The 60,134-nt window shown below is 33.7% G+C and overlaps 2 protein-coding genes and 1 long non-coding RNA gene across 3 annotated transcripts; all 3 read left to right on the top strand.

Annotated features, from left to right (window-relative positions):
- Positions 1-8,833: 8,833 nt before the first annotated feature.
- LOC134268137 (rap1 GTPase-activating protein 1-like) lies at positions 8,834-48,545 on the top strand. The gene is made up of 23 exons (XM_062750336.1): positions 8,834-10,068; positions 21,718-21,750; positions 38,890-39,004; positions 39,641-39,727; positions 40,092-40,184; positions 41,260-41,316; positions 41,730-41,790; positions 41,873-41,925; positions 42,178-42,284; positions 42,464-42,542; positions 42,651-42,788; positions 43,062-43,162; positions 43,883-44,012; positions 44,348-44,500; positions 44,604-44,675; positions 44,795-44,881; positions 45,016-45,246; positions 45,539-45,612; positions 45,806-45,907; positions 46,460-46,577; positions 46,773-46,884; positions 46,990-47,060; positions 47,142-48,545. The coding sequence occupies exons 1-23, from the start codon at positions 9,983-9,985 to the stop codon at positions 47,277-47,279; spliced, it is 2,298 nt and encodes a 765-aa protein (XP_062606320.1). The 5' UTR covers positions 8,834-9,982; the 3' UTR covers positions 47,280-48,545.
- On the top strand, positions 35,942-37,150 carry LOC134268139 (uncharacterized). Its single transcript, XR_009992302.1, has 2 exons — positions 35,942-36,854; positions 37,019-37,150. It is a non-coding gene; the product is annotated as an uncharacterized LOC134268139 (long non-coding RNA).
- Positions 48,546-52,856: 4,311 nt separating the features above from the next.
- Positions 52,857-55,202, top strand: LOC134268134 (uncharacterized). The gene is made up of 3 exons (XM_062750332.1): positions 52,857-52,882; positions 53,171-53,428; positions 53,579-55,202. The coding sequence occupies exons 1-3, from the start codon at positions 52,857-52,859 to the stop codon at positions 55,200-55,202; spliced, it is 1,908 nt and encodes a 635-aa protein (XP_062606316.1).
- Positions 55,203-60,134: the final 4,932 nt, after the last annotated feature.

The raw sequence follows: 60,134 nt of genomic DNA, 5'->3' as shown, positions 1-60,134 counted from the left end.
TCTGAGGCTCAGTTTGTAAGTAAACAAGAACTCAGAGGTGAAGATTGATGGAGTGATTAATTGTATGTTGTTTTACATCCAGTTTGAGAATTTTTATCTCATATGGAGACATCACATGATAATGGTGAAGGGCCTCAAATATAGACTTGGCATTCAAGGCCATTAAATAGTGACCCATTCAAAGGAAAGGTACTTTCACTTCAAATAAGTACTGTGACACAGCATTTGATGGCTACCAGAAATTGTCGTTTTGTATGGACAAAAGTGCCGCTTTGAAATAAAATTTGAACACACAATTTTGTTCACAACCTTCAGCCCCCTACCTGTTGCAAATGAGCTATCACTTTGAAATGGCACTGGTAACAAGTCAGTGGTGAAAATGTTAAACTTGTAGATAGTTGGTCATTTCTATAAAGAATGGTCAGTTTTTAAAGAATAGACTTATCACTAAACAGTGAGGTCAAGGTAACCCAACATGACCTCATTGGGAGGTCAGTAAAGGTCATCAATAGGCTTTATTGGTTAACACCAGACCATCACATTTATGCTTCATTGTCATCAGTTTTTTTTAAGGTTCTCTGGTAAATGTGATAGCACCTTGGAAATCTACATGTCTCTAAATAGAAAGGGATACCAAGATCAAATAACTCAAACAATGCATACTTTGAGGATGGAAACAAAGGGGCATTCTCTGAAGTCAATATAAGTCATACTGTTTCATTATTCATTAATTTTCTTTGATGGCAGAAAGATGACTTTATGCATATTAACTTAAAGGTTAATGAATGCAAAAGGCATTGGTTTATGTTGAATACATATTAAATATCTATGAAAGAGGCAGTTTTAACTTTAAAAAAGGGTTACTGTCTGACTTGTAATGGGGGTTCTAACAGAATTCAAATAGACTCTTTGAATGCAATATTGAGAGGTAACATAAATACCTACAGATTCTGTTTGTTTAATGTGAATTGGGGATGCAAGAATTAATGATTTTGGATACACTAAATGTATAATCTCTAGGAGAAAGGCAAAAAATGTCATTGTATTACAAAACTCAATAATCTTTCTTCTGAGACCTCAATAAGACTGGCTCGCTGACTCACAGAGATGATGAGTAAGCTCGAGCCCAGGTGGTGAGATGGATCTGTCGTCTTCAAGGTCACAGAGGATATCGCTTCCTCAGAAAATCAGAGAGAAAACCCAGTCCCTGATAGAAACCTATCATTGATAACTCGAGCAGTTATCACATTGATATTGCATCGCATACTCAACAACATGATACCTGAAAACTATAATATCTCTACTATCACATATCACCGATTTATTTATCTAAAAATATCATTTTGATTGTGACATTTTTTTGTTGCCGCTGAGTCTAGGTTATTTCCTGTGTATTGTGAGAGTTACACTGGTCTCTTCTTTTATTTCTCTTTACATATAAAGGGACACAAAAAATAATTTAATTCCAAATAGGTGTCAGCAAAGAAATAAACAGTTCAATAAGCAGGATAAGCTGTGTCTGTATGTTTTGTTTGGGAACTCCTTTATTCAAATAACTTCTATAATCAGCACATCATGAAGAGGTCTACTTCCTGTCTAGGGTCGTGCTTCTACAATTTTTACGATTGTTTGATCGTGAAATGCTTCATTAATCCCTTCCCAATATTGTTTGATCACCTGAAGAAAGTTAGGGTCAAAAGTTTTATTGTCAAAATCTGCTTGATAACTGTTTTTCTTGGGAATTTTATTTGATTCTGTAGAGAAAGAAAAAATGACATCCTGTTCTTTCTTTATGTATAATATTTAAGCTAAGGATTTTAAAAAAGCATGCATGCATATGCATACTGGGAAGGCCAGGGTAGGAGGAAATTAAATGTTTAATTTACATTCTTTTTTCAAGTTTACAGTTATATGTATAGGTGTTCTATAGAAGCATATCTTTTCCGAAGATAAATTATTTTCAATTTTGGTGCTGAAATGGTAAGTTTACTGTTATAGTGCTGATATGCAGAATCAAGTTTACAGTTATAGGTGTCTTTTATATCTTTTATCCCAGACAAATCTAGCTGGTCCAGCAGCATTATGATAAGTCTCTTTTGCTTTTCAGTAATGTGTAGTGTTATAGGTGCTGAACTGTTGGCTCTTGGCTGATGCAAGCACCTCATGAAACTTCATCATTGTTCATTTGAAATTTTATGTTAAGATCAAGGGTTTTTGAACTTTATAATCATTTATTACACACTTAGTAATAAATACAGGTTTTTTGCATATGCGATATGGCTGGTCGTCACAGTTATTGCAGGGCTTATATACAGCATTATCTTTAGGATTTATATTATCACACCCTTAGTAAATTAAACCACAAAACAGTACTTGTATATATTTTTGGTGCGTTCATCTCTTAATTTTAACTTTTTGAAAATAAGGTATAATGTACAAATACATGTAATACTATAGTATTTTCAAGCAAGCATTGAAATAGGGTTTTTTAAAATTTGATTATTTACTTACTTTCTTCTCAACTGTATTTTATTACTAAGTATGTAATAAATATAATAAAACAGATAAAGTCATATTGGTGTCTCGGGCTGATACAGAATGTGATATGGAAAAGGGTATGTATTATTCTCTATTTATACTTTTTCTCATGTATCAGATAAGCCATAAGATCATAGACAATTAAGTTATATGAAATCAAAATTGGTTACCAAGAATCAATAAAGGTCACTGACTGATTCTGTCTGTATATATTAAGTAACAGCTTATGTGCACTTTTGATGTGTAATCTTTAAATAGCGCGACAGTAATGGGAAACGATAGCCCTTTGCTGCAGTGTATCCCTTTGAACTGATCATTTATTGAATATAATGGTTTATGATCCTGATAATCTGAGAATGTTACATCCACTTTGGTCTTGTTAATTTTTGGAGTGGGAGGGTTATATAATTAGGATGGAAAGTGAAACTGGATTTCCATCTGGTCATCTAAATCATGGATGACAGAGTGCTGGTCTTCCTATGCCAATGATGTGAAAGGACAGCGAGTCCCACTTAATCTGATATTGGTTATATAGATAATCTTGCTATTTCAGAATAATAATATTAGTGCACAAACCCATTTCTTCATTTCACCTTGTATTCTCATGAGAAAATATCAGAATTCCATTTTTTATCCAATTCAGGTACACACATTTTGGCTTTGATGTTTTGGGATAATCATTGTGTTCAGGGAGCTATGAGATATGAGTATGCAGTACATCTATAATCCACTAATTTCTGATAATTTTTTTTCTGACAACTTGACTATCAAATTAAGCATTTAATCTGGTTTGTGATAGATTTAGATCAGAGTGAGGAAAACCCTGACATTATACCATGACCCACCGACTTAGACTCATGTATTAAGGAGAGGAGAGATAATTACAAATAAGTACCATCCTTTTTTTCTTTTTTTAAGTCAAATTTTTAAAATACATTGTTTAACACATGAAGGTATTTATACAGTACACTTTTATACTTTTATATTTTGGGGCAGTTAATCTTGTGCTCTTTCAAGCAATTATGTCTTTTTTTTTTTTTTTTTTTTTTTTTTTTTTTTATTTATTTACAGATTCTAATACATACTTATACAATACAAATATACATTTTCTGTAAATTTTTTATAAGAGAGAAGAGAGAGAGAGAGAGTAGAGCAAGAGAGAGAGGAGGGCGAGAAGGGATAGTATTACAAAAACAGATTCTTCCAGGGTTTCCAGGCTTCGTCAAAAGTCAACTGATTATTGTTTTTATATGCAATATACTTGTTTATTTCATACATATATTTGATGGAGGATATCAGTCCATTCAAGGAGAGGTATTTACCACTACATCTCATTCTGTAGATAAAATATTTAATCTGAAGAGCAATGAGATATTTTATTTTGTCTAATTTTGCAAAAGATCCCAATATGAATTCTTTTTTCAAATATACAACATTAATATGAATCTTTCTAAAACAATAACTATCAAAACTATTCAATAAGTCTTGTACTACTTCACATTCCCAGAAGATGTGTTCAATAGTTTCTGTCTCAGTTTCACAAAAAGAACACTTGTATGAATCTATTTTCTTAATTTTATGTAAAAAGGAATTTGTTGCTAATATTTTATGATTAATGCGGAACTGAAACCACTGAAGTTTTGTATCTTTTGTGAGCTTAAAAGGAAATGAAAAAACTTTTTCCCATTCACTATCATTCAAGTTAAAAATTCTATTCCAGCTAGTCTGACCTAAAGGCTTGATATCATTGCTTTTCAAAATTTCATATAAATTTCTTGATTTCTTCGCATTTAATAAACGGAATGTTTTTTGTGTAATATATGGCATATACACAGTTGGCATAGAAATTATATTTTTGGTTTTCATCCATTCTCTGATAGCAGCTATAAGTCCATTGTACTCAAGAAAGTTTTATGGATTCCATATTTCAATTTAAACATATTAATGTCCATAAAGGAACCGTCCTCTCTTAAGAGATCATTTACGAAAAATACATTATTTTCAAACCATTTCTATAAAAAATTGTTTTCTTGCCAATCAGTATATTTTTATTAAAAAATAGTGGTTCCATAGAGGCACTTGCTTCTGGTTCTGGTAATTTTTTAGAAAAAAATAGCCAGGCTTCTAAAACATTTTTCCAAAACATATTTTTTACATCTTTAATTTTCTTGAGAATGTATTCTTCTCCACAAAAAACTGTTTTTTTTAAATCTAAAGTTAGATATGAATATTTACCTTGCAGTATGACATTTTTCATCCATACAAGTTTCAGAGACATAATAAACTCTTTAATACTAATCATCTTGAAACCGCCATCTTTAAGATCTTTAATACAAACTCCTTTTTTTAGTCTAAAAGCATTACTCCCCATTACAAAAGAATAAAAGGTGTTTTCTAAATCTTTTATATATAAATCAGTGGGATTTGGGGAGGCAAAAATATGATTCAATGTTGGCAATAAAAGTGTTTTCAAAACTGTTAATCGTCCTAGTGGTGTGAGATTCCTATGTTTCCAATGTCTTATCATTTTCTTTATGTTTTCTAACTTTGAACTGAGATTCCTCGAAAGTATCTTCTGCAAATCTATATCAAATTCAATACCAAGTAACCTAAAGTTTTTCTTTCCCCACTCAAGAGATTGATTTTTACATAAAACCTCATCACTACCTTTTTTGCTACCTATCCATATTACTTGTGTTTTATCGTAATTTATATGTAAGCCGGACATTTTTGCAAAATCTCTAAGGGTACCTAAACTTGATTGTAAAGATTTCTCACTGCCATCTAATATAAGAGAAAAGTCATCAGCGAGCATCGAGATTTTCTTTTCCCCATCAATAAAATATATACCTTTGATGTCTTTGTTATTTCTTATCTTAATAGCAAGGATTTCAGCACATATCAAGAATAAGTATGGGGATAGTGGGTCTCCCTGTATGACACCCTCGATGCAAAGAGAATGTTTCAGATAAATTTCCTCCCTGATTTACTGCTGATGTAATGTTTGAATAAAATAAACTGACCCATTTCCTCATAGACTTTCCAAAATTAAAGAATTTAAGTGATTTTTGAATAAAAGCCCAAGAGACAGAATCAAATGCTTTTTCAAAGTCAACAAAAAGAAGAAGACCTGGTATTTTTTCTTCTTCTGTATATTGCATAGTGTCATAGATTAGTCTAATGTTTTCAGCTATATGCCTGCCCTGTATAAAGCCTGTTTGATCAGGATGTATAATTTTATCTAGAAACCTTCTAATTCTATTTGCTATTGAACCAGATGCAATTTTATAAACTGTGTTTAAAAGAGAGATAGGTCTCCAATTTTTTAACAAGTGTTTAGGTTTGTCACCCTTCGGTAAGCAGGTAATGATTCCATGTCTCTGAGTTACACTTAAGATATCATGATCATATGCATAATTAATTGATCGGACAACAAAAACGCCTATAAATTTCCAAAAGACCTTAAAAAATTCTGAGGTAAAGCCATCTGAGCCAGGTGATTTATTTGATTTCATCCTAAAAAGTGTTTCCCCTGCCTCCTTCATTGTAATTTGACCTTCTAATGACCTTGACTCTTCATTGGAAAGCTTTTCAATATCTGAAAAATTCATTTCCTCCTGAAGGTTAACATTTTCAATGACATCATCTACATTTCTATATAAATTTTCATAATATTGTTTGGTTGTTTTTAAGATATCTGACTGATTATAAACTGTCTCTCCATTTTCTAATTTAATTTTTGGAATAATTTTACTTATGAAATTTCTTGACTCGAGATTACAGAAATATTTTGTCGGTTTCTCCCCTTCTTCTATCCATCTTGCCCTTGACCTTATATATACACCAGCCATTTTTTCTTTTCTAATATCTTCCAACTCTTTCTTTTTTTCTTCAAGAGTTTCATTATTGCTTGTAGACCCCTGTGCCAATTCCTCCAGGGAACTTATTTCTTTTATAAGTTTTTCTTCTTTAAAAATTCTGGATTTTTTTTTAAAAGACGAATATGAAATACATTTCCCTCTAATTTCCATAAGAAGTGTTTCTAAAAATAACTGGTCATTGACTAAAAATGCAATATTTTCATCTTCAATAGATTGCAAGTTATCTATATTGTATACTGGAACTGCATACTGCTCTTTAACCCTTTGTATCACCCCCTTAATTGAGTTTAAAAATTCTTCATCATATAAAAGAGAATTATTAAATTTCCATAATCCTTTGCCTTTCTTAAAATCATTGAACTTTAAACATAAAGTAATAATCGAGTGGTCGGACCTATAGCTAGGTTCTATAGAACTTGTTGTAACACTTGACAGTAAGTTCTCCGATACAAGAAAAAAATCTAATCTACTTTGCTTAATGGGACTTTTTTTTCTCCAAGTATATCTCAAAGCATCTGGATTATTTTGTCTATAAATATCAACTAAGTTGTTATCTTCCATAAGCTCTATAACCCTCTGTCTTGCATTAGGGTTATTTATATGTTTATAATTATAGTAGTCTAATTCAGGATTTAAAACAAGGTTAAAGTCACCACATAATATAACATTTTCACAATTAAAATCATTAATGTACTCATGTAATCTTTCATAAAAATCAGGGTTATCATTGTTTGGTCCATATATACAACATAAGAGAAACCTTTTTTCATCAGCAGTAAAATCTAAAAGAAGAAAATTACCATCCACGTCTCCTTTTTCCTTAGACATTTTAACCTCAAAATTATTACTGAATAGAATTGCTATACCTCTTGCATTTGATGAAAAAGAACTAAAGTAACAGTCAAAACCCCACATGCTTCTGATTTCATTTTCTATTTCAGTTAATTATGTCTTAATAGAAGCTTCAGGGGCACTGAAGGGGAGGTAATCTAAATCAATAGCACAATTAATGCTTGTAGTTCTCACAAATATCGATAAAAAGATACTCATTCCACATCTTGAAATAGAAGGGGAATTTTAATTTAACTCCATTAGCCAAAGAACATTGAAGTGAGAGGAGTTTTTAGCACTTTGTTATCAGACTTGGCAATTATTTGCCTAGAAAGTTTTCAATATTTATTGAATCACAGCTATTAATCTTTATCAAATTTTTACGATGTAGGTCAAACGTGCAGCTTTAAATTTTCATGATATCTTTTTAATAAGATTAGTATGATGTACATGTCATGAAACCCCTCCAGAAAAATTTCTATAAGTGTTTTATCTGAGAGTTTCAGGCAGTGGTCTGTTGATCAGAATCGTGGTGGCTCGATTATCTGCGAGTTTTAGCAGCTCTCTCGGGAGATGTTGATGATGTAGATGTAGATTCTGTTTATCAATTACTTTCCTGTAATACAAGTCAGCTTATATTTCCCGCTAATTGTTAAAAAATTAAGATTTCCTCTGGATGACATACAATTTCTATGGTCCGTATGACTGTTGCCGGTCGATAGGCTTGTAAATCTACTGTGAGAAATGAGAATTTGTCTGGACTATACCAAGTCCTGCTAAAATTAATTACATGACAGTCAATGTCCTATAGATTCCAAGTACTAATCTACAATAGAATCGCTTGTGTCTTTGTTCTTTTTTTTAATTATAAATATTTTTGATTTGAGTCAAACTGATTTCATGTTGAGAGAATTAATGAAGTCCTTTATTTTTTCTCTCTTTATCAATATCTACCAAGCCTAACAAAACTTTTTAATTAAGTATTGTAAGCTTTATTTTGAATTGGATTAAAAAAAAACCTTTTATCATAAAATTATCTTTGAATGAACATATGTGCACAGTTAATTGTCTTCTCAATACATGTATTAGAAATCCTCAGACATATATGTATTAGACAACTCCAGTATCTAGTACCCTTTTAATGAAGAACAGCAAAAATGAAAAAAAAATCGTAATATTGTAATGGGTTTTATTTAGTCCTGTTTAAGTATCTTTGTTATTTTCAGACAGACTAGTGCTATAAATTTTTGACAATTTTCTCCCAAATACACACAATTTGTTTTGAAAGTTTAAAATGAGGAGACATTTAGTCAGGGTAGGGTCACATACAGGTGTGACTGATGCCCCCTCAGGACCCACTTTTACATGAGAACTCGGTCACTAAATAACCTATAATCAAAAAGCCCTGACATCACCCTAATTACACCTGACTAGTCAGCTGCTCAGGTACACAGTGCCCTGATTCTGGGAGTCTTAGAATATTAAGGTAGGATAACAAGGATCCTGTGATGTCGTAACAGACTGGTACCAATAACAGGAGATCTACTGTCAGCGTTTGTTGTGGAGTCAGAGCAGGACAGGTTTGTTGATGTTTTGTGGCAGTAAGTGGGAAGCTGGGATACTTCTGGTCAGAGACCAAGCATGGTAGTATAGATATATCCAGTGATTCATCCTAGGTCAGATTAAATATCCTCTCTCTGTCTGAGGCCTGCGATCACTCCCCATCAGTCTTGTGTGAGGCAGTCTGATCAGCCACATAATTAAGTGGGGGAGGAGTAAATGACCCGGTCTCTGAGGACAAAATTTAAATCGAGCCATCCATCAGCTGGGAGACAGCTGAGCTGATTGTGTCTGCAAATGTTAAGGAGAATCATCCCTGTCCACCAACCACTGAAGAATTAGGTGTACCACCTTAATTGTTTGTTCACCTTCTTGTAGAAAATTGGAGAATCTTTGATTTATAATCGCTGCAGATTACAGCATTTCTTTCTAGTGTGTTCGAATTTTAGATGTGATTTGTCAATGTCTGGGATTAGGGGAGAATTTGACTGGATACTGGTGTTCTAATAATGGAAGCAGCATCTGATCTTTAGATCTTGTTAAATTCTCTCAGGAGTAACTCTGCTCTGAAATTTTGTGATTTGTCAGCCTAGTCTTGACTTTAATCCTCAATAGGATTCTATAAAATTGTGGAATAAAACTTTGTTACTGATTGATTTTAAGAATTGACCTTGAATGGTTGAAAAATATTTACAGATCAGAAACTTGCTAATCAATGAACATGACAGGTTAAGTCTGTGAAGATGCTAATAAAGGGACAATTTTAACATGCACAAGGCGTCTTTGTAGAGATAGATTTCTGAATTAATTAATCTATAATGCAATGCAGTGCAGGTTGGCCTCAGTGCTTAGTAATACAATCTAAGGAGTTCTGTGAACTTTGATGATACAAACATCGGACAGTTGTCTGGAATAAAACTTAATTAAGTGGACATCCAAGACAGGACAGAATGGGGAACTTCTGGAGATAGCTCTAGGGCCCTGGGGGACGCTGAAAGTCGATACAGTCAAGTATAGAGAGATTGGACTGTAGCCGCCAAGACTGTGCTTGTGAAGCGTTTTGTTAAATTGATACCCTGAGCTGGAGAATGGAGGCGAGAGACTCTGGGAATTAAGCCATTAGGAGAGTTATTTTTTGAGAAGTTTGGTATTGAGTACATTGAGTGATCGTAATGCCGCGTAAAGGGAAGTACGAGATTGAGGCGTATAAGTACCAGTACTGGAACTGCCTGTGTTGTTGGAAAGTCCAGCAGGAAAAGTAAGTCCTACATGTATTGAAAACAGCTGCAGGGAAAAAAGTTGGTACATAAGGAAAAATATTATGAATAAGATAATAAGGGGATTGCATACATTAAAACAAAAATTATATTTTTAAGGTTAACAAAAAAGTGAATGCATAATTTAAGTACTAAATTTATGATGTCCACTGTCAGAAATTGCCAAGAAGAAAAAAAAATCAATTTTTTGGTTTCAGTAAAATATTTTTGTGCAAAAATATTATTATAACAGCATAAATAATGCTCAAGATTGTTATTTAATATTGCCTTTATAGTGAAATTATGCTCACTTTTCCCGGAATTACCCTGTAGATTTTTTTGTTTCTCAAGGGTTATATCATATATCAACTGAAAATTGTGAACTGCTCTTGTCTTGAAGTAGTCATCATGATGAATATGAAAGCTTACTGGTACATGTAGTTGATTTATTTTTTTGTCTTCCAATTTCATGAATATTGTAATCTATTTCATCTCTATTTTAATTTTAGATGGGATCTGTAAACTTGCAAATATCATTGCAAACTACATAGTACTTGTAGTAAATTTATAATTTTTTATATGATATTTATGCTACACTACAGTTTGTTGATGCTGTTAATTTATGCTGTGTTCCTCTGATGTCTATCTGTGTTGATGTGGTATATCACTGTTTTGTTTATTGATAGAAGCCACATGTCTCCCTCATGCCCCTGTTGTTCCTAGGAAGAGAATCAGATAAGATCAGAGAAGAGGGGGGAGGGAGAGTAGTAGCCTAGATCTGGGGCTGCTTACATGTCTGATGAACAAATAGGGGAGGAGTTGTCAGAGAATACACAACCAGGTGGATAATTCCTGATGATTGTGGTGTAACCTCATTCTCAACTAGTGGACAGTGTGGGGTGGTGTTAGTGGTGGTGGTGGGGGGGGGGTCATCAGATAAAGAACCTGAGTTGTTAATAGGATGTAGGGGGGAGGAAGGAGGGTCACCTGATACTTTTATATCAGGGAGAGAGTTGTACTAAGTGGAGGGCTATAATTATAAGGCTCAGATTACTATCATTATTATCTGGGAGGGTGATCTATAGCTCTAGATGAGGGTAAACCACACGTTAACTGGACAACTGGCCAGACAGTGAGACAGCACGGACAGGGTAAACCACACTGGTCCAGTGGCCAAACAGCTGACCAAGGTTGTGGAGGTTAATGTAATTAGTTAAGTCAACTGCGGGCCTGATCATTGATTTATATAAGAGGTTATCAGTCATTAGGAAGGAAAATCAAGAACTGATCAATGTCCGACAATTTACAATGTGAATTAAAAACCAGTACGTTAGTTTGATAGTTGGCTTAGACAGATAAAAAGCATTCTCATAGACATAATTAGAGATCCACATTATCTCGTTTATGCTTTGTTGAATTTAGACAAAACTTAATGAAAGACCTGGATATTGATTTTGAATATTACCTGCAAATCTGTAGAAATTATAAACGATAACTATTCATTGGATTTATATGTTGATAGTAATGAATGATTGAAGAACATTTTGCTAGAAACAAATACATATTACAAATTTTTCATTATTTTCTCTTGTCTTTTAGCTTTAGGTATGCCCTGTGTGTGTTTGTGTATTCCTTTTGGACATTGAATATGTTTTTCAAAAAGGAATAAAAATAGGAGGAAATGGAACAGAGAAGCTTAATTTCTTACAATTACATTCACAAACTGACGGTATAGTTAGCTGTGAGGGTTTTTGGTGTGACTATAATGATCTCTGGGAATCTTCACTCTGAGGGCAGAGTGAACATTCTGGATTAGTCAGTTATAATCAGTGTAATACACATGTAGACATGCAGGATGACGTTGTATCTGATGTAGGAATACATAACATCTCCCCTACTCCCCGCAGCAGAAATATGTCAGCCATATATAGTACTTCAGTATATAGTACCTTGTATCCAATACACTTAGTACAAGGACTGTACTCAGGTATCTAAAAGTAGATATATTAATCAGTCTGAACAGCCTTCAATTTTAATGAATGCAGATCTAATCATAATTTGATTTAGTTATACGCACTTATAAAACAGCTGAATATGAAAGTAATATGTTAATGAGGGAAAACAGATTAGAAAGAAAGGGTCAGTCTGGTACAGAAATGAAAAGAGACGGTTAGAGCTGGGTCATATAATACCGATATTCTGATGTATTTTGGTACGATGACAAAAAATATCCTCTTGAATTAGGTTTTCAGTACATGTACTGATATGCTGGCAAATTTCCTGGACCGGGATTTCTTTAGTAAAATATAAAGTATACATATATGTCAGAAATATTTACGATCATTTTAAATGGGAATTCTAAAGCTGTTGTATTTGTGAATTTTGATGCATTAATTACTTACTATATTAAAACCAGCAATATTTATTTTCTCTTGGTCATTTATTATAGTTGTGTACATACTGCTTGTAGATATAAATTTTGATATGATAGAACAATTACATTTTAATTCTGATTGAAATTTTTGGAATACATATATCACTTTAGGTAAAAATATCGCAGTATAAATTGATTCAGTGTGCTTACAGGAATAGTTCTGCAGGAGTTATCTATCTTGGAGCATTTCTTCTGCATACTAAGATATTTTTAGGGAGGAGAAGTCCAATAGATATTATTGAGAGTGTTAAGAATTCTATGTTAGGCCGTTAACATTGAATTGATATTCAGAATTCAGCATTCCGATCCTATTTATAGTGATTTAAATAATATAAAAGATTAAATAACTAAATATCCATTACTCGATTAAATGACAAAGAAAAATATGCAGAGCTCTTAGAAATGCTAAATAGAATTAGGCACAGTCCTGGCTTAGCATTAAAGTCAGGATTATAGGGGCACCACAGTCAAGTAATCCCCCAGTCATAGAGTTCCCGTAAATATTTGTGAGGTGCACCTTACATATCAGCTTATTGATCCTGATTGGTTTAAACTAAATCATTTGATCCCATTGGATTGGTGGCGATTTAATTAATACCGCTGTCAATGGGATAAAGAACAGGTGAAATTGTCCAGGGTTTTGTGGTGAAGTTGATAGCGTTTCTCTATTTTTTTTCTCAGTACTTTTTGGAGCACAGTCAAATTGTCAATATCCCTTCTGATTTTACTGCAACATGTGGTCTTCCCACCGCTGCAGTGAATTACATTGCTGGTGTACTGTTATAGGCCCCTCATACAGGGTGCGTGTAGAAGTTTTTTATCTCATAATTCTCATCTAATTAAACAGAGGAAATGGATTGATAGCAGTTTTTTCATCTCCCTATATTGCTACATTGAGTGTAGATCCTGTGATATTATCGGAGAGTTGTACAACTTTTGACCAGTTCCTTATTACTTGATGTATGAGAGAAGTCTATGGATTACTCAAGTCTTGTACAGTAGGATGCTGTGTGATGACTGATTAATCGATGATTATTGCGATGAGAGAAGCATTGATCGGCAGATGATATAATGGTGATGATAATTGTGATGATTTATTAAATGACCCGGATATTAATGGCTTATTTGTGGCAGAAAATGCTGAGACAGTGGAAACAGGCCAAGTAAGTTTGTCCTCCAGGCTCAGTCTTGGTACACTATTATTCTGTCTGACTATACATGTGTTAGAATTAGTACCAATTATTAGTGTCTCCCCCCCATTATAAGGCAGAATGTTATGTACAGTGCACTGTTGATGTACTCTCTGACTATATACAGAGTGGATCTACATGATGCAATAAAAAAAGATAATCCCCTTTTGTTTAGAAAAAGGATGGTGACCGAAAAAAGTTAAGGAATAGAACTGTATGAAGTGTTCTCTTTGAACGCTTTTTTCCTTTTGACCCATTTTGGCAAATGTTGAACAGACTGATACTAAAAGTACTAAAATATGCAAATATCTACCAGTATACACAGTAATATCCTAGGATAACATTTAGTGCAGGTTTTAGTACAGTTGAATGACATATTTCACTGTGTTAAAAATGCCATGTGTCATGAACTTCCTGTATATGGTACAGTGAAACTTGTGTAAGCTGGAAATTGCATATTCCAAAAGCTTGCCTATTACATGTACAGTTTAACTCTTAAAATTCCTTTTTAGTAGAATTGTTGTTTGAAATTAGATGTTGTCTATAATCTGGCTAATTTCTTTGTAATCAGTGATAACAGTATTATTAAACAAGTCCGTATTAAACAAATATCTTACTGTATTACCATAAATCTGGAAATTTTTGCTGTAGATAAACTTTTAGCAAATTTGCGAGTTCATTGCATTCGCAAAAATATTTTTCTTAAAAATAAATTACCAACAAGAAAATGTAAACAACGCAGTGGTAATTCGCAAAATTTTGAAACATAAAATTCAACACCATTTTGACCCGAATTCGCAAAATAAAATCGACGTAAAAATTTCCAGATTTACGGTATTGCATGCAAGTCAATGAATGAATAATTGTCTTTAAGTACATGTAAGATATATGAGAAATAACAATGGCCATCATGATTACTGCAGATCTCTGGCAGAACATGTACCTTATCTTATTTTATTCATCAATATAATTTATCAGATTCAGAAGTTTCTTTAAATAATAGTTGAAAAAAAAAACAAAACTGTTAAAGGATGGTGTGAGATGGTGGATTTGGTGATATGCTGTTCTGGCTTTCTTCTTTGACAAATTTTCTTCTATTTAGCTGAGGCAGCTGGAACTGACACCATCAATGTAGTCTTAATTAATGCAGTATTATTCTAATGGTCAGGTGGTTAATCAAGACCATGAAACGATAATTATATACAACTATACAGAACAACTAAAAATTGCGAATGTTCATCTTGAAGTTAAATCTTTCAAGTGGAGTTTATATACTAGGCTAAAACTATAATTTCTATTAAAAAAATTTAAAATTCCTTGGATTAAAAGGACAATATAGTTTTCTTAATTATGAAATAAAATTATAAACGCTTCGCCCTTCCTGCTTTGAAATATGTAAATAGGATCCCTTTTTGGAAGTTAAGTTATTTATAGACTTCTTAATTTCTTAAAGATAGGGAATTTTAATAGGTTATTCACCTCACAAAAATCAAGTCATTCAAGTTTCCTTATGACAGTTTCAATTCATTCACATTGTTAAAAGAAAAACCTGTAAATGTGTCCTTCAGATTTGATTCTTAAAAGCGAGTCAGTTCCGAGTTTTAATCAGGCTGGTTTCACTGTATACAAAGTGCTAATCGAAAATCTACTTGATTTGGATCACTAGCTATAATTGTTTGGATCACTCGAAGTTTCTGTCTGCACATTTAGACAAAAAATGTCTTTTATATACGTTTTTTTACTAATAATAAAACTACTTCAACCAATATGAGACTTCTTCATGGTATATTTAAAGATTATTAGATTTTTGTATCACCCACCCTTCCTTAAACATCGGTAGCACGCGTTTTTCAGGCATATGATGGTCATTTTTCGACTAATTAGCCACTTGAATGGACTCTTGACATTACTTCAATAAAACATTAATTGTTTTGTTTAATATAAATCTTAATCAAACGTTAGCTATCAAATTTGACCACAAGGTCTTCGTTATATCTTGACAATCACATCAAATATGCACCTACCCAACTTTTCCGGAGCTATTTTTGGTTTGCGTAGAAAATATCCAGAAGGCTATCTTTGTTGTCATGACAGCTATACTTTTTTCGAGTATATACATATAGCAATTAGGCCTAGTGCAAATAGTGAAATAATTTATTGACGTTACCTTGTGTTTACAACAGTCTTGTACGTATACAATATTTTCTTCCCCAGACTCCTCTTACATTTCAAATTTGGCCCAGTCCATATGATAGGAGGTCCATGTGTCATATACTCACCTTGAGAGTTTTTAGTGAGTGTAATACATATGTATTTGTATAAATTATAGAAAAAGTGATGTGGCCTTTCGTGAAAGTATCTTTTTATTTTCTAATGGAAACAACTCTAGTGACGTTTTTATTTCGTTAATCAATATGTTTAGTTCCATTTGTTTTAAATTCCGGAATAAAGGATGGATCCAGCATAAATTTCTTTGGGAAGGGGAGGGGGTTACATTGTTGTCCATAACATTTAAAGATCCTGACACAAAATCCCTACTTTATGGTTGGGGAAGGGGTCGGCTTAATTGGTGGACAATCTACATTCTTCCATATACCGGTATTCTCATTTTTTCCATCAACTTATGACAGTCATTCATTAACAAAAACATACCAAAGAAAAAACTTTAATGCCGCTTACCAAATTGTAAAATCTTAAACAATTTTAAAGATCGAATTCAACTCTTTGACTTGATATATACACATAGTTTTGTAAATATTTAGTGGTATATATATGCATTCAAAGTTTTGATAAGAAAACGCAATGATTAAAACGCATTCAGCTTCAAATCTTAATGTCGCTTCGTTCATTTACAAATTTCAATTCAGCCAAATAAGCGTTAAGAAGAGATTGCATGGGATATTAAAAAATGTTTTCATGAAATAAAAAGAAAACAAACGGGTACCACATCTCTCGAAGAAATGCATGGATCTTTTTTCATAAAAATCAAAGCATATCCCTTATAATCAATTAATTTCCGTAACTATATATGTTTTGAATTTCTTTAATTTTCATAGACTCTGTTTCAGATTCTTAGCTTTAAGTTCTGATATCTGATGATAGTGTGAAAATAGGTGAAATATTACTTAAGTTGCATTATAATCTCGTTATCATAGATTTATAAAAGAGAGAGAGAGAAAGTGTATAAGGCGAGGACAATCACCCGCTCTGTGACGAAAAAGTTTGATTTTTCTACAATTATGTTGTCGGTAATGTCATCTTCAACATATTTGATTCATATAATAGTATTGTACTGTAAGAAATGTTGATTGAAAATTTAAACCCACTGTGTTTTTTCTAAATGGTGTTTGGACCCATTCTATTTAAAAGTCGAATATTTCTGGAATGTTAAAAAAGTGAGGATAATGAGCATTGATTTATGTCGAAAAATTTACAAATAAAATATGTGAGCAGGGAATAAATACGGACCCCCCGGAATACTAGTACCAGAAATGGGAACAGGTGCCTAGGAGCAGTAAGCATCCCTTGTTGATCGGTCACACTCGCTGTGACCCCTATGTGTTGATCAAGTAAACGGAGCTTTTCGTGAACAAATTTAGTATAAAAACAAAGGTCTAACAGCTGGGTGAAAGAAGAAATCCAAAAAAAAAACGGACCAGGATAAATTAAATAATAGGTGGAAAAACATTTTTTGTCTCAACAATTCATTTGTTTTTAAGCAAACTGACACATGTGACACACAACCAACAAGAAGACACCGTAGCGTATAGTGGTTAACGCATTCAGTCTCACGCCTATCAAGAACTTTGGAGAGAGTTCGAATACTAGTAGTTTGTGAAGCATTTATTTTCCTTTTTACATACCTTTAAAACATTAGTGAAAATATATAACGTGTATTTATCAATACATTGTAAGTTATTTAAAGACATAAATTTGAGAAAGTGCCTTTGGATTATATCCCCCCTCCCCTATATAAGCCACCATTCTTCAAGAAGTATTCTATGCAAATCAAACATAGCATTTCTGTATCAATCACGACAAAATGCAAATCAAGTATAGCACAAACACCAGCAATGATTGCACATTTCATCAAATTCTATAATTCTTTATTTCTGTTTAACTTCTTTTGACTGATAAATGTTTCTCTTGTGATTATGAATGCCAATATGTTTTCAAAACTGTTAAAATCGCAATAATTTTATCAAAAATCAATAAATCTTGATTTCATGCAAATCACAAAAAAGGATCCGAAAAAAGTATAGCAATCGCAAAAATATGTTGCAAACATATAGTAGCATTCACTCAAAACAAGAATAGCTCAATTTCTCAAAAAAGCGTAATGTATAGAAATCAGATGATGTTTTGTGGGTGAACTGAGGAGAAAACTTATATACAATAACTTTTACAACAGAATATACTTTGAAAAAATTAAGAACAATTGAAATAATTCAAAAGGAGTGAAAATAGCATTTTAACTTATTAAATGAGAACGGTATCGAATTGCTAACATGTTTCAACTTAAACATATTTCCTCAAATATATTTACATTGATTCTACAAAGGTTTAATAAGTTTCCTAATTTCTTACGGTTACTTTTACCCATTTTTGCTTGCAGATTTTTCTTTTTTACCCATATGATAATGCATTAGAGTACCCAAAGCAATATAGCTAGTGATCCAAATCAAGTAGATTTTCGATTAGCACTTTGTATACAGTGGGTTTGATACGGGGAAACATTTATTTTGCATGTGAAATCCTCTGATTAGAAGCGGAATTATCTGCAGACTAGTGGGTAACATGTACACACATAATTTATCTGTGTGGCCGGATCCTGAATCAATAAGCTCATAGAGGATATATATAGGAATCGGCATATAATGCAGACAGACAGGAGTTTATAATTTGGATTTTATAAGATTTGATTGGCGACCAGTAATGATGATCCGTGATATTGTTTATCTCGCTGAGTAAGTAACCATTTGTGTTTGGTATGCTCTAGGAATCACGTAATTCCTTAATTCTATGTAAGATGCTGATTTTCTGATTAACAGGATCTTCTTTGTAAAGTTAAAAGTCCTCTGAGTTTATAATTGATCAATATTGGTTTAATATCTGTGTCTGCAGATAGGTGCAGGATTGTTCATTTAACATCTGAAATTTTAAATTGATTTAAAGTAGCTAGTTCATCGATAATGACTGTTAACTATATACAATGCATAGAGTGGATTATACTGTTTAAAAAATTATTTTCACTTGTTACTTTGACCTTGACATATTTTTTAAAGTAAAAATGCTATATAATGTTCCTATTTTAAACAAGGATGGATTTTTTACACTTCCTTGGTGGAAGTAGGTTGTTCATTGTACAAAAAAAAGAAACTAACATTTTGAAAGATGAATAAGATGAAATAAGAAAGTACTTTCTGTGCATATTAATTAAATTTAATGTTTCCTTAAATTTTCCTTTACTAATGCAGTGCTTAAACATTAAATTTTGCAATAATAATTACGTTCCCTGAAATGTTAAGAATTAATTCATTTAATTTTTTTTTATTGGTACAAACTTGTATAGTTTTATTTCCATTGTTCATCCTATAAGTTTTACACTATTATACCAATGAACTTTTTGTCTTCTTTGAACATTTGTTCCTAAGTAATCTAGACATTACAATACTTCTATTGTCTAGGCATGTGTGTTGTTACATTACATCAAGGATTATCTCCCTTTTATGTGGCAGTGACATGTTATTTGGAAGGCTGGTTTGGATGTTAGATATGTACATCAGATGTATGGAAAAGAAATTACAAAAAAACACTAGTGCAATGAGTCGTGTAATGACAAACAAAGCAATTATTTTTATCTCGCTTTCTAAGATATCACACAGAATAATGCATCTGTTCAGAAGTCTCCCCGATTTAATGCCCCTATAATTACAGCGTCTTCTTCATCACAAGGAACAGCCATGTGTTTGCAGAAACAAAGATTTACCATTTTATACAAGTATAAAGAATAAAGGTGATAGGCATTTGGGCTCCATTAATTTTCTATAAAGAGTGAGCAGTGTCTGATATTAAATTTACCATCAGGCCCTGTGATAGCTTTCCCAGGAGTTTGATGAATTACAGACATATTTTAGTAATTGGCAGATTATCCTAAATGTTTAAGTACAAACAGGAATCATTTCAGTATTCTCTCAGTTCAGCATTGTGAAGATGAGTCTCCTTCATATAGCAGGGGTTCTGTGGGGGAAAAAAATCCTAATCCATGCTAGTGTAGATGTCCAGCCAATTTTAGGTCCTGAAATGCATGTAATAACTGTCATTAGATATAAGTTTGACAGATGCAGAGAATTCCACAAATAGCTAGCATAAAAAGAAAATTACTATAGACTAAAGCAGACATATTACTATTATGATGGAGTGAATATTTCATAATTTAACAATGTTGAAATTTTATTTTGATTGATGTGGCCACAATGAAAGCAGATATTTCATAATTATTCATTATAATCCATAGAAAATGAGACTTTCAAAGATTTTTATGCCCCCGTAATCAAAGATTCGGGGGTATATAGTTTTGTCGTGTCTGTCCGTCTGTCTGTCTAGGTATGAAAAAACTTTAACCTTGGTCATTACTTTTGAACGGTAAGGGCTAGGGCTTTCATACTTCACATACCGTAATTATGTAATCAAGAACTTTTATCCTTTGTCCTGACCTTGGAGTTTGACCTACTTTTAAAAAACAAACCTAATTGACTTTAATTTTTAAAGGGCTATGGCTATGGCTTTTATACTTCACACATTTAATCCTTGTGACAAGACCTTTCATTGGATATCAAGAACTTTGACCCTTTGTCCTTGGAGTTTGGCCTTCTTTTTTAAAAACTTGAACCTTGGCCATCTAAGCTTTTGAACGGTTAGGGCCAGGGCTTTCATGCTTCACATATGTAATATTTGTGGTAGGACCTTTCTTAAGAAACCAACAACTTTTACCCTTTGACCTTGACCCTGGAGTTTGACCTACCTTTCAAAAACTTATCCTTGGCCATAACTTTTGAACAGGTGGTGCTAGCTGGCTTTCATATTTCACAATATTATTTTTTGTGAGAAGACCTTACTTTGGGTACTGATATATTTAATTTGCATTTAACAAAAGTTTAATCTTCGCTATGTCGCTATGGGTGGGCATCAGTGTTTGTAACCCCCCCCCCCCCCCCCCACACACACACATAATACTAGTATATTGATATTATTTCAGTGCAATTACGGTATTCTTATAATAATAAAAAATCTTGTTCAGGTTGCTTGGGAATTGCTTGTTTGATGTAAAGATGTAGAAAATTATTCATTCATACCAGTAAAGATTTACACTTGTCTTTTGGACAAGGTCACTGGACTGAGCTACAAAGCTTACAATGTTATGTTCAGTGGACGTGACCTTTAGTCAAGTTGATCTGGAATCTTGTTTTGGCTGGAACTACTATCACTTTCAAATGAGATACAAAGTTTACTCATCATCACAGAGACAAGATCTAACAATGTTTTACCAATGTCAGGTCATCTTATGATCTTGGTTCATTTTTATACCAGAGTTAATAAAATTGGTTCTGTGTGCCCTCTGTTGAGTTTGCCATGGGAATGTAATAGAGTCTGCTGAGCTAGTCTAGCTTAGGATTTGTCTCCAGTTTCTGTGTTGTAGAGATTTTATTGAGACTGTAGCCTCTGTTCTCTTGATTGTTCTTGTTTAAATTAAATAAAAAAAAAAAATGAAAAAGTTGAGGAGAGATACATGTGTGTATATTTTTAAAACACTTTTCACTTCATCCATTATAATATACACTAGTCTTATGTATGTGCTTAGCTCTTCTAGTAATCTGATAACACATTGTGTTTTTCATTTTATTTAAGCTACATTGTTGTATTGATATGTATACCAACATATTTGTTGAATCAATAAATGGAATCGAATTTAATAAATTGAACATTTTATATGTCCCATATTTTACATCAGTTATTTCTATTTGCAGATGTGACACAGCCCTGAGTCTAAAAAGCTACAAGTAAGTCAAATATATACTATATATACTTAATCATTCTGAATTATGAAACTGTTTATTATGTAGTTCATGCTGTGCGACTTTTTATACAGTAAAACCTTAATATATCAGTGGCTGGAACTTCAAAATCATTAAGGCATTATAATTCAAGGATATCCAAGATATCGATGTTTGAAATTTAAAAGTTAAACTGTTCTTCATCAAAGCGCATACCCAGGTTAACGTTTCACTTTACCAGTCTGCCTGTCTGTCCGTCTGTCTGTCTATATATACTTTTATTCATTCAGGTCAGCTTTGTCCAGTTTGTTGTATAATGTAAGAGACACGCATCTCAGTTGTACACAAACATCCATAAATGATAATTTCCTTTTTTTTTGTTGTGCAGTTAATGTTATGCATTTGATTTAATTCTGAGACAAAAATAATTCAATCTGATAACTTTATGAAGATAAGATCTTCAGTGTAATGTCTGTTATAATTGTTAAAAATCAATCACTCCTTTAAAGCATGATGTTTTCTTGAAAGATTTTCTGATAGTTGAAGCTCATCTTAGATATGAACTACCAGCTATATATGAGAAAAACAACTTTTGCTGTCACATGTGGTTTTCATGGGTCACCTTTACAGATAAACTGTATTTTTAGTATTAACTATACCCTTTAATTTAATTTCTGCGGTCATTATTTCTCTGCAATTCAAATTTTTACTTGTTCATTGGAACATTTTTAAAAATTGTTGGTAACTTGTTAAGAAGATTAATAAAGAATAAGAACTTATACATGTAGTTGATACAGTTTGCAAGGGACTGTCACAGGATAAAAAACATGAAAAAAAACAATGATGTAGCTTCAACTCGTATGTCTATGCAAGAAATTTATGATCATGAGTTAAAAAATTTAAAATCCTTAGCTCAAATGTTCAGGAGAACAACAGAAAATGGACATTAATTTATAAAACCATAAACATGTTTCCTTTGATCTTTTAAGTTCTGCTTCCTAGCTGTCTTTGAAAACTGTTGGAGGAGCAAGCATTTATTATCTTACAGAAGGGAGCTGTTATGAGAATTAATTTCAGTGTGTGAACATTCCTGCTTCGATTCCCAGAGAATCAGTAATCTGCAGTAAGGTGAGAGCAGTACGGCTCACTGTTATAGACCACAGATTGCTCCAATTAAATTCTCTGAGGCATCCCCTGGCAGGTGGTGCAGGAGGGGTGGTGTGGAACCACATGGTGAAAATCACAGACATATAGCACACTGGGTTCTCGTTCAGTCACCTCAGAAATCAGAGTTAATTGAGTTAATTAGCACAAAATATCCTGGTTTTTTTTGGTTAAAGGAGGGTTTCTGATTTTGTGGTTCTCATGGTGGCTTTAAGTGGATGTTAGTCAAATGGTATGTATGAAAATTGTACCTTAAAGTCCACGACATTTTTTTTTTAACTTTTTTTCATCGGTAATCAGTTGAGTGTATTGATGGTAGAATATCAGAGGATGAGACAGTTCATTGACAGTGGTGAGGCAGACAAAATGTCCCGAGGGTCGCGGTGTAATTAGACAAATTCCAGCGATTACTCTCTGGTGTGCAGTGCTGGTACTGTTCTGTATTAACCAGTATACATCCATGTCAGAACTCCATCCCCGTACAATCCGTCAAATGTCCTCACACCAGAATCCAAACTATTTGCTTTTGTGATATTCTGATGTCACATGCCAACATGCATTCACTTATTGACATATTTAATGATTTTATTGCACATCAGTTTCTTATAATGTATGTGTGTTGTTTTTACATAAATCTAAAATTTGCGTCATAATGCAATGCAAACAAACTACCTAAGGGACCTGCATATTATTCAGATTGTTGATTTTATCAGTGTTTTCGGGTTTTTCTTTCTGTTTTTATTGTCGTTTTGTGGGAGTGGGACTGCTGTTATGTAGGTAGTAAAAGTCCTACAGCCAGATACAGGGACAGATAGTAGATGAGGATACAGGCTCGCTCGCTCACTCGAGCCAATGGTGTCATGCACTGAATGTTCCGTATAGGGATAGTCCCTCATCTGTTAGTGATTCTGTACTTAGACACATTAGTGTTTTTAAACCAGTTATGCAATCTGGGAAAAACTCCCATCATCCAGATTTTTTCAGTTGATTGTAAGATTTCTTACATCTGTATGACATAACATTTTTAAATTCATTCATTCAGTTTTTTCAAAATTTAGACATGACAACACAATAAAAATTTCTGTAAATAAAAGAAAACAAATTATTAATATTTATTTAATGGGTGTAAATAAAGATTAGGAACAAAATTCCGTTAATTATCATTTATTTATTGAAAACACTCCTGCTCAAGACCAAACTCTGTCAACTGAGATAACTATTATCCATGTCTTATCATGGCATTGTATTTCATTGCAGCCTCATTTTCAGGTGTCCCCCTCAAATTTTAGACATGATTCAATATAAATTTCTTTTTTTAAAAAAAAAAGAACAAAAAACAAATATTATTATAAAACTTCATTTCCAGCCTCATTTTAAAGGGGATAGTTGTTTTTGATTTTGCCTTTCATACTGTTACATTAAGTCCGTAGATTGGCAGGGATCGTGATAGTCCCATCATATGACTGTCACTGGTCAGTGATGAATTTGACCAGTGGTCAGGGTCTGGGAATTAACCCAGTAACTATGGATCTTGTCAATTACTGTCAGAATTGATGTAAAGTCTTCATGTTCGATGCTCATCACACACTGGTCATTAAGTGAGATGATCCATGCAATGATTTTAATGATGATAGACCCTCTTGGCAAATAGTCTCTTCTGATTACAGTACAGGGATTTTTGGAGTCTCTTTCTCATTTCTTTCACTAATTTAAAAATGTTTGAGGGATTAATTGTAAATCTTTAGTGTGAAGCATTTACATTTTGAAATTTAAACCAATTTTGAATCGAAGGGAAGAGAAAGCCTGGATTTCATTGACTTTCTTATTGTAAAGGAAATAGAATCAAAAGAGGTTAGGATTATCTATTCTCTCAATTGATTAGAATTGGAATTATTAAGTGGATTCACTGGACTAATGCTACTGTTTTAAACCTTGAAAAGATGGAGAGAGGTGACAATTCAAATGACACTACAATAATGTTCTGTCCAGACTACAAGTTTTTGTGAGGACTTCTTTGAGTATTTTTGATGAGATATAGACAAATTAATAAGTTGACCATGTTTTACAGTGGAGGATATCATACGACCAGGTAAATCTAGTAATTACAATAAATTTCAAAACTGATATAAAGATCGAGACACATAAAATAGGAAAGGATGAATGATTGCTGGTTTATTAAGAAACTTTATAAATTGTCAATGCTAGACAGTCGTAACATTGTAAATGCTAGATGTTACAAGTGATTTTTAACTTAGGTAATATTAATATGCATCAAAGGTAACATTAAATACCTGGAGAGGCACAGGTTTGTAATATTTGATAAATGGAGATGGATGACAAGGTTTTACAGGTGAGTGGGGTATACCTGGATATTGCTGAATAATGCGGGGCCCATCTGCTAAATCTGTCCCCTCAAAGCCTGCACTTCATCCATTGATTCTAGAAAATCGCTGTTTGTTTTATGACTCATATTGATTTTTTGTCAAAAAAAAATGATACAAAAGTTTGACAAGGTTTAAAATGACAAATTCAAAGTCCTGTTATAGTCAAATGGTTGTTACTGCCATCGTTTTACATTTTGATTGGATTTGTGATTTAAACATGGATATTGTATTTTAAGCTGTATGAATAGAAGCTATTAATTTGTACGGATAAGGAATAATTCAATACTTGGAGCAGAATACTGGTGGAGATGGCTAATTTTAAATATTCTAAAATTGGACATTTAGATGTGTAAGATAAATTTGTGAGTTCAAAACAATCATGAAGGCCCCAGGTCATGGGTCTAACAGCTGTTAGGGCGATAAATATTAGCGGTCCAGCCCCGACAGAAGTCAAAATATTGCGAATTAATTATTGGATTTTAAACTGAAATGTTGTGTTGGTCAGGAAAAGCCCGAAAAAGCCCAAGGTAAGAGCGACACGTACTTATTGAATTACTTTAAAAAAAAAATGGAGGGAAATTGGTGACAATGATTCTTTGAAAAAATGAGTCATATTTACTGAAAGATTTGTCACATTAATGATTGAAATTCAACTAAAACTTTACGAAATAATATACAATGGTGTAGGGATCAGGGTTTTTTTTCTTCTCCATACAGAGTAAGATACCCTGTCCAGGGTAAGGGTGGGAGATCTATAACCAATTAAAGACCAGCTTACAAGTTTTAGGTGTCTAAAGCATTCCGATCTGGAAAAGCCCATTCTGTGTTAGGTTTCATTTTTTTGTAGCTTTGTTTTTGTTGAGATTGCATGTTTGGCCACTATAAGATCATAATGCTTTAATTCTCGTAAGGAAATAAAATTGGACGTAAGGAGAAGAGGAGAGGTTCTGTCATGGATAACGATTATGTAACATGCACTTCTGTAATCCACACTGTCAGATAATCTCTTTGTGACGGAATTCAGCGTGTTAACCAAGTCAGCCGCATACCTGTAGACTCCCGTATTTATTCGCTGGGACTGCACCACTATATGATCTTGTACTTTTCATGCTATCACATTTAATGAAAGAAAAAACCTCATAAAGATACACACTTTCAAACTTTAACTTTCCCATGACATACAAGAAAATGTTTTCTTAAAATAATTATCCATTTACCAGATAAATTAAACATATTAAACTGCAGGATCCATTCAGTATCATTACTAGACTTTTACTTATGAAATAAAAAGAAGTTGCTTTTAAACTTTTAGCAGTTTGTCAGCTAAAATGTGTACATTTAATTGACTGTTACCTATTTCTGTGATCTCGGACCACCGTTTGCCAGGCTATTTGTAGATAAGTATAAGGAGAGGGGTCAGATTTTCCAGTTCATATGGAAATAAAGTGACTGAGATGAGAGTGTCCTCTGATTTTGTGTGGATTCTCCGATGTTATCTGTGTCTCAGCAGGTTAATGTTTAGACTGCTGGCCCAAAAGGGGACAACTCCTGATTGTATGGGTTGTGATTTGTACATTTTACTGTGTATTGTCGGAGCTCTCCTGGGAGGTAGAATTTGAGTGACTTTTACCTGTTGGCTAGGTTCTTAATTTGACCTTTCCTGTGAGGACTGTATTGATTCAGAACTGATTTTATTATTTAAGATGCTCTGGGAATCAGATACATTTTGATGGGAACTTACCCCACCATATCATAATATCCTGAGCATGTCCTTGACCTCAGTTATTAATTCAATTTATGTATGTTCCAAGAGTTTATTTCATAAATAATTGGCATTCAAAATTAAATGATCTTAAAGTTATAGATTGCTTTATCCCCAAATTTACAAAACTGTAACATTTCATCTAGCCTGGTTCCAGATCAATGTTTTAAATGCCCTCTGTGTAATAGAAGTGTAGCCCTGATTGGACTTTTAGAAAATAATTCTATCAGAATGGTTTTATATGAAGTCCACACAAAATAATGTAATCAGAGAATTCTCTATAACTCCTACCTGGGCCATTGTCGTGAGGACATTTATTTCTATTGCATCAGATGCACATACCTTTATTATACTGAGATGACGTGACACCATGTAATCTATACCTTTATGTTTGGTTATTAATGAATTTACCTCATTAATGTACAACATAATTGGTGGTCCATTCTAATTGACTAATAAACATTTACATGAAGCAATGAAGAATCAAGTTTTGTCAACACCAGATATTGCGGCCTTTTGTTTGGAGTTCACTTGGCGTGGCACGAATTGTTTGAGTCCTTAAGCCATCATCACTTCCTGTGCATTTCACTTAGATCTGACGATAAGTGTGTGGTAATGTGCCACCACCATTTACTAATGAAAATTCTGGGTTTTTTTTCTCAGGTGAACAGACTAATACCACAGGTTTCATGTGAAGTTCAATAAAGTATTGTTACTGTGAAGTATTTGAGTGAACTTCAATTTTCTTCTGATTTTGCTGTTTGTCAGTGCTCCATTTTTTTAGGGAGTGCACAAAAATCTGTTTTATGCCCTTTCAGCAGTGACTTGGCTTAATGCTTAATTATCATGTCTTCCTTCTGTTCCCTGTCTGTATGTATGTCTGTTAATTTTTATTATGTTTGATAAGCTCAATTTCAGAGAAAGTTTCAGAAAAATTCATACACTGATGCAATAATGTTTAGTAACTAAGAACATTTAAACTGTGTCCTATATTTCTGCCCTTGACCTTATGATACAACTCACTGCATTCTTCCTTTCTCTGTTACTAAATGATGCAAACAATTCAACTGTGTCATAATGTATCTGACCTTAAAGCTTGATCTTCCTAATGACCTTGAACTTCATTTTAAGATGTGTTGATTGAAAAATCTTGTGAACTTTTCAGTATATTTAGTTGAAGGCAATTTTAACAGTACCTTGTCATGTTTTTGTGACTTTCCTTATGACCTGACATTTCCTTTGACCTTTGACTCTATATTTTGGGTTTCTAAATCAAACTTTTACAAAGTTATGTTTTGATAAATTAAGAGCAATTTAATTATCATTATTTTCTGACCTTATCATCTCCTCTGACCTTTTGCCATTAATTTCACTTTTCTTATTGACAAATTTTTATAGTGTTCATCTTCATATCCTTACAAGTGCCTTGAAAAATAAATTAGGACATTTCTGAAGAGAACATAAGATTTATGACATTTGTAGCACCTTTAGAAATTTACTCTGACAAGGTTTATAAAAACTTGTGAGTATAAACATATGATGACAATTTAACTACAGAAAAATGATAACCTCTGTGACTGCATTTTCAATTACCAACATTTCTATACTCTCTTGAAACAAGTTATATTATGTTATAAGTTATATATAGAATATGTTATATTTTCAATTATGATAGCTGTGAATGTAAAGCTTGGATCTGCTTGTTTTAATTACCAGGAGATTGGACTGTTTGTACTTGCCATCAGGGTTATTTCTGTAGATGCCCTGTTAATTCAGCATTTTAGCTTTCTCATTAAGCATCTCCACAATATCCTATACAAAATACTAGGAGATGTTATTTTCCACATGAGAGGGCTACAGTTGTTTCTGCGGACTTTCCGTTTATTGTCTCATGATAACGCTGAGGATGTTTTTCTTGGAGCCTATTCGGGAGTAGAAAATCTTAATGGAGTTGGTTTCTGTATTGTCAAGGAATCTCAGGCAGGTGGCAGATGGTCAAGGCATTCCGCTTGGTTTTTATCTCGGAAAACTCTTAGAACAGCACTCAGCTAAAAGGGACAGCAACCAAGTAACATTGATTTTACTTTGTGGGCATTTATAGAAAATGTAGAAATCAAAGTAATGAAATGAGTATCCTTAGTCAGGCAGACATAATTACTGAGGAGCGCAGATCGCGGGGGACTTGTTGCTCTGTCCGTGTATGCCAGGATTTAATGGGGTACTCCTCAAACTGATAAACTCACGACTGACGGTGTGTAGGTATGTACTTATTAATGAAATCAGCACAGGTGCTTATCTAGGTACAGAAACCTTAATTTTAGGATGAAGGCCTGGGAGTTTTTAATTAGTGAGAACATCAGCAGATGTTGGGGAATAAAATGCAGTACCTTAATAATAGCTTGTAGCTGATTGTAATGTTGTAAAGGAATGTGAAGGCCTATTAGATAAATTGAATTATCTATGTCATTCAGATTACTTTGGTGATGTATAAGTATTAAGTGTAACAGATCTGCTTTTATAAGTACATTATGGCATTATGACAGTGTTATTACGGTACGTAATTATACATTACGTGGTCAGTTCCTGTGATTATCAGTCTCCTAAGTACTGTATGACACAGCGAGGGGTATAAATAAAGTCTATTGACATAGTTTTATTGAACATCTAATTGTGCTGATAAAGTGTAAGTGTTTCAAGTGAAGAGATACACAGGGAGCTTATACAAGTCATTATTTACATTGACATTTTATGATGAAGTATTGGAGTATCATACTCTGATGTCAAACAAGAAGGGGGCATCTCAGAGAAAAGTGGTGTACTCCAAAGTTTGAGCACTGCAGAAAAAAAGAGAGATAACAAGTTAAAAGCACTGATTTTATCCTTATGCCGTGACTGCTTATATTTATTTATACCATTAATTTGCTCTAATTTGGAAGTTAAAAAAAATATTTTCCTAATAAGTGAGTGTGTTATATTTTTTGGCTTTTTATAGAACTCCTATATAACCACCTACTTTAAGTTACTTCTAAAATCATGATTAATGAGCTGCATTATTCAACCGAGCACATTCCCCTCCTAGGCTTTGGCATTTGTCATAAGTTGGTGTGACTAACGAATTATTTCAATGTGTTTTGAGACGTCCCATTAATAGATTGGGAAGATTAGGCCTGTATACTTATGTGAGAAGACGACATTTGGTACATACTCCCAAGTCAAGGTCTGAAGAGCTGTAGTGAAATCCTAATCAGTTATAGGAGGGGGAAATGATGACGGATATATGACATCACCTCATCCGTCTCCTGCTGACCAAACATATCACAATCTAGCTACTCTCGGTAGTTGACCAGCGACTCCTGCCAAAAATGTGTCAAATACCACGGTTTATTAGTGTTTTATGTGCACTTTGAATTTGTGAATTGTGAGGGTGAAATTTTATTTTGAGGTGATTTATTAATTCTTTGCATCTCAGGATGGATATTTTGGATAATTTAATTCGCAAGAGTAAGCGGCACTCAGATAATCTGCAAACTTTTTTAAAAGAACACTTGTAAGTATTTATCACACAGAGATATTGTTTCTTTATATGTTACCAATACAACCTTTTTTTTTATTATTTGAAATTGATAATTTAATGTAAAGTTTAAAACCAATTGACTGAGCTAGGCTATAGGTAAATATGTGCATTGTTATCAAATGTGTGCTGAGACTCCTCATCACAGGTGATATTGAATACTAGTACAGCATCATTTTACATACAATGTGTAGCACGGTAGTGTAATATCAAATAGTTTTTCTTGTATGATGGAGATTTGTTGCAGAGTTAAGGCCCCTGAATTACAGAATGTTTCTATAAACCTATACAGTCATTTATTGTTATGAATATAGATGCAGTAGTTCACATGGCTTTATTAATATTTTGATGAGTTTAAGCAAATTCATAGCTGCTTTGTTAATTAACTTAGAAATTCAAGCAGCTGGCACATCAACTCAATGGAGGAGTGTTATAGTAAGCTGTCCCTGTAACTAAGTGTTCCTGACATTTTGTTGCAGTACTTGTATAACTGCCTTTGTTTTTAATGTCATCTAAAGAGCCTTTCTGAAACACAGTTGCTATCATTAAGTGAAAGCCAAGTTAATAATTACATGTATTGACCTCCTCTCAAATCTGTAGTTTTCATGGGATAGAGACAAATATGATATACATGTATGATAAAAATTTTAATCAAATAGTAAAGATATTTCATTTTTTCAATATATTCTTAAAGAATGAAAACTGCATGCTTTTTGTCAAATAAAATTGTATGTATAAACCGGGGGCCCACTTAATAATCTGCACCACAAGTTGTGAGAAGTTAAAGTAAATCTATCAAAAATGTAATATCTGCTGTTATAAGAATGCATCATATATATTACAATTCTCTTTATCTACCCATCCAATTCAGCTCTTGACACATAAAGATAACCTAATGATATCATCAAAGAACTTGACATTTCTAGTAAGTCCCTAATAACTTTATTCAGTTCAGTAAACTCCATATGCCACACCATTGTTTTTAAGATGTTTTGTAATTTATGAGGACTTTTAAATATCAGTCTACATGCTTTACTGATTGATAAACAGAAAAATATTTGGACAAGATATTATAGAGATTGTTCTCCGTGTGCTATGATCAGTGAGTCGTGTCGATATTTCCTTGTATCGTTGGGAGTCAGTAAGGCAGATTCCCTGTAGACAGTATACAGGTGATTATATGTTCGGGGTATATTTAGGTTGTACTTCTTGTGAGGTAGAAGATTCCTACTGGATGTATACAGGTGATTACCACCCCCTTGTAGAGGTAGGACAAAAATTTTGTCAACTTATTACAGAACAGTGTGTGGCTGTAGTCTTACTAGTACAGTAAAACATGCTTATAATATAGTGAACATTCTTATAATGGATAGACAGTTACAGCAAACAGTCATAGTCTGAAGGAATTGACAGTTAAAGTAAAGACATTTTTAGCTCACCTCGACGAATTCGAGATGAGCTTATGCTATACCCCCGGCGTCGGTGTCAGCATTAGCATTTAGCATTTAGGGATGGACACTACTACCAGACTTGCTTCGGATGCTGGATGTGACCTACATTTTCCAGATGAGTGACCAGGTTAAAGCTTTTGGAGCAGGTCCATTCCCAAGTAACTATAAGCCCTACCCGGATCATACTTGCATGGATGATGCATCTAGGGATGGACACTACCAGACTTGCTTCGGATGGTGGATGTGACCTACATTTTCCAGATGAGTGACCAGGTTAAATTTTTTTGAGCAGGTCCATTCTGAAGTAACTATAAGCCCTACCCAGACCAAACTTGCATGGATGATGCATCTAGGGATGGACACTACCAGACTTGCTTCGGATGTTGGATGTGACCTACATTTTCCAGATGAGTGACCAGGTTAAATTTTTTTGAGCAGGTCCATTCTGAAGTAACTATAAGCCCTACCTGGACCAAACTTGCATGGATGATGCATCTAGGGATGGACACTACCAGACTTGCTTGGATGCTGGATGTGACCTACGTTTGCCAGATTAGTGACTGGTTTAAAGATATTGGAGCAGGTCCATTCTGAAGTAACTATAAGCCCTACCTGGACCAAACTTGCATGGATGATGCATCTAAGGATGGATAATCAAAACTTGTTTCAGATGCTGGATCTGACCAACAATTTCCAAACAAATGATGAGGTTAAAGTTTTTGGAACAGGTCAATCCCCAATGAATAAGATCTATTTAAACAGAACTTGCTTGAATATTGTTTTCAAAATAAATACTTACTGTTAAAAAAATATGAGATTTGCATTACCTAAACTGATAACATTTGTCGAGGTGAGCTTCGTAATCTTTGATTACCTATGTTCATTCTCTGTGACTGAAAAATATATTGTAAAAATAGTGCATGGATATAAATTAAGTAAAAACACTTTCTCATAAGCATAATATATATTAACGTTCATGTGGACCTCTTGGTATTTACTTTGCAGAAATTCTGGAAGAGAAGTCAATTAACTTTTTCTTGTATTTGATTGCTTCCAGCAGGAAATCGTTGTAAGGTTTTATATTTACAACTATATATATATATTTGTTGAAGATTAAAGGGTTAGCCAAACAGTTAATGCCTTTACCAAAATAATGGTGAGAACCATTATGTACCAATTGAAGATAACGTGTAGCCTTGAGATGGTGAAGTCAGTGACCTTTGTTAAATTTTTAAAGCTAGGGGTCATTTACCTTTTTCTTTTTATTGCGGACTGTGTCAATATTTTCCTCTCCTGACTTTCTACATGCTTACATGTTCACTATCATGTATACATCTAACCTCCTGCTGAGTACTAGAAGTGTGATCCTTTGGGAAAAGTGTGTTCTTCCTTAGTTCAGGTCAGAGGAAGGAAACTATATAAACTTCCATCATCCCTGATGCAATATAACAAACCCAGAAATACTGCTTACCAGGGGCAGGCTCCTGCGATTGTCACATGTTAACCCATTTGATTAATTCTGAGTTGATTAATTGCTCCAATTTCTCATAAGTCTTGGAGGACATGAGGAAGTCTGGTGTAAGACAGGGTGATAATTTATATTAGTTATCTAAGACCTGCTGGAGACTTGTGTTCTGTTGTACAGTGAGTAGGGGACTTTCGGACTATTTATTTTAGTAATCCAAGACCTGCTGGACTTGTGTTCTGTTGTACTAGCGGACTTCTTGGACTTATGAAGTCTGTCCCAGGTTCTAAGTTCCCCCTCTTCCTGACCTGGCTAAGGTAAGTCCCACAATTAAAATTAATTCTTTATTATTATGTATTGTTTATCATAAAAAGAAGAATGGTTTGATTGTTGTAGAGCCTTGCTATCTCTCTGATTCCTGGTTTATAATGATTTATGTTACAGTCGATTTTCTTATCATACTATACATTAATTCATCATCAAGGGACTTTTGTTCTACAGTCACTGGTGCTTCCTTAACACAATGATTAGGGTTTCTCCAGTAATCCGTAGCGTAAATAAAAACCAAAATAATAAAGTCATTCTTTTCTTCTTATCTCAGTCTATGTACACCTCCATAAAATTAGAAATCTGCGCTTGATTAGCATAATGTCACAAATCCTTCATTTCATTCAGTCCATAATTAATTAAGGTGAGTCATTTTTAAAAAGTAGAGAAAGTAGTTTTGAATAAGGTGAGGACAATTGCATTTCCTATTTTCATGTTGAAGGAGTGAAACAATTTTCAGTTGGATCATATTCTGATTTTCTTTTGTGGATTGGAGTTTAAATTCTAGCTAATTTAAAGAGATAATTAGAAACTGAGTGGGCCCGTATGATTTGTTTTTGTCATAAAAAGTTAAATCATACAAAAAAGTGTGTCATTTTGTATGCAGTGTTGATGAATCGATGCGTCACAAATTTTAACGGATTCGTATATAGTGAAGGACTTCCATGTTATCCTCAGAAAAATGAGTACTTTACAAAATAATTCCACTCGGTACGGCACTGTCCGTATGTCTAAATTAATGAACATTTGGAAGTTTTTTATCGTTCGGAAACAGTATGTGGTCCATTCTGTTAACCAAAGGTAAGACAAGAATCTGATTCATAAATTTAAAAAAAATATCTAATATGTAAATAGATAACAGTTTGAATAATGAATAAACTTAATGATGGAGGTCACTGTCTATACAAGTTAGCAAATGATATTATTTCTTTTCATTGTAAATTGATACATTTTTACGAATATTCATTGAGAAATTAAGAATTTTAATACAGTACTGACTTTTTTATAAATAATGAATGTGAACAGCTCTTTGATCATGTGGATGTCGGAAGGGACCGTGGACCTCCGTAATAACTGGCCTATATATATTGATCAGTTCTTTTATGTCCATTAGTTGTCCATCAGTTCTGGGTAATCAGGTCAGATTGACCATTATGATTTATACCGAGTGGACCAATGGACCAGTGGAGCTCTTACCCAGTTTTACAAGGACTGATAGTACATATAGCCTACATCTAATATATTATACATAAGATAGCAACATTTCTGTCAAGTTAACAATGATCAGCTGCTGCAGAATTAGAATTTAAAAGTGAGTGTTACTAATGAGAAATTGAAGGTTCATTTTGTTTTGATGAAATCTGAAGTATCTCGGCTTGTTGTGGTTTATACAGTCAGTCTGCATTGAGCAGGGTTCAGTGCATTGTGATATTGTGATAGGAATGCACGTGCAGGTTAATATAGGAATAACAGGAACTGCAGAGTGACACACATTTATATTTATATCAATGTTGAAATGATCGTAATCATCAACCACAAGAAATAATTAGCATAGGGATCGGTGTCAATTAAGTTCTTTTCTTACCAACTATATAAAATTTGGACAGATTGACACATCATTAATGGTAAGAATTAATGTTCACATGAATATATGTATTATATGTTTTATTTTGAACCATTCAGTTTGTCTTCATTTGTTAATATTAAAGTTTGGAATTGTTACGATTTGTTCATTACTGAAATAAGGGTTTTATTTTTATTTTACACATAAATGCCATTCTCAATGATAAAGTCACTGCTAGCAAATGAATTTCAAGTTTATGGGTGACTGGAATTATATATTTAGCTGTGAAGTATTGGTCAGAGTTATGAGTTAAATTCCTCAGCTACAGAAGTCATTATAACGGTCTTATTTAAAATCGTGCCTCTAATTTAAGCTGTTGTAGGAGAGCGAGTCAAATTGTCATTTGTCACATGTTCTCTATAGGGACACCTTGTTTCCTGTTCATTATAAATAGGTGCAATTGTGGTTTAGAAATGAACTTCAGTTTGACTGTCTTTGGATCTATATTATAATTTACCTGTAGAATAATAAGACTTTTCCTTTTTTTTATGCCCCCCTTCGAAGAAGGGAGGGCATATTGCTTTGCTGCTGTCTGTCCGTCTGTCGGTCCGTCGGTCTGTCGGTCTGTCGGTCCATTCAGTTTCCGTTCATTTTCTTCATAACCGTTGCCCATACTGAAATGAAATTTGGTATACAGATATATCACATGAATATCTAGGCCAAGTTCTGTTTTGGGTACGATCGCACCATTTTTGACAGAGTTATGCCCCTTGGACTTGGAAAAATTTCAATTATTTGCAGTTTCCGCTCATTTTCTTTGCAACCGTTGCACATACTGAATTCAAATTTGGTATACAGATATATCACATGAATATCTAGGCCAAGTTCTGTTTTGGGTACGATTGCACCATTTTTGACAGAGTTATGCCCCTTGGACTTGGAAAAATTTCAATTATTTGCAGTTTCCGCTCATTTTCTTTGCAACTGTTGCACATACTGAAATCAAATTTGGTATACAGATATATCACATATATATCTAGGCCAAGTTCTGTTTTGGGTACGATTGCACCATTTTTGACAGAGTTATGCCCCTTGCAGTTTGAAAAAAATTCAATTATTTTCAGTTTCCACTCATTTTCTTTGCAACCGTTGCACATACTGAAATCAAATTTGGTATACAGATATATCACATATATATCTAGGCCAAGTTCTGTTTTGGGTACGATTGCACCATTTTTAACAGAGTTATGCCCCTTTGCAGTTTGAAAAAATTTCAATTATTTGCAGTTTCCGCTCATTTTCTTTGCAACCGTTGCACATACTGAAATCAAATTTGGTATACAGATATATCACATGAATATCTAAGTCAAGTTCTGTTTTGGGTAAGATCGCACCATTTTTGACAGAGTTATGCCCCTTGGAGTTTGGAAAAATTTCAATTATTTGCAGTTTCCGTTCATTTTCTTTGCAACCGTTGCACATACTGAAATCAAATTTGGTATACAGATATATCACATATATATCTAGGCCAAGTTCTGTTTTGGGTACGATTGCACCATTTTTAACAGAGTTATGCCCCTTTGCAGTTTGAAAAAATTTCAATTATTTGCAGTTTCCGCTCATTTTCTTTGCAACCGTTGCACATACTGAAATCAAATTTGGTATACAGATATATCACATGAATATCTAAGTCAAGTTCTGTTTTGGGTAAGATCGCACCATTTTTGACAGAGTTATGCCCCTTGGAGTTTGGAAAAATTTCAATTATTTGCAGTTTCCGTTCATTTTCTTTGCAACCATTGCACATACTGAGATGAAATTTAATATACAGATTAATCAGATGAATATCTAGGTCAAGTTCTGTTTTGGATACAATCGTGCCATTTTTGACAGATTTATGCCCCCTTGGACTTACAAAAAAATTCAAATTTGGGGGGAGGGGGGCATAAGTGTTTTACAAACATCTCTTGTTTTTTATTAGATAATAACATGTAATTATTGGACAGAACAATATTGGTGGTTCTGTTACAGCCAGGTAATGAAGTCCAAATTTTGTTATTTATTATAATTCAGAGGATCATTATAGCTCTCTTTCAACAATAAACATAAACATAAAGGATGTATTGGTTAGGAGCACGCCACTAGAGACATGAAAAGAATTACACAGATTTAACGATGGGGTCATTATAATTGTGATTGGATGATAGATTAGATGTGACAGGTGGGAGGCTGCAGGCTCTGCTACCTGTCGTTAATTACCTGGACGTATATATCTCCAGCATAACACTGATCATGTGTCGTATTTGATCTACACAGACCTAATTACTGCACAGTGATAAGTAATGTTCTCACCACAATAACTTTAACATATGCTACATGTTTTTCAGTTAAAATGTCAATTTATGAAATAATAGAAGACTGTCAGCATGGAGTTGTAACACAAATTATTGTTTAAAGGTTACTGGAACATTATCTTCCTCTGGATGGTACCTTCATAACATGAATTAAATTGCCAGAAAGTCCCCTTGGTCACAACTTGTTCACAAATATATGTTACCGTCCTCTCAAGATTTTTTTTTAAAGTGACTCTCATTTGTTTGTACTTGAAGACCCACTTGACATTGTACTAGCGAGGCACCACTTGATGTATCGCTGATTAGGTGGGGCCCAAACAACTAAATAAGGAGTCGGAAGTTCATCTCAATGTACAGCTCTTATCTCTTGTTTCAGAGGACCAGGGTTTTAAAAATACATTAAAGTTTTGTTTTTTTAATTGACTACTTCACTCTCATTACACTAATGTTTTGTTTGATTTTTATTATTAGATAACTCAAGTTGAATGTTTAAATTTACAAGGATACACTTTCTCACAAATTGATGACATATTATCTAGATCATTGGCATTTTCAACATTAGCTATGTCAAGTAGACAACTGAATTACTTCTGTTGTTCCATCTGTCTGTCTCTGTGTTTGTCCGTCTGTCTGTCCATTTGTCTGTCTGTCTGGTTTTCGATAATAATTCAGTACAGGTGCTACAGGTTTCCCTATTAGGCGAACCTTACAATATCCTAACCAAGCACTCCGGCTGAAATGACAATTTTCCTTTTCATTGATCATGGCTGATTACCTTTAATTCAACTGTAAAGATTTTCACTGGTCTGTAAATAAGTTTGTTTGTGGCAGATTGTCCACAACCACAGTGTTTATTTACAGAAGCAAGGACACATTGATAAGAAATAACAAAAGATTGTATAAATGATAAAGATATATGTAGGTATATAAAGTTCATATCTCAAGTATCCAGACCATTCATATCAGAGATAGGGACAAACTATGGAGAGTCATTCTCCGACAAGACATTTATCCTTACACCTCACCAGACACAGACCTGCCATGGATCACCATGAATTTCTCCACCATCATCCACAACTGATGAAGATTTTATTCCTTTTCAGAAAGCAGAATAATATGGATGGGAGCCTGTATTGTGACAATCATATTCCAGCCATGCCTAAACCACCCCTGGCTTCAGGAAAACCTAGGATCCCCTCCTCTCCAGATGATCAGGAGGTCAGTTGCTCACTTATATATTGAAGTATTTCTGATACACAGTGTTTATAAAAAAATGTATTTGATATGTAGAATTTTCGCAAAAAAAGTTTGTCACTGGTTAGATACCAACCTCACCTACTGGGTCAGTCCAGTGAGAAAGCCTTTGTCAGTTCTAAAAAATTTCTTGATATTTACCACTCTCAAAAACTTTTGGTTAGATTAATATAGTGTTTTATAGCAAAGTCATTTTGTGTATACAGTTAAGGTTGGTAGACCCTCTGATAAGAGAGATAACTCCTTACTGGGATAAGTGACATTCCTTTGTAAAGGACACTTTCAATCTCATCTCTGTCAAAGTTGGCCCCACAGGGTAACTGATATTGTGTGTACTAATGTTACAAATTAGAATTCCTGTGGAAAATCATTAGCATTAAAGCCAAACTTTATAAGAATGGACAGGGGGTGGATGAACCTAAAGTAAAATAATCAGATAAAGAAAGAAATGGACTTATTCCAATTATAAAGCAAGTAAAGGTTGTACACCTAGAAATTACCATAAAATCACTGACTACCCTTATAAAGAATGGTTATGTGTATTCTTTGAGGTTGTTTTATGGCTTTGTATGACTTCATTAAGGTATTGTTGTATTGTAGCTGGACACCTTTGAGATGCTGATTAATTATCAGGAGAGGAGTCGAATGGACGACCAGAGATGTGATATCAGCTCCTTCATACCAAAGGTAAATCACGGCAACCAGAGGTCAGGGGGCACTGACCAATCAGGGACTGACCCTCAAAGGTCATCCCTCGGAATGTTTATTTATAGAAAAAAATAATTAAAATTAACTAATTGGAAGGAAATCAGAGTTGAACAGAATCATCCACATGTAGACCCATTCACAGACCCTTACTTACATGTAATAACATCCCATATTTTAAATTGCAACAGTTTAATCCAAATTAATCAGAAATGATACTAATTGATCCATGATATGTTATTGACGTTAATATGGACTAACATGCTTGTAAGGAATAACCTTTAATTGCCCTGTCCTGTTTCTACTAAAAATACTCTGTTGATGGAAGATTGATGAAATCTTGTAGGGCGCTTCTGCCGAGTTTTATGAATATGTCCTGAATTTCCAAAGTCGGGGACGACTGGAAGACCAGCGGTGTGCAATGCCTGAAAACCCTAAGGTTGGGGGTTCAAATCTCCAGTATATCCCTCTGTTGTCTGCTTGTTCTCAGTGTATCACAGGCATTTTGTGGCGACTCTTTTTGAATATCTATTCATATCTTCTCTGTGCTTCCTAAAATTAAAAGTTTACCAAACGCAATGCCATAACCTATTGTCAATAAAAACCTTAAGTTCAGCATATTATATAAATATATATTTCCTCTGTGGGCAAACTTCTGTTTATTTTGCATTTTTTCTTCTTTATATCTGAATAGTTTATATGACCAAATAAACTGTTATTTTCAGATTTCTAAAGATTATTTAACCAATTTAAGTTTTTTACATTCAGTTTTGCATGCTTTTAACCTTTTTAAAAATAAAAAGTAGCTGGGTCAAGTTTATATAGGTATATAAGCATGTTGTGTCGTGATATGTCAAATGTCACACGCCTGGCGTGGCTGCCTCCGCGTTAGGAGGACGTGAACAGGAAGTCGTCCATGTGACAGGGGTGTCAGCTCGTAGATCGTGAGAATTAGTAGAACAATGCCTTTTTTAATGTTGTTATGATGTGTAGAAGTATTTGTTACATGATATATTTTTGATTTTCCCAAGTATGGTTATTTGTCATGTTTTAATTAATGATTTTTTGAACAAGCATAGAGAACGTGTCTCTTTGTTACTATAAAAAAAACTCTATTATTGTAATACACGTGTAAAACAGAAGTCCATGGAATAACATGTAGATAGGTGTCCTCAGTATTGAAATGATAAGAAAATTCATAGATAATGTGGTCATTGTATAATGCTTAATATATAATGTCTCCACTGCATGTAACTGACAATACAGGACCCACTGACAGACTCTGTAATTGGCAGTATGACCCAGTTTAGTCTTTACTAATATCTGTAATTGGCAGTATGACCTAATTATAGACCTACCTTCTGTGACTGACATGACAGTCTTTTGACTTCATTGACACCTGGGTATCGGAGAAGTTCCGTCCTTCCCAGAAATTGAAGCTATTTGTCTCATGAGGTGCTGATTGACACTTCTGAAGTAACTGTACTTTATAGAATCTGTTTCTTACATTGTAGGCTCCTTTAACTCCCACTCAAATAGAGCAACGAAAAACCATGGAACAAATGGAGCAGGTACTTATACAAGTTTAATGGAAACCCATTGTGGAAATAAATACTAGTGTAACGTTACAAACTAAATACAAATTTAAATACATACTGTAAATGTATTATATTTGGTGTGTACGATATTTGAATATATTTTTCAACAAATACAAAAATTTGATTTGAAATTTTGAATGTGCTAGATATACCTGTATGATATACAAAGCATTTAGCTATGTACTTGATTTAGCGGACTGCTTACCGCCAAAATCGCTATTAGAATACACCGCTAAATGTAATACGTTTAAAGTAATTATCACCTATTACATCTTATCCTTCAAATGAATATATTTTTCTTTAAAAAATACAAAAATTCTTTTGAAATTTTAAATTTTAACTGGAAAACCCAATTAAACAAAAATTCTTGTCACACAATCTTTCAGATTCTTCGGGACCCTGCACCGTACCCCATGGTTTACCTCCCCTCCAATGTGGGGTATTTTTGCGTAATTACGCTAGACAATGAGCTTGCGAAAATTTCATTCTTGCATTTAAAAGTATTCCTTAGGATTATATATAAGAAAAGCAACAATTTGTGAAAATTATGCCACAGCATACAGGAAGTACTTCATGGGTCAGGTGAGAGGTAAATCTCCAAATAAGGAGGTTATTATGATAAGAGTTTATAGAAAAATGGATGTGTATATTTTTAAATGAAAGGATGATGAAGGAATCACCTCTAAATTCAAGTTTACTAAACTTACAATTAAAGGGAAATAACTCTAACATTAAATAGTAAAAATCTTCAAGGATGAGAGCAAATTTAACAGTTACCGTTGTTTTAGCCTCATTTTATTTGCTGTAAGTCTGTAATGACTGTTTTTCCCACAGGAACACTTTGATTACTATGGACAGGATCCAATCCTGGGGCCTCTTGTCCTGTCACTCAAGGAGGAGATCACAGAAAAAGAGGAGGAGACAATACGCTGTGTATTTAGGTACGTACTATACAATACTATACAATTTTATACAATACGGTTTGACTCCATGTCTTATTCAAATTGAAAATGCATACTCTTGATTTCAAATTGTCTAATTTTACCAAATTTTTTTTTAATCATGTTTTTCAACAAGTAAATATAACCTGTTTTACCAATGTGTGTATTCTTCACAACAGAACAAAGTCTAGCTCCCAGCACAAAGTCATTCCCTATGAACAGCTGGACAACATTCCAAATCCTGTCAAAGTCGCCAAGGTAACCCAGGAGAGATAACTCTTAAAGTATTGAAATATTGAAGCAAATTCTCATATTATTAAAATAATCATTTATCCTGCTTTTTCAATTCACTATCTTGGATTTCAGTGTTTTTGTGAGGAGATAACGTGTGAGAAGTTTGACCCTGTGTTAACGACTAAAGGCTCCAGCTTAATCGTCCAGTTTGATGAACACAACCTCACAAACCTGTACAAATTTGGAATCATCTGCCAGAAATTTAGACAGGTATTCAAAATTCAAAATTTAAAATCATTTGAGTTTATAATTTGTTTTCCTGCTTGTGTATTGTATGTAGGTTGATAATGAATTTTAAATTGCAGACAAAATTATTTATGTCTATATATAATTATCATGTTCTCTTTTGTCTATTTTGTGTTAAAATGAGATATGATATTTCAAAATGAAAATGAATTGATTTCAAGACATTTTATTGTGAATTGAATGTTTACCTGCTTTCATATGTGTTTAATGTTTGATGTTATAAATGATTGATTTCAGACAAAGGAGGAGCAGTTGTTCAGTAACCGAGATCACAGTGAAAGTATGGAGGAGTTCCTAAGTCTGATAGGGGACAGGGTGCCACTCAAGGCCTTCCAGGGGTCAGTATACAGGAGGGGGAGGGGGGATGGCTGATTGGGGACAGGGTGACACTCAAGGCCTTCCAGGGGTCAGTTTACAGGAGGGGGAGGGAGGGGGGGTGGCTGATCGGGGACAGGGTGACACTCAAAGCCTTTTAGGGGTCAGTACAGGGGGAGGGGGGGCTGAAATAGAAAAAAAAAGAAAAGTAAAACTTGGTTATAACGAAGTCACTGGGACCAAAGAAATTACTTCGCTATATCTGTAATTCGTTTTATCCGTATAAGAAATATATTAGATTTATATAGTTGGGAATCTAAAATGACTTTGCTATATCCGTGTATTCACAATATCCATGTTCGTACTAACCGAGTTTTACTGTATTACTTTAACTTCCAAGGGTCAGTTGCAGCTGATCTAAGGGTTACTGTAAAACACTTTTTATTCGTGAGAAGTTTATTTTAGTGTAATTATGCGAGTCTGTCTGCTCGCAAAATTTTTATTCTCGCGTATATTAGTATTATTTATATTTATATACAACAGAAACTACAGCTTGCGAAAATTTTGTCTCGTTAATAAATACCAAATAACTAAGTCGCGGAAATAAGGTGTTGCAAAAAATTAAGTGATCAAAAGTATTTTAAATGACAATTTTATTTTAAAGTAAAGATACTTTCCTGTATCTACTACTTTGTATATAGATGCAGTTATGTGGGTAGTAATAAACTGGTCTTCCTTAACAGGTACAGAGGGGGACTAGACACAGTTCATGGTCAGACAGGGGAGGACTCAGTGTATACCAACTATCAGGGGAGAGAAATCATGTTCCACGTGTCCACACTCCTCCCCTACACAGATGGAGATCCACAACAGGTAAATAAAAAAATACTCTTGTATTTGTTGAACAAATAATGACTGCTCCCTTCTACTGTAGAAGCACAAATTTTCGTGGGCATAAAATTTTGTTGTTTTGTCATCAAAAATAATTTTGTGTGCATTTAATTTCGTTGTTTTAAAACTAACCCTACTCAATATATAGTCATATAAAATTTCGTATGGGATTTAATTTTGTTGAATTTTGTTAACAACGAAATAAACGAAATTTAATCCCCCATGAATATTTGTGCTTTTACAGTATATCCTGTTCATGCCATAATACCTGCAGTAATGATTTCTACAAATTCACCAAACTTATATTTTTCTTATAGCTACAGAGAAAGCGACACATAGGGAATGATATTGTAGCCATAGTTTTCCAGGAAGAAAATACTCCATTTGTGCCAAACATGATTGCCTCCCATTTCTTACATGCTTTCATCGTAGTTCAGCCATTTACTGAAGATGGAGTAACCAGATACAAGGTACCACACATTTCCTTCTACTCCATCATTTGGTCTTTTACTTTTGTATAGTTTTGTATGTTTGTGATTAGATGGTAAATTTGGTTATTCCTTTTTTGCTTAGGTTGCCGTGGCAGCTCGCAGTGATGTACCTAAGTTTGGTCCACCATTACCCAATCCAGCAATATTTGAGAAGGTCATTCATGACTTTAAATCTCACTATGTTAACAGTTTGTAATCAGAGAAAATTAATAACTTACTCTATTCAAGTTTAATTCATGCACTGTTATTGGATACTCTAATTTCTACTTACAGGGGCCAGAGTTTCGAGATTTTATTCTCACTAAACTCATCAATGCGGAGACAGCTTGTTACAAGGCAGAACAGTTTGCAAAGCTTGAGGTAAAATGAAATTAATGTTCAGAATAATGTAAAAATTAATACCCTTGTGTAAAGCTGAAAATTATAGACTCATTTCTTTATGATTTGAAAAAAAACTATATGTAACATTTCATCTTTTTGCCATATCTTACTAGGAGAGGACACGCACAGCTCTTCTGGAGGTTTTACTACAGGACCTGTCACGGAAAACTAACGAACTGTTTGGGACCAGCTCCCCTAGCGCTAATTCTGCCAAAGAGAACCGTAACTTTATGGACAACATTAAGAGGGCGCTCAGTAAGAAGGAGTCGCGGTCCTCAGAGTCCAGCGGGAGGAAGTCTAATGGGTCGTCATCACTGGCCCCCGTAGGGGAGGATTTATCTAGTGTAAGTAGGTCATATAGGGTCAAAGGTTATCTGTTATTTATGGGGAAAATTTGTATTTTATTTTCTTGCAGAAAAATATTTGCATTGATAATATATGATCAACCATCACTCAATATAAATTATCATCATAGTCCTTTTGGTGGTTATTACTCTTTAGCTGTCTGGAGGTGGTGAAATCTCTGTATTGTTTTATCCAAATATTTATTAATTGAAGAATTGTGATATTAGCACTGAAAATTATTTATCATTATTGATAACACCTTTGGTGATCATTTCATTCTGATTTTTTCAGCCAAAGAAATCGCCGAGCTCCATTAAGAAGAGTGGTCGCCACAGTCTGGAGAGAAGATTTGCTGAGAAGAATCAGTAAGTTATTACTCAAATAAAATAATGAAGCCATACTCCATATCCTCTCTGTAATCTCAAAACATGCTTTAATACATGTAAAATTCAAAGTATGCAAGCTTCTTGAAATAGTATTATAGATTATTGCATGTCCTATTTAACTGTGTGTGTAACCTCCCTTGATTTCTGCATGGATTGTCTGCCCCTGTTTCAGATTTCAGCGTTTTGACAGTCACAGTACCCAGTCGTCGTACAAAACGTGTAGCGTTCCCAACAGTCCACAGTCCAGTCCTAGTTCTACAGCGTCCGCGTCAAGGTATATACTGGACGGGGGCGAGCACTGATTATATGTTTATATAAAAACATTATGTCACTACAATGGAATTAAATTTTTTTCCTTATTAAGTTTGAAAAACAAATCTGATGTTTTAAATATTTTGAAATTCATTTATTTATAAAGGATACAATATGATCTGTTCCTATCTGTACTGTCGTAGAGATTCGGTAGAACATTAGATATAAGCTATTTAATTACCTCTCACAAAATTGGAAAGCCAACTAGAAATCCATTTTGACAGAGATCTCTATGACATATTCTTTCTGCATGTTGTTTTGCATGGCATTGAATATTTTATAATACCCATTTTACCCTGTGCTTGTGTTGGTTAGAGATAATAAAAATATCTGCTCTATATTTCTGAAAAAATTTCAATCCAAATTTAATAGATTATCATTGATGAGCGGAATTGTTCATAGAGGAAATTTGGTTATAAGGACTATTCGCATAGCATATTATCAAGATACCATATAATCTGATGCACTGTTTAGTTGTGTTTAGGAGTTAATGACAGATTGGCTAATTTTACAGGATAACAGGCTTCCAGCAGTTATCTCCCTCTAACTCTGAGAGCTCGTTTAACAGTATAGAGGATTTCTCTAATGGTCAGAGTGGTCATCAGAACCATGAGGACTCAGACACCGGCATGGTCAGTACAACACAGTCTGTACTGTTAAATTTTATTCAGAAAATAAAATCTGTCGTAACCATATCTGATTCATTTTTAAGAAATCAGTGCAAAGGACCATAACTCTGTCTAATGCCAACAGTATTATTTACTTTTCTTGGCACTGACCATTATTGTGGCTCTACAATAATATTTATTTTATGGTTCTATTTATAGGAGAGTATGTCCTCAGCAGGGACCCCCTGTAATACTCATATGAAGACCTCGGTGTCTAACAGTCTCAGTGAAGATAGTTGTGGTTGTGTATTCATACCTCTGGAAGGCGAAGGTAGGGAACCCAAAGACATACCATTTTCATGATGTCAGCAGGCAGAAATATTTAGAATATAATTGATGACATTGGTCCATTTTAATTTTATATGAATAATTTCAGGTTACGAGAACTTGAACAGACATACAGAACACCTCACTGCTGAAATTCAGAAACTCAAAAAGGAAAAGAAGGTAAAACCAAAATAGTTCAGTCAAATGCTCTAAAAGTTTTATGACGTAAATTCTAACAAACACTTTTTTTGTTTTCTATAGGCGAGTCAGAGGGAGATCCAGAGCCTTAAGGACCGTGAGTCTCAGATGATGATCGAGCTACGCACCGCTCAACAGGAACTCCATAAACTCAGGCTCAATGTGATTGCAGGCGTCAGTCACTTCGAGGCCACTGTGTGATCCACTCCACTGTTGTACTCTAGAAATCATGTGACGCTTCACAGGTCAGGGATGTTAACGATAACTGGCCTGTCTGCAGGACATCAGAGGACACTATACGCACAGTGAGGTTAAAATGTTGTCTGTGCTAGATACTTGACCAAGGACTGTGTTCTCACAGACAGTTATGGTCAGGTGAGGGGATGTGATCGTATCCCAGTTTATAGCTACACAGATATTTCCTCCAGATTGTGTGGGTGAACCCTGTCCCAGTCCAGATACATGACACAAACTGATATTTAGGGCTTCTTCATTACAACTTCATTGAATGGTGTCATCTCTCCAGAACGTGAGATAATGAGATGTGATTGACTGAGATAACTCCATCACTTAATCATCTGAAACACTACCATGAGATTGAGATGTTGTGTACTTCTAGTCAAATACCTGAGGATTATTTTGTTAAATGCTCTAATCATGTTATACCAGCACTGACTTGAGTTGGTCAAATTGTTGATGCTTTGTTCTGTTGATATCTGACAATCAAAATAGTTATGATGTCATCTTCTGCTTTCTCCCTGTTAGAGACTGCCAGCTAGGCGGAGAGAATGGTTGTTTACTATATACATAGAAATCGGTTTCTTATGTTAATACAAATATATTTTATGTGTTCAATTATCCCAGAAAAATTAGATTGTACAGTTCCATCATTTCTTAATTTACAAAATGTTAGTTTTTTTTATCCCGTTTTTGAAAGTCCCAATGTTAAAATAAAAAACAGAAACTGAAAGTAGAGAAACTCTTTAATAAAACTAAACTTTATTGTAGAGTTTTCAAATTTTTAAAGTGTTGAGTATAATATTAAATCAAAGGATGCTTCCTAATTAAATATTGAATAAGAACTACTTTGAACAAGTTAAATGTATATATCCTATGTAAAAGTAGGATCATTTTTTTTAAAAATGTGATGTGTGTGCTTTTGTGAGAACCAGTGCTTCTTGTGAACCAGCTGTATGTGTGAACCAGCGGTATTTTTGAACAAGAAAGTGTGAACAAGATGTGTGTGTGTGAGCCTGGCCTGTGATATGAGAATTTTATAAGTGAGTTATTTGAATGTGAGTTGTTGATGCATGAGTTGTTTTCTTATTAAGAATATCTGGTGCTACTTGCTCTGTTAAGTTTGTGCAATATTTTGTAAATAAGATTCTATATTTAAGGACAAACATGTGTTCAATGATCAGATTCCACATTACCAAGCTCTGGTAAATAAATTACATGTCAACTCTTTCTTATGTTCTGTTGTTTGTAAAGAAAGCTTTATTTTACTTCATTTGTAAAGATTGGAACAACTTATTTGCAGTTTTACTAAGTTTTTGGTTATAGTTGAGAGAATAATCAGCGTATGGAATGAAATATATGAAAGATAACAAATGATATAGAAGCTCAAAAGGCAATTCAGTGTATACAAATCAGAAGCAAAAGCAAACATGTAAACCTCAAAATATCAGAGATTTGATCAGGTGCCATGGAGGAGTAAGCATCTCCTGCTGACTGGTCATGCCTGCTGTGAGCTCTTTGAAATGATGGGGAAATAATTAGAAAATCCGTAGACAATTCTATATGTTAATAATTGTCTAACAATTACGGTAGTATGAAAAATGTCTTTCAGCATTTGACTAATGATAGACTGTATATGCTGACAAGGTCATTGTATCGACCATAAAAGTTACAAATTGATGACTTTTGACAAGACTCTTTATGTTCTTGTTTCAACAATTTAATTGTAATCAACAACTAGTGCTAATTGTAACGGGGACCGTTACAGATGTTCCCCAAACGCTCCCCAACTCCCTTTTGGTGCCATATTCCCTGTTATCTCTATTAAATAAGAAATACTTTATGGAATTTAGACTTAATCAAGGTCTTCCAAGAAAAATACAAAATATATTAAAAAATAGGCATTGCACGCGTGTTCATGTGCGTAACGACCATATTATCTTGTCTACACTATCTAAAATTTTAATAATATCAAAGCATTTAATCCAAAAGTATTAAAAAATGCACTCATTCGAGTGTATTTTTTATTTTACTCATTTCACGTGCAAGCACGTGCATAATGACTACACCTTCTTGTAGGAGTCCCTTATATTTATCCAAGTTCTAAATCCCATCCTGTTTGGTTGAAAAACAAGAGAGTTATAGCCATTTGAAGTTTCAGCCAATCAGATTGCAGCACACGTGCATGCGCGTGATTTCATGAATATTTTCTATATCATATTTTAGGATATCGTAATGCATGACTATGTTTAAAATTTCAAAGCATTTTGTCAAAAAACAAAGGAGATATTGCCATTTAAAGTTTTAGCCAATCAGATTACAGCACGCGCGCATGCGCATGCTTTTATTAAAATTTCAATATACCATGCTGTAGATCTTCATAATGTAGGACCATGTTCAAAATTTCAAAAGATTATGACAAGAAACAAGAAAGATATTGAGACTTTAGTTTCAGCCAATCAGAGCGAAGCGCACGTGCATGCGCGTGAGATCTTGCTATTTTGACCATGCCATCTTGTCTATACTACTAATGTATCCTTACATTATGAGTTTAAAAGCATTTTATCAAAAAATAGAATAGTTCCGACTATATCTATTATATTGGTTATTTCAAGTGTTGCACGTGCGCGCTCTTGCAAGCACGTGCGCGCAAAATGACCTTGATTCCGCAAATCTGCATAACATGTCTACTTACCCTAAAAAGGTTTTACCTACCTAGGACGAACAGTTTACAAGATCATTCCCGGACAAAAAAGTACCCAGGAAGAAGAAGAAGAAAAATAATAATAATAATAATAATAAGAAACAGAGTAAAAACAATATGTTCCCCAACTTCGTTTGGGGAACATAACAAACCTTATTTTAGAAATTGTTCATATTTAGGCCTTGAAATTCATTCCATATTTCAATATTTATATGAGTGCAAAGCATGAGTGAAAATGTCCAAAAACCTGTCTCATCAAATAAAATGAACTCAATATCCAACTATAAAATGTTGAATTTTCTGGTTTTTTTTTTTTTTTTTTTTTACATTTTCTTCGAATCTGCATGACCACCCCATTCATCAAACCATCCATACACTGTGTTTACCTATACAGCAGACAATCTGTTTTTCTGCTTGACAGAATTTTCTCCTGCAGCTCCATCCTGGAAAGTAATTTTTTAGGTCACCTAGCGAATGATGCAGGGAGCAAGGATTAATTCCCAGACTATATATTCATTTCATTCCCTATTGCATTATTTGTTGCTTCACGCGCGTGTGGGGACCCTCTAGAATTGATAGCATTCTAAGGAGTTTATCCTTACGTAGCAGGTTGAGGTTTTCTGATCAAAATTTGTCCGTTGTCTGTCGTTGTCATTGTTGTAGTCGTAAATTTATCACATTTTCCTCTTCATCCTAAGAACCACTGTGCCAATTTCAAACAAACTTGCCACAAAGTATCCTTAGGTGAAGGCCATTCAAGTATGTTCAAATGAAGGACCAAGTCCTATCCCAAGGGAAATAATTATGAATGAATGAAAAATTAATGGTATTTTTAAAAAATCTTCTCAAGAACAATTGGGTCCGGAAAGATTAAACTCATGTGGAAGCATCATAAGGTAGTGTAGATTCAAGTTTGTTCAAATCATGACCCCTGGGGTTAGGACGGGGCCACAATGGCTGATCAAATTTTGCATAGGAATTCGTAGGAAAAATCTTTTTAAAATCGTCTTCTCAAGATCACCAAAGCCATGATTGATATCAATATGGAAACATCCTCAATTACAGTTGTTTCAACTTTATTTGTTCATATCATGACCCCTGGGGGTAGGTTGGGGCCATAATGGGCAATCAAAGTTTTACAAAGAAATGTATTGGAAAAAACGTAATTTTTGATATCAAAAATTCGAATTCTTGATATCAAAAAATATTAGTCATTTTCTGATATCAAAAATTCGAATTTCTGATATAAAGAAATCATTTTCTGATATCAAAAATCGATTTTCTGATATCAAATGATTTTTTGATATCAGGAATTCAAATTAATTTGTTGATATCACAAAATGTATTTTTTGATATCAGAAAATTAAATAAAATGGCGAAGAATCTTCACATAAGTAAAGAATACTAGTACTCCCTTGAACTGTTGAATATCCCGAACTTCAGTTTCAGATTTGCTTCCTACAAAAATTTGTTGATTTCAGATTTTAAGAATATTTTTTTTAATGAAAGAATTTAATAAATGTTATAGATATTTTTCGGTCATATTTATTTGCATGGAATTCAAATATAATACTTTCTGGGATAAATCTGCGTAAATAATCTAGGTGTGCATTAGGTCGGACTTTGACTGAGAACTTCTCTATAACCACTTTTAACAGCAGCCATTAGCCTCTCCAATTGCATATCAAAATTTTGTGTCAAGTGATGTTACATCACAGCTGACCAGCAAGTACTCGTTGTGTGCTCACAGAAGTTCATTCTTCATTGTGAAGTCTGAGCTATCCATAAAGTTTGTGCTTAAGTTACTAGTATGTGTAGAAACTAAATGATTAAAAATATCAATGTCAATGGTGCTAATTAAAGTACGACGGCATCAAGACCTGTCTTAAATTTATTAGAACCCTGTGCAAAAGACGGCAGCATCCTTAAATCTAGACAAGTCATTAACGTATTAGAACCAAACAAAGTTCGCTAAAAATTTGTGTAGCGGAAAGCTGAATGTTCTTGAAGGGGAACATTCATTAAGTCGATCTTAATTTTACGTGGTTCTTATTTTCTGATATCAAAAAATCGATTTTGTGATATCAGAAAATACTTATAATTTTTTGATATCAAAAAAGGGAATTTCTGATATCAAAAAATGATTTTCTGACATCAAGAAATTCATTTCTTGATGTCAGAAAATATACGTTATTTTATGATATCAAGAATTCGAATCAAAAAAGTGATTTCTTGATATCAAGAATTCTTGATTATTTTTTTTATCTCAGAAAATGATTTTCTTATATCAAAAATTCGATTTCTTCATATATAAAAAAAAATAATCATTTTTTGATATCAGAAATTCCCTTTTTTGATCTAAAAAAATAAGCAAGATTTTTTGATATAAAAAATTCGAATTTCTGATATCAGAAAATCATTTTCTGATATCAAGAATTCTTAAATTTAATCCAATTTGTTCCTGGGAGGGCTGGGGGTGGGGGTGGGGGTGGGGGAATATATATAGTGTAAGAATATTTTGATTTACTGAAATGAAAAATTTTAATTTACTGTGTCTGATTAGAGTTAACTTTAGTAAACTATAGTTAACTATGATAGTATTTATTTTGTTGGGGGGGGGGGGGGTGTCGGGAGGATTTCCTTACAAATGCCCTAGTTTCCTAGAGGGGTCCAATACAGTACCATTATTTTTAGTAACAGAGTATAATGAATATCTTTTATTTTAAATTCCATTTTATTATTTTATACAGAAGGTAAATATAAAATGAAAGAAGATTTAAATGGGTTTTTCTTTTCTATTTATAGAACCTGGTAATTTTCATAATTTATCTGTAAAAATGGATTCTTTCAGAACTTCACCAATGTGAGTTTTAATTAATATTTGTGTACTACCACGTAGCACATTTCTTAAAATTTCTTCTATTTCGCTCTTTGTAAATTTATTGATATGTTGAGAACAATTGATCATGATATACATGTAAACATTTTTAAAAGAGTGAACTTTTATTCAAAAGTAAGAGTAATTCTTCAAGGCTGAGAGTAAAACCAAAAAATATAATTTTATCAATATTATGTAATTATTGAATGGTTAACTAAATGGCATTTATCATATTTATCAAGACATTTTAAATTCTCCTTAAATTATTATTAGAAAGACAGCCCTACAACATATGTCCGAGTCGGTATTCATGGTTCTATGTGTTAAGCTTGGGACTGCACAACAGGTGGCCATGAGGAGAGATGTGGAGGAAATCAGTAATATAGTAGTAAATCAAGTGATAAAAAGTAAAGAGGACAGTGAAATGCGGAGTGGAAGTCGCAGAGAATGTCTCGGAATGGAAAGATCAGATGTGGATTATATGATCTGGCCAAAAAACCACTGTGTGATCTGGGAATTATCTCAGTCTCAGTATTATAACACAAACAGACAGACACTGATCCTCTGTGACTGTTCTGATAGTCCACCAGGATACACATTGTTATATTTATTGACACCAAGCATGCGCAGAGAAATCCAGAGAGCCTGTGTTAGAATGAATAACAGGAATTATATTTCCAGTTCGGAATACAGAAAGATTCAGTGTTCTGGAGGTTTAACTACAGGGTTTTCTGACTCCGTTCCACATGGACCTTGTGTCAGTGCATTCTATGGAACACTTGAATGTGATTTTGCCTTCTGTTTTGCTAGTGACTTTTGGCCTCCATCTGCCTCCTCATGGATAGACAGATGCCACTCATGGCCCCAGCCTCGTGTTGTTGATAATATAGTTAAAAATGGATGTCACTTTGTAGCAATAGGCCATACACTAGGACATCATGTGCACAATGAATGGAGAATTTCTTTCTCTTTTGCAGAACATAAACTCGTGTGTGCTATGAATCACTGTCAATTTTTAACTTATGGCTTGCTTAAATTGTTCTTAACAGAAATAATCAACAAAGGAATAAGTGATGATGATAAATTACTGTGTTCCTATCACATGAAGACTGCAGTTTTCTGGATGATTCAACAGAATACATTACAACATTGGTGTCCACAAACTCTACTGGAGTGTTTCTGGGTTTGTTTTAAACTCATCCTTAAGTGGGTGTATGATGGGATCTGTCCTAACTTCTTCATTCCCCAAAACAACATGTTTCTGAGTAAAGTCCAAGGTGAAGCACAACATCAGCTATTTTTAAGACTTCATGGGTTGTATGAGAAGGGTTTAGCATTCCTGCTACACATTCCCTCCATTAGGTCTTGTATTATAAATGTCTTTCACAACCCCCACCTCGAGCTCTCCATCTGTACAGATAAACGTACCTTGATTTCTGAGATCAAGTGTGATATAGAGTTATTTGGGGAAATATATAAACAAAACACACGTTCCACATCAAACATACAAATCTGTATGAAATATCTTCATATAATAGAACAGATGATAGAATCACCCCTCCTAACACAATATCAAGTCGTGATGCTACAGAAATTTACAGCTACTGTTCTTAAGAAAACAGCTTTTATGTTATACATGGAACCTTATACACATAGAAATAAAGTAAGGTTTAGAGCTGACAAAATCTCCTGTCATATGCTGAAATTAGCAGCCAAGTTTGGTTGTATTTCTGATCTGTCATACATAGCTATGTATTATTACAACACACTTAGATACATGGAAGCTTTATCTATTATAGAGATGATCAAGGTCAAGTTAGCACAGCCATATGTGATGTATATGTTTCATGTAAATGTAGATATGTATATTGCGGCTGTAGGGGGAAAGTCCTGGTCTACAAAGATTAGACAGGCTGTAGCTTGGTATATTAAACTTGACAATAAACTCCAATTTATCAATGAATTAATACCAGAACAAATGTCTAATCAAAATGATATGCAAGGATTACATATTCCACCATTTGTTCTGTTATACATGCTAGAGATCTTGTGCTACAGACATGTAGACACAATGAGGGTACAAACAGCTCTAGATGATCTACAAACCCTAGTTCACTATGATCAGGATGATCTTATAGATGTAAAACTCGGAGACATATCGTGGCAGATTCTGGGGATCTGTCAACAGATTACAGGGAACCTCCAGGCTGCTCTATACTCATATAAACAATCTCTCAGACAAGAACCATTTCATAAAATACAAACAGCTACAGAAATGAGAATAAGTCAGATTATCATTAATTAGTAAAATGAATGATAGACCTTCTGATAGAATTAATAATTTTACATTTCCTCTCAATGTACTCATTTTTGAATGGTCATTTAATTGATTTAAAAATTACATTTCATTTAGAAATAGAGAAGTTTAGCAAACCAATCGTTGTACATGTAACAAGATTCCCCACCAGAAATCTCGATTTATATCCACTTACGTAAATGTAGACGGATGAATACTCGTAAATGATTTTTTTTTTTACATTTGCTTGTTTGCTGTTTGTATGTTTTTAAACCCTTCAAAGGACATGCCTCAATAAGGCTTATCTGTGGTCCGTTGTTACTCGCCAAATGTCAAACATTTATAGATATACGCAGCATACGAATCTGCGTGTTGAAGTTGAGGCCCTTTAAGGGCCCTCCACACCATGTGACTTGTGACGTATATAGAGAAAAATACTTTTACTTCCGTTTTTTTACTAGTTTGTACATAAACAATTTTGCCTGGTAAGAGAGTCTTTCAAACGCTTTAGAGATAAAGGTTTTGCTACGAGAAAAGTATGCAGTACGCTGAGAGCGACACACTAATTATTAACAATGAACACTGGGCACGATCACAGTACCGATGGAAAAAGATGTGCTGGTTTTTTTAAAAAATAAAACAGATGTCTGAGATTATGTTACATAATAATTCGTAAACAACGGTTACCGGAATGACGAGAAACCTTCAGGATATTTATACTTTCAGGCTCATCAACCGAGTCTGTTATGATAGTTTTTGCACACTAAATTGTGCGTTTCAATAATACATCATCTCATTGTGTGTTTATAAATATTGATAAAATAGTATGCGTTTCTATAGTTTTCCTCTTTTATGTCTGACCAGTTCAGAAGACAATAATGAGTAACTATAGTATGTTGACATATGGGGAGTTTTGGAGTCCCGGGCAACCTGAGAAATAACTCCAAAAAGGAACTTCGATACCAAAGATTTTTAAAATATATTTTCTACATCAGTGCATTTAATTTTAATTCAATTTTTTGATGTAATCTAATTCAAAAATGTTTCTTCTCTACAAAAGGAGTCTTTATTGATTTTTTTGAAAATGTCAGTTTTATGTACATTTTATAAATAAAATAAATTTCTGTAAAAAATATGTTGATCGATAAAATTTAAGTTTTAATGTTATTCTGTGAGCTTAAAATATAAGAAAGGGTAAGACAAAAATTGTAATGTTAGGTATGAAAACGCCTTGAGAAAAATTTCTTAAAACTTGTGAAATTATTATTTTGAAAAAATCAGTATAAATTACATTTTAATCCCAGGATAGTTTTTAAAGGTTGATACGGTTGTTAAAAGTAATGCTCAATAATAAAATAATAATTATATTATCATTATGATAATAATATAGTACATAAGCTGTGTGTGTGTGTAGGACCCTTAATTTTCATGAATATCAAAAGAAATCACTGACATGTACATATTTTTAAACTTTCGTAAACACCGAGCACAGGTTTGTTTAGAGTCGAGTTTGATAAATATAATGTGTATATTATATGTGTAAATCTTTGTTAAACAACCTTGTTCTCTATGATTTCTAATTAAAAAATTGTGATTTTGAACCTCTTCGAAGTCTTCATTTACGAACGATTAACCTGTTTATGGCCTGTTTAGCCACGTGGATTTGTGTCGTTACGTATAAATGTGATTAATTGTAAGCTCACAGTTGAAACGTACTCACACCCCTATTTATGTGTTCGGAACCTTTTATTTTTCGGTGTTCCGCAAATTTTAAAACTCAAGGTGTTCAGAGTAGCTCTGGCAGTGGCTCTGTCGAGAGTTCGCGAGACTTAAGCGAGATACGGTAAATTATTTACGGAAATGTGGCTAAAAAGTTACTAGCACGTGGAGACATGGTAAACAGAAAAGTTATGTTGCGTTTCAGTTTTCAACTTCCTATAATATCTGTAGAAATGTACTTCAATCGACCTCTCTTGATTTCATTCAAACTTAATTAATTATTCTTTATGATACATTTTTCTGCAGTCATTAATATAAATTTCTTTTTGGACAAATATTATTGCACGGGAACCGGGACCATATTGTTTGACGTCAGATAAGCAAATGAGGCACCAGCATGACTTTAACTGAAAAATCAGCTGAATGAGAATTGCATTATGGGTTACTACGAATACTAGTACTTAAGGAATTCCACGCTTGAAAAAAAAGGAAAATCTTATAGCGATCGGAAAGGCACAAAGACCATTTTTCCATCCATTTCGTAAATGAAAAGCATTTTTTAAATTTTCTATTATTTTCATGCTTACAATGACAAACCATTCATTTGTTCAATAAACGTGGACGTCTAGATCTCTCAGTCATACTGGAAAGCGTTTTCCTTACTCTTGAGGCGCTGGTGTTCCGTATTGAATCTGACACAAACTACATTTTATTAAACATATTTTTTTCTAGTAAACAAAATTAAAACGCCCGTGACATCTTTTTAGTTTCTAATCTTTGTATTTTGTTAACAGGAACATTTTCGTTTTATTATGCACCCCACTGACATGATCATAGAGTGACCTGAACCACGTGTTCGAAATAATATGAAAACATGTATTCTTGCATAAACGTTGCTATTCGTTCAACGATTGGTCAGTTGCTCGTGGTAAAATCCTCTGTGCATATTAAAGCTGAACACGATTCGTAAAAGGAATCTGTCCGCCATTTTTGTTCCCGAGTCTCGCCACTCTGCAGACCCCTATAAATAGGGTAGAACTTAGTCAATGTTCAGTGTAATCAGTCGACACCGGCGAAGACGGACGTATGCTATACAGAACTCGGTAGCGAGAAAAATAACGTAATACTTCGTCTAATGCAGGAAAATAAGATACCAGATAATTTTACAATTATATAAGTCAGTATTGTATAAGTTAGTGCAGTATGCGAACAACATTATAATCAATATAATCTTATTAATCTTATTATAGTGTTTCATTGCTCAAGTTTTGTAAATAGAAAAATATTATTTCTGGCTGATTGTGAATCTTGAACATAAAATTTGTCTTTAAAAGGAAAATGTACTGACACGCATAAGAAACGCAACACCCTACTTTAGGGTGAAATAATTTTGTAAAGTAAAAAATTTTGTATCTTAAAATTATGGACATCTTCAATTTGGTAAATAGCGGTTATTTAACAGTTGAACGATTTTCATACCATAACCGGAAGTCAAGTTTGAGTCTGTTTAACAGAAATCAAAAATTGCATGTTTAACAAAACATTTGGCAATATTATGCAGTTTTAAGGGTTTGTACTGTTCATCTTAAGTAAAGCAGCAATATTTTAAAAAATAAAATCGCCTTTCGTTTCCCGTAACGATGCTAAGGCTTCTTGAAATTGGCTTAAGTACGCATTTCCCTTGCTCTAGCTGGAAAATCTCAAAGTAAAGGTGATGGAGAGTTGATGCTGCAAAAATACAGTACACTACGCTTCAACGGGGTCTTACGTATTATATTTAAGGAATGTTTTTAAGTTTTGTGTGAGTTATTGGTGTGTGAATCACGCAGACTTGTCACGTAGGCATATTTCATGAAGCGCGTGAGTATACACGAAAATGGTTTTCAAATCAATTTCACAGTTTGCTTACTAGAAAAACACAGCGAATGTAAATATTCAAGTTCAAGTTCAAGTTCTTTATTGACTTTGAGCATTATAGCTCATCAGTACAAACAATATTCATAAATGAAGTTCAAGGGTTAAAACAATGCGCTAAGTTAGAGAAAATTCGACCTAATCATCGGATAAACAGGCATTAAAAAATGGCAAAGAATAATTCCTTCGCTCAGATCTCGATATTTATTAACCTGTCGTATCGAAGTAATTAAGCTGCTAATGTTATTTAGGACAGTCTTGCACGTTGTAATTGAATGGCTGGGAGGGGTGCTGTAAAAGTCATATGTTACTTAGTAAAGTTAAAAGATAAAATTTAACATTTTTATCAAATCTCTGATGTTCTGAAAAGTGCGTTTAGCTTTACTGTATTCTTTTTTAAAAATCATTCGATAAAAAATTCAAACATTTGTAGATAACTGCTTGTTGCGTTTCTCTTGCGTGTCAGTATATCATTTAAACAATAAAATGCTTTCCTTGTTTGTTATTACTGGAATTAACGGAAGCAGCTGTTGCAGAAAAAATACATAACCCGCGTAAGCCTTTGCCTTTGCTTATATCTAACCAGTAAAGCAAGGGTGTAAAAAGAGACCACGCTTCTATACTTAGTGGAATATTCCTTAATCAATTACTGATATCAAGAGTTAAATATCTACAAATTGAAAAAAAAAATTATATCATTCATGAAATATTACAAAATGGATGTCATTAATAGTGTAAAAACCAGAGTTCTGGCGCAGATACCTTATAATGGGCTCCTCACGGCTGCTTTGAGGAGCCGATGACGTCAATTAAAAACCATAGAAACACACACGCCCCCTTTTCCTTTGAATGATTTTAAACAAATCATCATTGAAAATCGATAACAAAAGATAATATTGATCTTAAATAAAACAATGTAATAAGAGAGTATCAAATAATAAAACAAAGAGAATAGATTGAAGTATCATTAAACAGATTTTTAATCAATAGATTATTAAAAGGACTGTTTCATTAAGAATCGGAAATTCCGCAACGTCATGGAAAACATTACAGCCATTGTTGAGGTAAACAAAAGGGACAATGTCGGTCAGATGAAACCCCTAAAATCGATTTAAAGGGATCACAGGGGTCTTTGTTGGTCCCTATTGGGGTTTTTCCATGACGTCAACGCATGATCTTCATCGTACTTTCAATCAATAAGGACATTAAATGCATTATTGTTCCCAGTGAGGATCGAACTGAATGAAGCATTTAAATAGAGCACTAGTCGACCGGAAAATTACAGGTAGAAACATGTCTCAACGAATA

This window comes from Saccostrea cucullata, unplaced genomic scaffold (assembly GCF_032062105.1).
Source record: "Saccostrea cucullata isolate Sc308-1 unplaced genomic scaffold, CSIRO_AGI_Scuc_v1 ctg314, whole genome shotgun sequence".
NCBI lineage: Eukaryota > Metazoa > Mollusca > Bivalvia > Ostreida > Ostreidae > Saccostrea > Saccostrea cuccullata.
Note: the sequence above shows the minus strand (reverse complement) of the source record. Positions and strands in the feature narration are given on the sequence as shown.

What these genes read in the sequence shown, in the direction of transcription:
- LOC134268137 (XM_062750336.1), top strand. Translation starts at nt 9,983, where the DNA reads ATGCCGCGTAAAGGGAAGTACGAGATTGAGGCGTATAAGTACCAGTAC. An exon ending in TGGAAAGTCCAGCAGGAAAA is followed by an intron (nt 10,069 to 21,717) that starts GTAAGTCCTACA and finishes TTCTATTTGCAG; the next exon opens with ATGTGACACAGCCCTGAGTC. An exon ending in ATCCTGTCAAAGTCGCCAAG is followed by an intron (nt 42,543 to 42,650) that starts GTAACCCAGGAG and finishes CTTGGATTTCAG; the next exon opens with TGTTTTTGTGAGGAGATAAC.
- LOC134268134 (XM_062750332.1), top strand. Translation starts at nt 52,857, where the DNA reads ATGGATTCTTTCAGAACTTCACCAAT. An exon ending in TCTTTCAGAACTTCACCAAT is followed by an intron (nt 52,883 to 53,170) that starts GTGAGTTTTAAT and finishes AATTATTATTAG; the next exon opens with AAAGACAGCCCTACAACATA. An exon ending in TGGGAATTATCTCAGTCTCA is followed by an intron (nt 53,429 to 53,578) that starts GTATTATAACAC and finishes TTATATTTCCAG; the next exon opens with TTCGGAATACAGAAAGATTC.